The following is a 71,018-nucleotide window of genomic DNA, read 5'->3' on the forward strand; positions in this document are numbered from 1 at the left end:
CCAATTATAGACAAACTTTTATAATGAGGAGAAGGCACGTCGAATCGGATAAGTGGCTTGTGGTCCTCATCGCAGACTACGTACCCCATGTTTCGATCACAGAAAGCGATGCCTAGTTTTATAGTATACGAATTCATAAACCCATCCCCTTCTATCAGATCGTGCCACGATTTACAAACACACTTGCAACTCATAATGTTTCTAATTGGGATCCTTCTTAGAATGTCTCTTGTTATCTTACAAATTTTCCTTCATAAAAAAATACTTCAAATATTCAATAATTAAAGAGGGTTGAGATAACATAAACAGAAAATCAACTGAAAAATAACAAAATAAATGAAGAAAACCCAAATTTGGCGGCGCCGCCTTGCGAGATGTGACTTCAATCTAGGGTAAAATTTAGGGAACTAAATTAATTTAAATAAAAGATATTTAATTTGATTTTAAGAAATTGATTTACAGTTTCACACCATATTTATTCAATTTTCGTTTTATTTAAAAGGAAATAATAAAGTTATATAAATTAGAATTTAAAAAAAAACATAAGGTATTATGTCGTAGAGATATGTCTCATTCCCAAAATTTTAGATTTGTATATCAGTTTTAAAATCTCTCGGTACCAAACTATTTATTTGTTCTTATCTTTCAATTAATCAAAATTATATACAGAGAAATACTATCAATTGAAAACTAGAGGAAGAAGAAGGAGAAAGAAGCAATGGGAATTTGTTGCTTCAAGACTTTAATAGAGCCAGAGGTTTTCTTCGTTCACTTACTATTTTTCATGACTCTTGTTCATATATTAATTCTATTTAGACTATTATGATTAATCGATTATATTTTTGGTAAAAATGAAGGTAAAATTGGTAACAAATCTACCGCAAGAGATTACAAATGCGATCCTCGTAAGACTTCCAATTAAAAGCATTATAATGTGCAAGTGCGTTTGTAAATCATGGCGGAATCTGATAGAAGGGGGTGAGTTTGTGTTGCCGAATATTCCCAAATCGTATCTCGTTTTCGCTAACGAACGGAAAGGGTACACGGTCTGCGATGAGGCCTTCAAGCCACTTTTCGGGTTCTGGTTGCCTCACGTTCCATGTTCCGATACTCATCTTTGTAACAAACGTGTTGTGATTGATTCAGTCAATGGTTTGCTTCTAGCGTGGCATGCATGCGTGAATACTCTTTTCGTGTGCAATCCACTGACTTGGGAATATGTCGCGCTTCCTCCTCTGCCTATTCCTTCGTTTCTTCCTACACATAGCTTTGATTCCATGTATGGTAGTTACACATTTGGATTCGGTGTGAGCAAAACAAGCGGGCAATATAAGATTTTATGTGCGGCTCATCATAAATATACAGGGTCTCGTTTTGTATGCACTCTTTATGTATACACTCTAGGAGGAAGAGAGTTGTGGAGATGCATTCAAGAAGTAGCACCGGTCAGCCCTCAATACTTGGTTGCCCCGTTTTATAACGGAAATCTTCACTGGTCCGCAGCTGATTCAAAGGGAAATCTCTTGATGTGTTGTGTTGAACTTGAAACTGAGCTCTTTACCAGCTTTTTTCTCCCTTTTCACATCAAATATTTGACCTGTTACAAGGTACAAATTTTGGAGGATCGACTATGTTTAACTGATAGTTCAGATCATCAGAATTTTGTTATCTGGATAATGGACAACTATAGAGATACAAATTCTTGGATAAAAGAATATATCTTGCCAGGTATTAATGGATATTTTTTCCCACTAAAAGTTTTGCCATTTGGTAAGCTTATGTTCGCGAATCATATAGGCAAAATATGTATATATTCCAAAATTACTAAAAGAGTAGAGCATTATAGAATAGTCCCCTTTAATTCTAATATGCTTTTGTACACCCCAGGCTTGGCTTTGTACACCCCTAGTTTTCTTTCGTTTACAAGTATGGGGATTCACAATGTCAAGTCATTAAGAGGCAAACCACTTTCTCTACGTTAGTAGATTTTTACACTAGTTTTTTTGTTTTAATAGATCTTGTAATAGTTTGGATGTCTTGTGCATATTATAAGATCTCATTTTATTTGAACCATATTTACAGTTTTTTATTTTTTCCCCTAGCTGCATCATTTGTTATGCTATCAATTTCCACATCTATTTGGTAGTATTATGGAGAAAATTTATTAATAGTAAGCAAATTGTTGCATTAAACGTCAAGTTTGATCAATGTTTAGTCAATTTTGCAATTTTAATAGTGGTCAATTTATTAACTTTTATATCTTCGTCAATTGTCATATGACAAAAAATATTCCAACATACTACGTGTATAAGTTATTGACACGGGTAATCGGATTGATTACAAAAAGAGTATTATCGCATCTCTCCCGCACCAAAAGCAAGCCATTAGCCGAACCAATATAGACGAACTTTTATAGAATCGGATAAGTGGCTTGTGGTCCTCATCGCAGACTACGAACCCCATGTTTCGATCAGAGAAAGGATGCCTGGTTTCATAGTATACGACTTCATAAACCCATCCCCTTCTATCAGATCGTGCCACGATTTACAAACACACTTGCAACTCATAATCTTTCTAATTGGGATCCTTCTTAGAATGTCTCTTGTTATCTTACAAATTTTCCTTTATAAAAAAATACTTCAAATATTCAATATTTAAAGAGGGTTGAGATAACATAAACAGAAAATCAACTGAAAAATAACGAAATAAATGAAGAAAACCTTAGGCTCTGATAATGGCTTCCACTGGCTAAGACGCTCAGTCAGATCCGAACTCATCCCCGCCGCATGTCCGCAACCCAAATTTGGCGGCGGCGCCGCCTTGCGAGATGTGACTTCAATCTAGGGTAAAATTTAGGGAACTGAATTAATTTAAATAAAAGATATTTAATTTAATTTACAGTTTTACACCATATTTATTCAATTTTCGTTTCATTTAAAAGGAAATACTCCCTCTGTTCCAGAGAAGTTGGCATACTCCGTATTTATTCAATTTTCGTTTCATTTAAAAGGAAATACTCCCTTCGTCCCAGAGAAGTTGGCATACTTTGAAAATGGAATGAGATTTTAGGAGGTTTTGTTTTGTGTGTTAAATGGAGAGAGAAAATATAATTTTTATATTTATGTGAGAGAGAACTTTTTTCAAAAAGGTAAATGTGACATCTTTTGTGGGACAAACTAAAAAGGAACGTGTGCCAACTTCTCTGGGACGGAGGGTGTAATAAAGTTATACTCCCTCCGTCCCAGCATAATTCGTCCCAGTTTTCCATTTCGGTCCGTCCCACATAATTTGTCCCACTTCACTTTTACCATTTTTGGTAGTGGACCCCATATTCCACTAACTCATTTCTACTCACACTTTATTATAAAACTAATATATAAAAGTAGGACATATATTCCACTCACTTTTTCAACCCACTTTTCAACCCACATTCTTAAAACTCGTGCCCGGTCAAAATGACCCGAATTATCTAGGACGGAGGGAGTATAAATTAGAATTTTAAAAAAAACATAAGGTATTATGTCGTAGAGATATGTCTCATTCCCAATATTTTTAGATTTGTATATCAGTTTTAAAATCTATCGGTACCAAACTATTTATTTATTCTTATCTTTCAATTAATCAAAATTATATACAGAGAAATACTATCAATAAAAAAACTAGTGGAAGAAGAAGGAGAAAGAAGCAATGGGAATTTGTTGCTGCAAGCCTTTAATAGAGCCAGAGGTTTTTTTCATTCACTTGCTATTTTTCATGATTCTTGTTCATATATTAATTCTTTTTAGACTATTATGATTAATCGATTATATTTTGGTTCTAATGAAGGAAGATTTGGTAACAAATCTACCGCGAGAGATTACAAATGCGATCCTCGTAAGACTTCCAATTAAAAGCGTTATAATGTGCAAGTGCGTTTGTAAATCATGGCGGATTCTGATAGAAGGGGGTGAGTTTGTTTTGCCGTGTATTCCGAAACCGTATCTGGTTTTCGCTAACGAACGCAAAGGGTACACGGTCTGCGATGAGGCCTTCAAGCCACTTTTCGGGTTATGGTTGCCTCACGTTCCATGTTCCGATACTCATCTTTGTAACAAACGTGTCGTGATTGATTCAGTCAATGGTCTGCTTCTGGCGTGGCATGCATGCGTCAATACTCTTTTCGTGTGCAATCCACTGACTTGTGAATATGTCGCACTTCCTCCTCCGCCTATTCCTTCGTTTCTTCCTACACATAGCTTTGATTCCATGTATGGTAGTTACACATTTGGATTCGGTGTGAGCAGAACAAGTGGGCAATATAAGATTTTATGCGCGGCTCATCATAAACCTGTGTCTCGTTATGTATGCACTCTTTATGTATACACTCTAGGACGAAGAGATTCGTGGAGATGCATTCAAGAAGTAGCACCGGTCAACCATCGGTGCTTGGTTGCTCCGTTTTCTAACGGAAATCTTCACTGGTCCACACCTGATTCAGAGGGAAATCTCATGATGTGTTGCGTTGATCTTGAAACTGAGCTCTTTACCTGCTTTTTCCTCCCTTTCCGTGGTAAATTTCGTACTTATTACAAGCTAAGGAGTTTAGAAGGTCGACTATGTTTAACTGATACTTCAGATCATAATGTTGTCATCTGGATAATGAGCAACTATAGAGATACGAATTCTTGGATAAAAGAATATGCCCTACCAGGTTTGTTTGGACATATTTTCCCACTTAAAGTTTTGCCATTTGGTAAGCTTATGTTCGCGAATTATATAGGTGGAATATGTTTATACTCCAAATTTACTAAAATAGTTGAGCATTATAGAAATCAAAGAGACCCCTTTTATTCTAATATTGATTTGTACACCCCAAGCTTTGCTTTGTACACCCCTAGTTTTCTTTCGTTTACAAGTATGGGGATTCACAGTGTCGAGTCATTAAGAGGCAAAACATTTTCTCTACGTCAATTAGCATTTTTGCACTAGTTTTTTTTGTTTTAATAGTTCTTTGTAATAGTTTGAATGCCTTGTATATTAACCATATTTACAGTTTTTTATTTTTTCCTTAGCTGCATCATTTGTTTTGCTATCAATTTCCACATCTATTTGGTAGTATTATGGAGAAAACTTATTTACAGTAAGCAAATTGTTGAAAAAACCATCTAAGTTTGATCAATATTTAGTCAATTTTGCTACTTTTAATAGTGGCCAATTTGTTACTACTAACTTTTACCCTCCCTCCTTTTCATAGTAATGGAGGTGTTTCTTTTTGGCATGGAGATTAAGAAAATTTGTGTTAGGTGAGTTAAGTTAAAGGAAAATAAATTGGAAATTGGAAAAGGTAGAGAGATGAAAGAGAAAAAAGTAAGAAAGAGTAATGTAGGTGTGGAAAAATGTGTTGACTTTTACTAAAAGGGAAAATGACTCTATTACTATGGAACGTACTAAAATGGCAAAATGACTCTATTACTATGGAACGGAGGAAGTATCTTTTTAAGTAGTCCTATGACAAAAAAATATCCTAATGTGCTACGTGTACGAAGTTATTGACATAGCGTGACGTATGCGTTTATAAAAGTTAAAGACGTGACTGATCTGGTGTATTACACGACTCTCGTCGCATATGGGCTAATTGAAAATATGATGTTATGGTATAATCTATAATTTTCTTAGCTATGGATTGACAAGAAATCAACCAAACTTAATTGTATTTCAGGCAAATTTGCCCTATGATATTATATGTGTGAGGATGATGCCGATTATTTATTGTGTTCCCTATATTTGGGTGGTAATATATTAGTGGTCTTACTCCAAAAACACTAAAGTTCTGCATTTAGATTCTTGTACTATTTTATCCTTATTCCTTTTTTATTTGTATTCCATTATGTCCTTTTCTGGACGTGGCCGATCAAATTCCGTCAATCTATATAATTAAATTGTAGAATTGACTAATCTCAAAAGAAGTGGAGCTCGAGGACCAGTCTATAATATCCCTCAAGTCTCAACATTAAAATTATATTTAAAAATTCATGAAGCTTAGATTTACTTGAGGAGTGTTATATTGCTAAACCCTAAAATTTGAAAAAAATTTCAAATTTTTTAATTTTTTTCGTACAAGTTAAAATGTCAACCTATTATATAAAATATGTCAATATAATACACGTAGAATGTCAATATAAGCAATGGGTTAACATTCTTAAAACATTGTGTTTACATTGTCAAAGCATTGAGTTGGTATTAACATTATATTGACATTTTCATCCAAAACCCTAATTTAGAGTTTTTTTTTTATCTTTTTCGATTTAATTAATAAAAATAAAAATTACACGTGGCAAATTGTTGACGTGTGTTTTCTAAAATTCTATGGCCTTAAATTAGTTATAGTTAGCAATTAAATGATAAGTTAGCAATTGATCACTCCCCTACTTATATATATCTAAAATTACATACAACACATCTTTTAAGGATATAAAATTACAGATATAGTTATTTAAATTGGAAAGATTTAAAATGATCAACATTTTTTATGGAAAAACAGGTCTATAGTTGATGACCCAAGTGGTTATTACACCTTAATTAATCCTTTTCTTTTTTGGAAACTTTCATTTGCGCTTGTTAGCTTTAGTTGGGACACTAGAAACGATGGATGACGCTTTTCAAAGCTTCGATAGTGTATTTAAAAATACAAATAGCATCTTTTTTTCATGTGGTAGTGCTCACATCAAAATAATCCGATCATCTAGGTTTTCTGTCAAACTTTTTTTTTTTAAATATGAGTCATCATTTATCCCAGCGACGATGATGCCCATGTATAATTTTTCGATGGCCAGATCAAATAGTACAATTTTTCCTAAAATTTTTCCTGATCATCGTATTGAAAATATAAATAAAAAAATTTGTTAGGATGATAATAACTAAAGTTGAAAAAAAAAACGATTCTTTGTCGTACCTTTTGAAAAAGTAATCTATACGGATCCGCATTATTGATAATGACAATTTCTTAGCCTCTTTTAATTATTTTTATTTTTCTCATATCGAATTTTTTTACATCACACTTATCTAAATGAAACAAGAAGAACATTGCATAATCCCTTTTTGTTTATTTTGATGTCGATTCTTGCAAAAAGAAGCAAATTTCCATTTTTGTTTGCCTCTTCAAGCTAGAGATGTTGAAGTAATTAAAGGGCTAAATGTGAGAATTGACCTCTCATGATATTATAAGGACAAATTCTTCTTCATTAATCTCTATTGTTTGTTGTCCAAAAATTTTCTTGGTTGTGTAACTAAGCAGTGACGAAGTGAGATATTTCATTCTATTATTTTGTTGTGCTAAAAGTTTTCTTTTGTTGTGTAGCTAAGTAGTGACGAAGTCAGATATTTCATGTAGTATGAAGAGAATTAATGATAATAGTAGGTAGAAAATCATCCAAATTAAATTACAAATTAATTTGATCCCTATGGCTATATGTACTTGACTAAATGAATAATCACTAATCAGGACCAGCATTTAAGAGGAATAATGTTTACTTTCATAATAATCATAAATAATACAAACATTAATAATAAGAAATAAATTTTGGCAATTAGAATAAAGAATATTACAAATTGGAGGACATGATGAGACTCCACTGATACATATTTTATGATATTACTAACCAAAAGTAATTCTTTTTTATTAATATTTCCTTTTCGGTACTGTATGAGTATGACAAATGACACATTACTAATTCTTGAAATTGATTGCATATATTCCTAGAAAAATTATAACATATCTAATTTTTTAATCGCCAACTACTTTAGCATGAAACATCATGTGATTCCCTGCCCATACACATAGATCCTGCATTTGCCTCTGTAAATGTAAATAAAATACTCATAAATAAAATCGATGAATTATGGATAGTGGTTAAGATTCGATAGAATTCTTTAAAAAATGACAGAATATTATTTGAGGAGTAAAGATTATTTTATTAATTAAAGTGATCCAGCGAATTCTATTTTTGTGATGAATGATCTAGAAGAATCCAATAGTCACGAAAATAAATAGCAACAATAAATATTTGTTGAGTCACACATCATGTGATACTCTCTTTTAAAGTGAAGTACGTGGCGTGGAAAATAGTTAATAATTAAGCTATTTAACTTTTTTTTTTTTTATCGTTTTTTAAATATATTTGGATAAGATTACGATGATTACATTTTTAGTAATCATTACTTCCTCCGTCTCATTTTAGGTGTCCCAGTTGAGTTCGGCACGGGTATTAAGAAATATAAAGGAAAGTTGGTGAAAAAGGATAGTGAAATGTAGGTCCTACTTTTTTATACTCCCTCCGTCCCAGATTAGTCGCACGGTTACTGTTGGGCACGGAAGTTAAGAAATTATATTAAATAAATAGGAGAGATGAAAAAAGTAGGAAAGATAAGAGAGAGTGAAGTAAATGATAGAATAAAAAAAGAGTGATTAGATGTTTTGTCTTTTGTTAAAAAAGGAAAGAGTGCAAATAACTTAGGAGGCTCAAAAAGGAAACTAGTGCAAGTAACGCGGGACGGAGGGAGTATTAATTTTATATTAAAATGTGAGTGGAAAAATGTTAATGGAATGTGGGGTCTAATACTATTTATGGAATATTTCAACCGGGACTCCTAAAGTAGGACACCCAGAAAAAATAAATCGGGACTTCTAAAGTGAGACGGGGGAAGTAATATTTAATAATCGAGACCCCACATGATGAAGGATATTTTTTTGTCAAGAAAAAAATTACAGATTATAATACATTAAACTTTTTTTTTTTTGAAGTAGCGATTAAAACAAATCTATTACTATGAGATTACTCCATATCGATCTAACCTAATCACCTATTTATTGCTAGTGGTGTCAACTTTTATCTTATTTGACAAACGATTTCAACCATCGCATATTCCTATGTGAGATCAAAAATCAATCCTCAAACTTATCATCAATTTACACATGATAAAACAAGTAAATAAAAACCTTAAATATATAGTCTCAAATAAGATACTATAAAAAAACAATTCATCATTTTGCATACTGCAAAAATTTATGCTGGAATTCAAAAAATATTTCACAAATTTCTAAATAAAGCTCTTTTAAAATCAATAGTACAACTATAAATAAGACTCAGTTTAACAATTTCTAATAATTATACTCCCTTTGTCTAAAAAAAAATAGGACACATCTACCATTTTTGATCGTCTACAAAAAATAGAGTATATTCATTTATGGAAAGTTATCAACAAATAATAACTCTACATATCATTCCACTAATACTACTTCTCACTTACTTTTTCTCTTTCTATAGTGGAGTACTTTTTTTTTTCCTTCTCTTTTACTTTACCAATTTTATATTAAAACTCGTGTCATACACCAATTGTTCTATTTTTTTATGGACGGAGGTAGTATTTTTTATTGTAAATTCTTGATATCAATTTTTATATAAAGTGGAGTTTAAAAAAAAGATAGAGATGGATTAGTTATATACTACTCCCTCCGTTCCATAGTAGTAGAGTCATTTTGCCATTTTGGTACGTTCCATAGTAGTAGAGTCATTTCCTTTTTTGGTAAAAGTCAACACATTTCTTCCCACCTACTTTACTCTCTCTTACTTTATTCTCTCTACATCTCTCTACCTTTTTCATTTCCTACTTTATTCTTTATTTACTTAACTCACCTAACACAACTTTTCTTAATCTCCGTGCCGAAAAGAAACGTCTCCACTACTATGGAACGGAGGGAATATATAGGTCAAAATCATTTCTCAAATTTAACTAATTAAATATTAATAATGTTAAAAAAATAAATTAAAACAAAAAGAAAGTTACTAAAATACCCGATATTTCTGTATTTTAATAGTAATTTTATGTTATATTATAATTTAAAAAATATACACAAATAAATATAACTAATTAACTCCTTCATCTGCGGAAAATCCAAGGCATATTCCTAATTGGACACTTCTTCTCAATTTCTCACCGTAGATTCAGTATCAGAATATACTTGCGAATATAAAACAACCGATTTACTGTTTAAACAATATTTACGTAAATTAACCATCAATTAATAAAAAAAAAAGTGTCAATTATAAGCTGAAAAAAAAGAACGAATTTTTTTAACTGAACTGAGCTATCAAGAAAATTTTGCCTATAAAACCATAAAATCTCTGTATCTTCAAACCATCCTCTCTCTCTCTCTCAAAAATCCCGTGTCCCTTTTGCTCCTTCAGCCTTGAATTGAAGTTAAAAACAAGAAAAAGTGAATCTTTTTTGGTGGGAGGCTTGAATTGAAGGGAAGAAACAAGAAAAAGTGAATCTTTTTTGGTGGGAGGCTTTATAAAGAGGAGAAAGATGAGTAGGAAGATAGAGAAAATGGCTTCAATTGATGCACAGCTGAGGCTGCTGGCGCCAGGGAAGGTTTCAGAGGATGATAAGCTGGTGGAGTATGATGCTCTGTTGCTGGACCGGTTTCTTGATATTCTCCAAGACTTGCATGGAGAGGAAATCAGAGAAACGGTATAAAGATTTGATTTTTATTGCAAATTTTGGATTTTGGGTGGTGGGTTTTGCTGGTTTTGGTCTGTTCTTGATTGTGAAGATGGGTTGGATATGTTGGTTATAGAGAGGTTTAGTAATGGAAATTAGTTTTAAACTGCTTTAGCTTCTTAGAATTTGTGTGATCAACAATTTTATGTGAATATCTTTTCTTAGATAAAGTAGTGTATAAAGATTTGATTTTTCTTGCAAATTTTGGATTTTGGGTGGTGGGTTTTGCTGGTTTTGGTCTGTTCTTGATTGGGAAGATGGGTTGGATATGTTGGTTATAGAGAGGTTTAGTAGTGGAAATTGGTTTTAAACTGCTTTGGCTTCTTAGAATTTGTGTGATCAACAATTTTATGTGAATATCTTTTCATAGATAAAGTAGTGTATAAAGATTTGATTTTTCTTGCAAATTTTGGATTTTGGGTAGTGGGTTTTGCTGGTTTTGGTCTGTTCTTGATTGTGAAGATAGGTTGGATATGTTGGTTATAGAGAAGTTTAGTAATGGAAAATTGTTTTAGCTTCTTAGAATTTGTGTGATCACAAATTTTATGTGAATATCTCTTCTTAAATGAAGTAGTTTTTTGTTGGTTTTGTGTTCTTAATTGTGAAGTTGTGTTAGATATGTTATTAGCTGATTCCAATTCTCACTAATTGAGTGACATTTCTTTTTTTCTTGGAGTTTTATACTGTGATGAGGCATATTTTTCTTCTGAATTGTGATGAATTATGAGAAGTTTGTTGTTACTGGAAATCAGTTTGAATTGCTGTTTAACTTCTGAGAATTTGTGCTTGTTTATGTTTTGACTTTGATAACTTGTTCAATTTATAGAGGAAATTACAGAAACGGTATAAAGATTTGATTTTTCATACAATTTTTTGGATTTTTGGTTTTGCTGGTTTTGAATATGTTGTTATCTGATGATAATTTTCACTAATTGAGAGACATTTCTGGTGTTCTTGGATTTTTATGGTTTGTTGATGCTATTTCTGAAAACTTTTGTTTGTTTATGTTTTGGATTTGAGAAATTGTTGAATGTTCATGTTTTCACAAATGATCTAAAGGATTAGTCCATGTAGAATTGCTTGGATAGCGTAGTTTTTCGCTTCGCTTCGGTACAAGGAGATCGATACGGTGAAAATACATTTTTGGTTAAGGTTGTAAAATGATGAACTTTTTTAGTTTGGAGAGGCCTTCTTAGATAATCCAGTTGCTTGTTGCTACATTGCTGATGTTCTTGTTTTCGATCTGTTCGTGTTTTGTGAGCTTGCCGCCTTTTCAATCTGCCCTCGTGATGTTGCGATTATTAGTCTAAGTAGTCTAAGTATTGTGCTGTAATTAAATGTGGAACCAGGTTCAAGACTGCTACGAGATCTCTGCTGAGTACGAAGGCAATCGCGACCCTCAGAAACTGGAGGAGCTCGGGCGAGTCCTCACGAGTTTGGATGCAGGGGACTCCATTGTCGTTGCAAAATCATTCTCCCACATGCTCAACTTAGCCAACCTTGCTGAGGAGGTCCAGATCGCGTACAGGCGCAGGATAAAATTGAAGAAGAACGACTTCTCGGACGAGGCCTCTGCCACGACCGAATCCAACATTGAGGAGACGCTGAAGAGGCTGGTGGGACAGTTGAACAAGACGCCCGAAGAAGTTTTTGAGGCCTTGAAGAATCAAACCGTGGACTTGGTGCTAACCGCTCATCCCACTCAGTCTGTTCGGAGATCTTTGCTTCAGAAACACGCAAGGTTTGTCGTACGTCTTGCTAGATTATAAATGGAGTAGGATTGCATCTGTTGTTAATGTTCGATTTTACACAGGATTCGTAACTGCTTGACTCAGCTAAACGCAAAGGATATCACTCCGGATGATAGGCAGGAGCTCGACGAGGCATTGCAGAGAGAGGTAAGTTAATCCGATTCCTTGGCATCCGAGTCTTCAATCGTGTTAACACGTTTGTTTTCTCAGATACAAGCTGCATTTCGGACTGATGAAATCAGGAGAAACCCCCCGGCTCCTCAAGACGAGATGAGGGCTGGAATGAGTTACTTCCACGAGACCATATGGAAGGGAGTGCCAAAGTTTCTGCGACGCGTTGACACTGCTCTGAAGAACATTGGAATCAACGAGCGCGTTCCTTATAACGCCCCTCTCATTCAATTCTCTTCCTGGATGGGTGGCGATCGCGACGGTATTGTCACTTAGGTTCTGCTCTATCGATTTTTTTAAGAAGTGTTATGAGTCGAAGCTTAGATCGCGCGCAATGTGATTGTAGGCAATCCTCGGGTGACTCCCGAAGTTACAAGAGATGTATGTTTATTGGCAAGGATGATGGCTGCTAATTTATACTTCTCACAGATAGAAGATCTCATGTTTGAGGTGAGAAATTGGCCTTAAAATTTTTCAGACTCAAAATCTCCGAATTTCTAAATGGCGCTGTCGTCCGCAGCTTTCAATGTGGCGCTGCAGCGATGAGCTTCGCGTGCGTGCAGAAGAACTTCACAGTTCTTCCAAGAGGGAAGCTAAACATTACATCGGTATGTGTCTCGTTTGCTCGATAAAAATGCAAAAGTCTCGTGTTCTCATTCATATTGCAATGTGCATTCTTTCCACCAGAGTTTTGGAAGCAAGTTCCCGCGAATGAGCCTTACCGTGTTATTCTCTCGGACGTGAGGGACAAGCTCTATCACACGCGCGAACGCGCTCGCCAGTTACTTGCGAATGGAATCTCCGATATCCCCATCGAGCTAACGTTCACCAATACCGAAGAGGTTTGCTCATCAAAAACACCTTCCTTTATGTTTCTTGGAATAAATTATAATAATGTATCAAGTTACATTAATTTGGTGTTTTTGATCAATAATTTCACTCAAACTAAATCATATGTTTGATCTTCAGTTTCTGGAGCCACTAGAGTTGTGCTACCGATCACTTTGTGCTTGCGGGGATCGTCCGATTGCTGACGGGAGCCTTCTCGATTTTCTAAGGCAAGTTTCGACGTTCGGGCTCTCTCTCGTGAGGCTTGACATCCGGCAGGAGTCGGACAGGCACACCGACGTTCTCGATGCTATCACGAGGCACCTCGAAATCGGATCCTACAAGGAGTGGCCCGAGGAGTGCCGCCAGGAGTGGCTTCTATCCGAACTTAGTGGCAAGCGTCCGTTGTTCGGCCCGGACCTCCCGAAAACAGAGGAGATCGCAGACGTCCTCGACACCTTCCACGTCATTGCCGAGCTCCCCTCGGACAACTTTGGCGCCTACATCATCTCGATGGCGACTTCCCCGTCCGACGTGCTGGCTGTGGAGCTTTTGCAACGCGAGTGCCACGTCAAGACCCCTCTGAGAGTGGTTCCCCTGTTCGAGAAATTGGCCGATCTCGAGGCCGCTCCTGCGGCCGTTGCTCGTTTGTTTTCGATTGATTGGTACCGCGAGAGGATCAACGGGAAGCAAGAGGTCATGATCGGATACTCGGATTCGGGGAAGGACGCTGGCCGGCTTTCCGCGGCGTGGCAACTTTATAAGGCTCAGGAGGAGCTCATCAAGGTGGCGAAGGAATTCGGAGTGAAGCTAACGATGTTCCATGGCCGAGGAGGGACTGTCGGGCGAGGAGGTGGGCCGACTCACCTTGCCATATTGTCTCAGCCGCCCGACACCATCCACGGCTCGCTCCGTGTCACGGTTCAGGGAGAAGTCATTGAGCAGTCGTTCGGAGAGGAGCACTTATGCTTCAGAACGCTCCAGAGATTCACCGCTGCTACGCTTGAACACGGAATGAACCCCCCGGTCGCCCCAAAGCCCGAATGGCGCGCCCTCATGGACGAGATGGCCGTGATCGCCACAAAAGAATACCGCTCTGTCGTCTTCCAAGAGCCTCGATTTGTTGAATACTTTCGCCTCGTAAGTATGTTGTATAGTCGGTTTCTATTACCCGTGACTTGCATTTAATCTTCGTGTCTCGCTGCTTCCGTTGTTAGGCGACACCGGAGCTGGAGTACGGCCGGATGAACATTGGGAGCCGTCCGTCTAAGAGGAAACCGAGCGGTGGCATAGAGTCCCTCAGGGCGATCCCGTGGATTTTCGCGTGGACTCAGACGCGGTTCCATCTCCCTGTCTGGCTCGGTTTTGGGGCCGCGATGAAGGAGGCGATCCGCAAAGACATCAAGAATCTGCAGATGCTCCGAGACATGTACAACGGGTGGCCGTTCTTCAGAGTCACAATCGACTTGATCGAGATGGTCTTCGCCAAGGGCGACCCCAAGATCGGCGCTCTCTGCGACAAGCTCCTCGTCTCCGAGGATCTGTGGCCGTTCGGTGAGCAGCTGCGCGCGAACTACCAAGCGACTCAGGACATGATCCTTCAGGTGAGACACACATTCACTTCTCGAGTATGATTGCAACATTCTCGATTGTTAGTTTCTGCGAACGAGCACGACGTTTCGCGTCACGAGCATTTACTGACTCGTGGTCGGGTTTCAGGTTGCTGGACACAAGGAGATACTGGAGGGAGACCCGTACCTGAGGCAGAGGCTGAGGCTCCGAGACCCGTACATCACGGTCCTCAACGTGTGCCAGATATACACGTTGAGGCGCATCCGCGACCCCACCTATAGCGTGAAGGTGGGGCCACATCTTTCGAAGGAGATCATGGAGATGGACGCGAGCAAGCCGGCCGATGAGCTGGTGAAGCTCAACCCCACGAGCGAGTACGCCCCGGGGCTGGAGGACACGCTCATCCTCACCATGAAGGGTATCGCGGCCGGGCTGCAGAACACCGGCTAGTCGAGCGGCTGTGGCTCAGCTTGGAGATGAATTGTTCTTTGCCACTTTTGGGAAGAAATCTTGTGAAAGAAATCTTGAAGAAAATTAATAAGTGTAGTGTTAATAGTAGTTGGTATCTTAATTTCAGAAATATTTACTTCTATGTTGAAGCATTAGATAAAAGTTAAAACAAATTAAATAAAGGTTCTAGTATAATGATATGAAATAAGAATTCGGTACGTTGTACTGAAATTTGATAATACCGCAAAAGTATAGTATATCCAATTTCAGTACGACATACCAAAATTTTTAGGAGTATTCGGTTGGCAAGACTAAAAATATTATGATTAAATATGTATTATATTTGGTTCATAAGATGTACATAGCCTCCTCCTTCCAACTAAAATAATCTCACAACTTAATCCTAGATGGATAGTCTCATGATATTAGTCATGGAAACCGAATGCCACCTTAGTGTAATAACAGCACTGAAAATTGAAATATTATGTCAAATTTTTTTTGGTATTTTATAAAAATCAATAAGATGGCATTATATAGTACATAGGTATAACTACCATTTTAGTACTCCTACAACATTTAATACGGTTTTATAATTTGTACAAATCTTTTTAATTTTCTAAGTCGATATCTAAGTGAAATATAAGATGTGGCATTACTTTTGCGACAAATATTACAATATCATTTCATTTACAATAATGCAGGGAACTATAGATTATTTCCCAATTCCCATCACTAACTACACAGATTGAATCAAGCCTCGGATTTTCCGGCAGCGACGTTCACCGCCTCCTCTATCGCCTGCATAAAAGTGGCGATCTTGTACGTGAAGAACCCGACCAGCATTGGGATCAAATCAAGGGGCATGAATCCATAGTCGGGCACTAAAATCCTGCGGACGAAACAATATGAGAGAACCCTAAAAGTTGGGAGAAGCAACGAGGCCGGGGAGTAAAAAGGCCTTACCCGTTCCATCGATTGAATACCATCACCAAGACTACAGGAACCAACAGCCTTGGCTGCGCCATTGCTCCCCTGCAACGACAAAGTTCCGAATGAAGATCAAGTAGCAGCAAATGCACGAGCAACGACAAATGGTAGCAACTCAACATACACATTACAATTAAGCCATGAAACCATAATGCAAAAGAAAAAAGACATAAACCATACTTGATAACTCCTCTTGCTCCATCGGCCATGGAATCAATACTGTTACCGAGCATTCGCATGTACACCAAAGAACCGAGCCAGCCAGCGCCATAGCTGAAATAGTTTGTAGTGCAAGAATCGTAAAATAGATGCAAGAGAATAAAACATCGCAATAGGATATTAAAGAAGACTTTATGAAACGCATACACGACAGCGTTTTAAGTACCTTGCTGCAATTTCTGGAGAATATGTTAGATATGCTGAAACCAAGCCAACGCCACCGATTCCCACCGTGAGCACTTGCAATTTGTTTTTCAACTGAAGAAAAACGATCCGCAAGTTATAAAATCCGAAGCGCTGGAAACGGAGGATGTGGAAGAGCATCGTTTATTTTATAGATAAGCACCTTATAATATTGTTCCCTCGACTGAGCAGCCAAAACCACGGGATCCCCTCTTGCACGCCTTGATTCCCGCAACATGACATCCTGTATGCAAAGAAAAGGAATACGTGTCTCATATCTATCGAAAGCACATACTTTTACGCATATAAGAACTTGTATATGACATACGCTGCCTCCGCTTGCAGCCTTGGCAGCTCTGTCCCACTTGTCTAGCTCACGACGTGTTGGAGCTGGTCTCCATTTCCTACCGGCAGTCCTGACAGTCTGAATATCATTTCAATGAGATGGGTAAGTGAGCAAAAAATACGAGACTACAAGATACAAAAGCCATGAAAGGTCGGAATAATACTTGCTCCTCGACTTGCTCTTCCACTACGGATGCAGAAGGAGCTGCTAGTTCTTTGCTCAAGTCGACTTCCATACTGCATAGTTAGATCACAGAATTGTTATACGACAAAAGCAGAAACATGCTTCACCCGAAAAAAAAGATTCTGCGTACTTGTCCAAGCTCATGACTCTGTTCAAGCTAAGAAATCCAGAAGGCTCCTCCTATTAAGAAAGAGATCCAAACGACATCAATACATATACCGGACAAGAATAAGACAAAGCATTGACTTAAACTTATATACCAAAACCAGCTGTATAAACATTACAATAAAACTGTGAGTTAAAAAAGGGAAAAAAGGGCGGCACAAAAAAGAGATCCTTCATTTGATCGAACCACCTAAAGATACAATCTTGAGCCTCTCTCTCCTTCACACACACATACACACATTAAGAATCCCCTACTATCTAAATATCTTGTACCTCTCTCTCTCCCTCTTTCTCAAATTCCAAGAACCGGTATGGATCACAAAAACTGCAGATAATTAATCGAACATCAAACCAAGAGAAAAGAATAAGAATGCAACGCTAACGAATCAACAGAAGGCTCCCCCTATTAAGAAAGAGATCCAATCTGCATAAATACATAACTTGTTAAACTTATAAACTAAAACTAGCACTGGTAACATTACAAGAGTTGAAAAGGAAAAACAGCACAAAAAAGAGAGATCTTTCATTCAATCGAACCATAACACGCATACACAGATTTGGATTCCCCTACTATCTATATATACAAACTTGTGCCTCTCTCTTTCTCTCAACCCAAGAATCCACAAGAATCACTCAATTTGCAGACAATCAATCCAACATAAGTAACATACACAATGAGTTCACTACTATCTAAAGATTCAATCTTTTGCCTCTCTCTCACACACAAAAACACACACACATAAGGAATGGCTTACTATCTAAATATATAAACTTGTGCCTCTCTCTCTCTCAACCCCAAGAATCCTAGGGATCACTCAAATTGCCGATAATCAATCAAACATCAAACAAACAAGATGTGTTCATTACAATCTAAAGATTCAATCTCGTGCCTCTCTTCACTACTATCTAAAGATTCAATCTTGTGCCTCTCTCTCTCTCTCACACACACACACAAACACATTAGTAACGCCCAACTATCTAAATATACAAACTCCTCACTCTCTCAATCCCAAGAATTATTATGGATAATCACTTAAATTGCCGATAATCAATCCAACCCAACATCAACAAACAAGATGAGTTCACTACCATCCAAAGATACAATCTTGCACCACTCTCTCTCTCTCTCTCTCACCCAATAAATCGCCAGAAATCACTCAAATTGCAGAGAATCAAACAAACAGAAACCAATCCAACATTAACCAGAACCCAAAAACACAGAAAAAACCCAAAATCAAACCTTTACAGATGTAAAGGTCGAGTCTTTAGCAACATCCTCAGGGTCCTGAATGAGCTTCTTCATGCGATCCATGAAATCCTTATTCCACAAGTAATCATCGGAGGCGAGGGGGTCTTGCTCTCCGCCCCAGTACTTTCTGAGCTTGGTGGTGGTGGGAGGGCCGCCGTACTCCCCCGGAGCCACCCCGGTGGACCACTTCTCCGGCTTCTTGTTCGGCAGAATGATCTTGGTCGGCGGCCTCGAGATGGGCGGCGGCGGGGATGGAGAGTCTTGGGAGCTGGGGACGGCGGCGGAGGTCACTGAGAGGCAGCAATGAACTGCCGCCATTGATTCTATGTTTGGGGATAGTGGGAGAGAGGGAAAATATCTGAGGAAGAGAGGATTGTGGTGTTTTGGATTGGAGATTGCTTTGTTGTTCATTTCATTTTCATTAAATATAAGTGTTTTTTTTTTAATTGTGAAAATCTTGATTTTGTTTTGTTTCAACATTTTTCTAGCTTTTACAGCTGTGGGAGATATTTTGGAATCACTACACTACTAGTTTATATGATTCTAATTATGTTTTGTTCCAGATTTTATGATTTTATAAAAAGTTGATGATGAGTATTTTAAAGTTTTTAAAATTGTTTTACTCCCTCCGCCCCAAAGATGATTCATTCTTGGGACGACACGAGATTTTATGTATACTAATTTTAAAGTGTTTAAAAAAGGAGAGAAAGTTGTTGGGTGCTCCTTTCGTCCTATTTTAGGAGTCCCAATTGAGTTCAGCACAGGTTTTTGTCGGACGTCCGACCTCGACGTCCGACCCCATGCCACAGTGGCGGACGTCCGCCCGCCCGTGGGTCGGATATCCGAGCCCATCCGACGGGCGCACGGGACGTCCATGTCCTACCATTTTGCTCACTACGGTGGACGTCCGGTCGGACTTTCGCAACGTCCGCTGTTGGAGATGCTCTAAAGGAAAGTTGGTGAGAAAAGATAATGAAATGTGGGTTCTACTTTATTATATTAGTTTTATAATAATAAGTGAACTGAAAAGGGTTAGTGGAATGTAATACCTAATACCATTTAGGTAATATTTTAATCGAAACTTCTAAAGTGGGATACCTAAAAATGGTAAATCGGAACTCTAAAGTGGGACGGAGGGAATAGTTAAAAGTAGAAAAGATGATTCAAATAAGAAATATAAAAGGTTTAAAAATATGATAGAAATATTATCACTAAAAAAAACAGTACTATTTGATTTCTACATATTAGTCCATGTTAACTTCTAGTCCTACGCATTTCATTTTAGTCCATGTTTAACTCATTATACACTAGACGTGATAAAATAATATTTGAGGTAAATGTACAATACCTAAATAGTACTCCCGTTTTTCCATCCGTGAATAGGAGTACTCCTTTTTCGTGCGTGAATAGGAGTCCCGTTTTTTCATTTTAGTCCGTCCACAAATAAGAGTCCCAGTTCATTTTTACCATAAATGGTAATACGGTCCCACCTTCCACTAACTTATTCCACTCACATTTCATTTAAAACTATATAGAAGTAAGATTCCTCTTTCACTAACTTTTTTTCACCCACTTTTCTTACCTTCCTTAAAACCCTTGCCGCCCATAAATGAGACTACTAATGGCGGACGGAGGGAATATATTTTATTTAGGATAAAAAAAATAACACACTTGTATATGAGCAAAATAGATAGTGACTCAATTAAGAGAATAAGTTGAAAATATAGCGAACAATTGTCACCGTCCACACAAGCGATATAGTAAATCGATGGAAAAAAAAAACACCTTACCACCCGACACCAAATATTAAATTTTGAGAAATAATTTGAACTTTATTGTAAATTTAATAGCTTAAGCTATTTTCTTTAGATGTTGAACAGTGTTCCCTCCGTTCCAAGATAAGTGACATGTATTTCTTTTTAGGGTGTCTTACTATAAGTGATCTATTTCTATTTTTAGTAAAAAGTAATCTTTCTTACTTTATTCTCCACCTACTTTATTCTCTCTTCTCTCATCTATTTTTTTCCCTCTCATACTTTACTCTCTCCACTTTAACTTATTTAAATACCAATCCTTAAATTCCGTGCCCAAAAGAAGTAGGTCACTTATCTTGGGACGGAGGGGGTATATGGCTATAAATATAATTTACTAATAAAAATTATATTCAGGTGTAGCTAAATCGCTTGCGTGGCCCAATCAGCACACTTTCAGCAGAAACCGTAGGGAACCGAAGGAAATCACAGGAGGGAACAGCAGTCAAACACTCAATCATTTCTTTCTCCAGTCTCCACTTTCTCCTACTTTCTCCCTTTGCTGCCGTTGGAAACCGTCGCCAGAAATCGGCAGTTATCAAAAACCTAGGGAGAAAGCCAGTTCGAATTCGAATCCCCTTGGATCGGCGATGGCTTCCTCTTCAGATCGCGAATCCGCCGTCTACGTCGCTAAACTCGCCGAGCAAGCCGAGCGATACGACGGTATACCAATCAAATTTCGATTACATCTATCAATTTAGTTCAGCATCGATATCGATCTCTCTCTGTTTGCGATTCGCGATTCGTTTAACTGTGTGCTAATTGAATTGCTTGATTTATCAATTTAGTAGTAAACACTTGATTTCTGCTCGTGTAATTGAGTTGCTTGATGTTGCTGCAGCTCTGTTAGAATTTCGGAAATTGAAGCTTTTGTGTAAATGCTTTCGGAATATAAACTCATCTTTCTTAGTTTTATGCTCTTTGCAATTTGCGATTCGCGATTTGTTCAATTGTGTGCTAATTTTAAGGAGAATGGAGTAGTAAACACTTGATTTCTGCTCGTTCAATTGAATTGCTTGATGTTGCTGCAGCTCTGTTAGAATTTCGGAAATTGAAGCTTCTGTGGAAATTGAAGCTCTGTTTTTATTATTTTTTTCCTTAGATTTTGGGGGTTTTACGGTTTGATTTATGTGTGTTTTGATAATCCTGATGTAGTGAGGTTTTGTTTTGCATTGCTGTTTTGATTGAACGGAAATAAACATGGTAATTTGTGCGGTGATTCGGAAAATTTGGGTGATTTTGCAGAGATGGTGGAGTCGATGAAAAAGGTAGCTGAAATGGATGTGGAGTTAACAATAGAGGAGAGGAACTTGCTCTCTGTAGGGTACAAGAATGTGATCGGGTCGAGAAGAGCTTCGTGGAGAATCTTATCCTCAATTGAGCAGAAGGAAGAGTCGAGGGGAAACGAGCAGAACGCGAAGCGGATCAAGGAGTATCGCCAGAAGGTTGAGTCAGAGCTCACTAACATTTGTAACGATATCATGATTGTCATTGACGAGCATCTTATTCCTTCGTGCATTGCTGGTGAATCGACTGTGTTTTACTATAAGATGTAAGACGTTACAATCTGTTATTGACAAAGTATTTTTTTTTCATTTTTCCAATGCTGTTAACTTGAATTTCTTTCACCTTCTCAGGAAAGGGGATTACTATCGGTATCTGGCTGAATTTAAGGCCGGTAATGACAGGAACGACGTTGCTGATCAATCACTCAAAGCATACGAGGTATATATATGGGGTGTATGCATAGGCTTGCTGATTCTTATTTTTCATCACTGATAACTGATGTTCCTATTTAAAGTTAATCTGAGAATCGTACACCAATGATTAATTATGGATAGTGGTAACCTTGATCTCGGTGTGCATCTAATGACGATCTTTTTCTTAAATCTTAATCTATAGTATTAAACTTACTATTCTTTTTCAAACTTGGTTAAAGCTGGCTACTAAATCTGCTGAGACAGAGCTGCCTCCAACGCATCCTATTCGCTTGGGGTTGGCTTTGAATTTTTCGGTCTTCTACTATGAAATTCTGAATTCCCCCGAAAGGTTCGTTTTCTGATCAGTACTGTTGAGTGCTGATTCAAATATAAAATTCAGTCACTTTAAATCAATCGCAAATTCTTTATCTATATGTTCCAGGGCATGCCATCTTGCAAAGCAGGCGTTTGATGAAGCTATCTCTGAGCTCGATACCTTGAACGAAGAATCATACAAGGATAGCACCTTAATTCTCCAACTGCTTCGTGACAACCTCACACTGTGGACCTCTGACATTCCCGAGGATGCAGGTAACTAACTCAATATTCACTAGAAATAGTGAAAACCAAATATTTTAGTTTTTGTAATCTTTTATCCTTTGTTTGCAGACGAAGCACAAAAGCTGGATGCTGCGCCTAAGGCTGGAGGCGAAGATTCAGTTGCTAATAAGGTGAGGTCCCCTCCAAATCTCCGTTTAAACTTTGTAAAAATCCCAGATGTTTACATATCGACAGTGTGCCCGAGTCCCAACTGCTCTCTTTTTACATACATTGCAGTGAAACCTCTCCACGCGCGAGGACAGATTGGTGATTTGTCGAGGGGAAGTGTGTCTGGGGCCGAAGTAGATACTTTGTTTCGTATTTGTGTATTGTTGAGTGGTTGTGGTTTATTGATGTGGCGATATAGGTGGTTTAATTTTAGTGACTACCTTTAGCCTATGTGTGTGTTTAACTTTACCATATTTGACAGCCTACTTCTCATTTGATTTTTTTATGATTTATCAAGTGTGGTGTCAGATATTTGGAATTTAGGAATTAAACTGTTGATAGGAATCAGTTTGTCTTTATATTTATTCAGTGATGATTAGCAACATCGCTTATTTGAAAGTGTTGATAGTTCTTACTTAAGAAGATTCCCCTCTAACTAATGGGTCGAATATTCGAGTTAGGATGGGGGATTCAACATTTATTTGATGCCAGGTAAAAGCGTATGATTGATTTCTTGTTTTGCTGATTCTACTTGCTATATATGATTATTGGGAAAATAAATTTATTTGAATCAAATACATACCAATCATCAACATAAGTTTGCAAATGAAAGTAAAAATACTGAAAACATAGTAATATTACATAGACCCTTACATAATAAGAGAAGAAAAAAATTCAGATTGCAGTAAAACAAAGAAAGATCACAAACCTGGATTTTGTGCACCTTGATTCAAATCTAGAGCATGTAGTTTCAACGCTGAAAAAATGAGGACGTTATAGTAATTCTTAAAAATGAATTTTTGATTGCAATATTAGTATTGTTAGTATAACAACTTTGAGTACCTGCATTTCAGCTTTGTCTCCATTTGGATACAAACACAACAATCCCCTGACGTAGAACCAATCTCTAGTAGCATCGAACAACTTGAAGAATGCAATTCTCCATGATTTCTTCAGTATGAATGAGCCAATAACTCCCCAAAATCCAAAGATAAAACCAAAGCCCATTGATATCCCAACTTCTTGCATAAATGAGAAGTTGCTACCGTCTTTCTTATTCATGTTTTCCACCGGATTAGTGGTGGATGGCCTCAAGCTATCTTCGGGGCACAGTGGTAGAGGGTCGCCGCATAGTCCATTATTCTTCGTGTAAGACGAAACATTGAAGCTCTGGAGTTGAGTACCCGTTGGAATTTTTCCAGATAAATTGTTGCTCGACAAATCAAGAACACCAAGAGTGTGTATTTCTGCCAGACTTGTAGGTATCTTGCCATAAAGATGGTTATGAGATAGATCAAGAGAATCTAGCACCTCCAAATTACCAATATCTGGAATTATATATCCTGTTAAACTATTTCTTGATAGATTCAAGGATATTAATCCTTTCATAGAGGAAAATGATTTGGGGATGTTTCCGCTCAATCTATTGCTTGAAAAATCAATGAGTTTGAGAAGCACGAGATTTTCCCAATACTCATATTCCTTGCCTTTCCATTGAAGTGATGAATAACCGTAGTGCTCAATATGAGGTAAAAGATTTATGTTCTTTAAGCCGACATATAACGTTCGATCAAAAATATATCGAGGTGGACTTAGGTTTATGGACTCATCTTTACTAGACAAGAAAGTAAAATTGTTGAAACAATCAGGTATAATACCGGATAGATTGTTTATTGACAAATCCAGAACTTGGATATTAGTAAGATTGCATATCTCGGGAGGAATACTGCCACCAAATCTATTTCCATGAAGGTTTAGAAAGAACATTCTATTCAGCTGGCCAATCCAAGTGGGGATATTTCCTGTTAACTTGTTTCCTTTGACATCAATGAATATCAATCTTCGGCAAAGTCTCAAACTTTTAGGCAATCCACCAGATAAATTATTACCTTGCATTTGTAGTATCCTGCGATAATGTAAATCGCCCAAAGAGAGAGGAATTTCACCCGAAAAACTGTTGTTGGCCAAATTAAGGGTCTCCAAGTTGGACATTTTCTCCCAGCAGATGGGAACCTCTCCTGCTAACTGATTATTGGAGAGATCAAGGTAGTAAAGGCTCTCTTGGCGAGTTTTGCAAATAGATGAAATCGAACCAGAGAACATATTTCCACTCAATAAAATAATAGAAGCATTGACAGGAAATGGTGGTATATGACCTGAGAATTGGTTGTAACTAAGATCTATGATCTTGATGGAGGTTGATGAGAGATTTAAAACCGTACCACTTATTTGATTGTCGGAGAGATATAAGTAATGCAATGAAGAAGACATATTCCACAACCACCTTGGGGCTTCATCTGATATATTGGCACCATGGAGATCAAGGTATGACAAATTCATTTGAGTTTGAATCCATTTTGGAAATGAGCCCAAGTTGCACCCACCTAAATATATATAATTCAACTGAAAAGGAGGACTCCAATCAGGGGCAAAATCCAACATCAATAATGGATTGAAGGATAAATCTAGTGACTTTAACTTATCAAGCTTGATGAAGTGGGACTCAGAGACTAAACCCTCCAATGAGTTATAAGAAAGATCTAGAACTTGAAGCTCCGAGAGTTGACCAATACTTAGAGGAATGGAGCATGTGAGAGATTTGGAACTCAAAGAGTTATGTGAGAGATCGAGTGAGCGTAGATTGGTAAGGTTCCCTAATTGGGGAGGAATGGTCCCAGAAAAGTTAGACCAACTAAGATTCAAGTGTTGTAATTGTTTCATGGAATCAATGAATTGTGGGATTGGAATGCCTCCAAAATCGTTCATACTAAAGTCAAGACTAATTAAATGAAGCAACTCAACCAATGAAGAACGAACCTCACTTTGCAATTCATCGTCTTCATAACCGACTTTATTAAGTTGGAGGGTGATGACATGGCCAGTGGTGTTGCTGCACTCAACACCATGCCATTTGCAGCATTAATTGCTTCGCCACGACGAGAGCATACCATGTTCATCGATAAGGCCATTCTTGAAGCTGAGAAGAGCTTCTCTCTCACTCTCTGTGCATCTCACTTCTGCGTCTCCTGAAACAAACACACATGAAAGAAGAAGAACAACAAATTTGATTGCTATTCCTTTTTTTGAAATCATAGTCTCTTTAGTGATGGATGGAAATGAATCATTGCCCCAAGTTTAGCGATTCAAATAGGCAAAATTCCAAAACTGAAATCCAGACAAATTAGAACGTAATATCAATGAAAGATACATTGTTAGATAGCGAAGGATGACCAAACTATAATCACTGAAAATCTACATGATAATTTGCAAGATAATTCATGATGTTATATACATAGATATTTACATTATTTTCCAACATATATACAAAATTTCACGTAATAATTGCGCTAAAAATCAATGAAAACAGACAAAATAGTTAACCGAAGGTTGACTAAATTATTATTATATAAAATATACTCCTACTACTAATTAATTGATAATTCGTGGTGATTATATACGAAGATATTTAGCTTCAATTTAATGACTAATTTAATTGTTTAATGCATGGAGATTGTACATGCTTTTCTCAGCAATGATTTTACTAATACGTTGAACGAACTATATTTATTATTTTGATTGGATCGGACCAAAAAAATATTTAAATGTTAATATTATATTATTCTCTACGTCCAATAAAAATGAAGACTATCTTTCCCTTTTGATTTGTCCTATAAAAAAAGTCCATTTTTATTTTTGGTAACTTTTTTCTTCCTAGCTAATGAGATAGACCATATGTTCAATTAATAATACTACAATTATTTTTTTTTTCTCTCTCTTATTTTTACTTATTGTGCATTAAAATTCACGTCCTTCAAAAAAGTCTCTATTTTTATGGCGCTGAGGGGAGTACTTTTTTTATATAATTCTTGACTATAAATCTTTTGATATTTTATTTACAGTAAATTATCTAATCTATTTTATTGGTTTTATCAATTTAATCGCAATCTTTTGAATTTATCATTTCAGCTTTAACCTTTTCAATTGCATCAATTAGATCTCATTTTTGTGAACTTATCAATTTTTATTACCGGATTTACAAGTAAACTTAAAAGACAAAATATGAAAATGAAAGTTTGGCTAGTTTTAGTCGCAAATAATATAGAAAAATTATTCCAAAAGTAACTCTTCATAACATAAAGCAGAAACTGGGTTGATGCTTTAAATGACCAAACAATTAATTTCCAACATATAATCAAAATTTGATGTAAGAATTGCGTTCAAAATCAACGACGATTAAGATGTATGGTAAAGCAAAGGATCACTAGATATTTCTCAATCAATAGCACATGATTTTCCAACGTATGAACAAAAGTAAACGTGAGAATTGCGTTCAAAAATCAATGAAAAAAGATAAAATAGTAAACAGAAAGCTTAGTTGACTAAATTATGATCACTAAAAATATATATAAATAAATTGAAAGATAATTCGTGGTGATTATATGTGATTTCCTGAAAATGACTTCAGTACTAGCTAATTGATGCAAGAAATTCTTTAACAAGTACAAAATAATGTACAAGATAAAATATATGTGGCCATGTCATAAATTCAATAGACGAAAAGGTCATGAACTATATTATTTACATCTCTACTAAATGATGAGAAACCTTTCAATAACTGCTAAATACAAGATAAATAAATACCGAAGTAGCAAAGCAATGTTTGACTATAAATTTTTGAAAATTTAAAAGTTGTATACTCTAATTTTGATCATTTAATAATACTAACAATCAAGAGTAAATGAGGACCTAATTCGGTTCAATTTGTTAAACGCTTCTCCTACAAGCCTACTTGTGTGTGTATCTAAAAATTTGAAAATAACTACTACACATATGAAACTAAAATTGAAAAATTAAGATGATGTAAATATATAGAAAATTCAAAGTGGGGCTAGAGCGATATTCTATACTGATGGAAATAAACAAAATTTTATATTGAAAGCCCACTTACACTTTTGAAGCCCATATGCAAACATTTTTTTCAGATGTCGCAATCTGGTAAAAATCGATTGCATAATATATAGATGATTATTACCCAAAGAATATGTTCAAGTATTCCTTATGATCACTATTTGTAAATCTTGATTGTTTATTAATTTTTTTTTGGATTGTTACATTATATTTATTTTATGTGTAATAGACTGTTTTACTTATACAATAAACTATGTTGGTATATTGTGAAATGTTTTCATTGTACTATTATCTTGGCCTTGGGAAATATTTGGATACTAATATTACGCCATTATGAATTTATAATGTGATTGGTATGGTAAAGCTTTTTTCCATATTTTTAAAATAGAGAATATATTAGTAGTTTTTATTTTGTTCATGATATCATCAGCATATATAGTTTATTTCATAAGTACGGACTAATTTACTAGTATTACACATAAAATAAAAATAACATAAGAATCCAAAGAAATATGTACTATACTCCCTCCGTCCCCAAAGAATATGCACTTTGAATCTGGCACGTGTTTTAATGCAAAATTGGTAAAGTAAGAGAGAGATAGAGAGAAAAAGTAATTAAAGTATTGTTAGTGAGGAAATGGTCCCACCTCACTAGAGAGAGAAAAGTTTTTCAATTGGAAAATGCATATTCTTGTAAACGAGCAAAGGTAAAATTATGTATAGACTGCTAAAAGCCCAATCCTAGGCCCAATTAAATGAAAGAACACACAACAGGGAGAATAAAATTCTAGACAATAGTTTCATTGTAATAACTGAGTAATTTACAGATACATTTTAATATTTGCGACCACAATTTAAAAAGTTTAGTAGTTTAAAGGTAAAAAAAAAGGTAACCTAGTAGAAAATGGATAAAGAAAGCAACTTCTTGCACCTATTTGGCTATTTTCACTATGGCCATGTATTATTATTACCAATATTCTATTTAAAAAGAAATAATGTAGTATATTGAATGTTTGATCAAACTGTCCAATCAAAGTGAACAAACCTCCTGACTAGTGATCTTTCCATATATGTTAACGTAATTTGGTTGTTTGTTTAATCTCTTTTTGTGTGAATTGTGTCTGTGTACTTTCACCTTGTTTTAGTTTTTACCCCTTTGGTTTGTTAACTTTATTTTGGTGTGTGTGCTGATATGGACAGTTGGAAAAGTAATGTGGATAACAATCCGATGCATAGTTAGAGCATCCACAATAGAAATCGGCCCGCCATAGACCAGCCACTTTCTCTCACTGCCACGTCAGCAGCACTAAAAATCCACCTGCCACGTCAGCATTTACTCAAATAGGCCAGCCGCAATAAAAATAATTCAAAAACAACTACATTTACGGAATAAAATTTACGATTAAATTACGGAATTAAATTTACGACACATATACGGGAAAAATTCGTTAATTTTATTTAAATAAAAAAGTACATTAACTAAAAATCAAAAAAATTACATAATATAAAAAAGTCTGGACTTCCACACACGAGCCACCGCCCCAATCTAATCCTCACTAATTTATTAAAAATATACATTAAAAAATGTTAGTATGCCTTGAATCCATTATAGTTTTTCAAAAATAAAAAAAAATTAAAAAATAGCGCTGGCCGATCGGCACGTCACAATGGTGACCAGCGCCCTCAAATCGGCTAGCCCACGCCGATTTTTTCGCCGATTTTCGGTTGGCAGATTTCAATAGTTCGGCTAGCCGACGCGAATCGGCTAGCCGGTGGGCTAACCGCTATTGTGAATGCTCTTATGGATTATGTCAAATCACTATCGCACACTAGATGAACAAATACAACTAAATGAATTTGGACCAATTTGAGCTAACTAAAAATTGAGGAAAAATTGGTAAAGACCTCAGTTTCAAGATCAAAGGTAAACCAGTACATCAATCGATTGTTCTCCTTTACCACCCATAGAAGATTTCCGTTCAAAATTGAAATCGCAACGTGTGTCTCTGATACTTCCTCTTGCTTGTCTCTCCACAAGGAGAACCCTAGGCCACTAGTGTGTACATGAACACAACTTTTTTCAACACCGTATAAAATCTTAAATCGCCTTCTCTTTTCCCTCACTACAAATGCGCACTTACGACATCTCCTTGGAAGACACATGGGTGGACAAGGAAGCATGAAATATTCATCAGTCATTGGATTGCATATGACAAAAGTATTATGACATGCATGCCACGCCAAAAAGAAACTATTAGCTGAATCAATTACAATATGTCTTGTGGTACAATAATGATGAACTGCTGAAAGTTTGATGTGAGAAGTAGGCGACCAGTATCCCGTAAGTGATTTGAAGGCTTCATCGCAGACTGTCTTCCCTAAGTGTTCATGCTCGAAAACCAGACATAGTTTCAGAGTAGCAGCTTTCACCATCTGCATTCCATCACCAGCAGCTTTTGAACTATTTCTTCACATGCATTCCATGTCTTTTTTGGCAAGGAGGCAAATCAATCTCACATAGTTTTTATTTCCCACATAATCAAAGAGGGTAAAGTAAGAGATTAAGATTAATTTCTTGCATGAACATCCAACTTATCCAACTTATTACGCAACAATTTCTGTTTATATTTAATGCCATCTAATTTCTCTTGCACAACCCTTAGTCAACAGGCCTCGTGCTTCTGCTTCACACTTGCGAAGGTTTCAAACCAACCGCTACCCTCATTGGCGTAAAAGAGCATATAAGCACTTTGTTTCATAACAATAGCTTGGTCTACTGGAGAAACCTTCACAAGACAACAATACAATGATTGAATACACTATTGTACAAAATGAATGAACATTAGCATAATTTTCAATACCTCCGAATCATCATACAAATACCAAGTATTTGTATGGATATAGCAGTAGTAGTGTCCTGATTCCATTGTGCTCCCATCATGCACTATAACTCCATATAGATGATAGTTAAGAGGGGCCTGCCAAAACAACAAGAGACAGAGACTTAAACAGATATAATACGTGCATTAGATGATGAATGAATAAAAGAAATGTACTCGCGTCACTTGTGCTGCAAGCGAAAGGACTCAAGTCCAAGCAAAGAGGAAACGCCACATGCTCGGGTTTCTTGCCATGTGGACCAAACCTTTTTAGGAAAAATGTGATGATAGGTGAAGCATGTTGAATATCGAAAGTTTGTTTGCCATCAACTTTTTTCTTGCAACGAACACAGTTATAGTGAGATAGCAATGATTGTCTATCCTTTTCAAATGCTTGTAGAAGATCGAAACAAGCTTCAATGGCTATTGGAAAGTCAAATACTTCACTTTGAAGCTGCTTAGTAACAGAGCCACATTCACAACATTTTATCTACAAATCATGTAAATATGATAAGAATAGAGAATACAAGAACAAAAGATAAGAATCTGAAATTGTACCTCAAAGCCAAGAAGGCTACGAAAAACCTTATTGACTAACGTTTCATGTTGACGACCCCCTTCGAACGAAGGAGAAAAGTCTAGTAGTTTAGTTAAAGAAAATCAACGGAACAAAAGTCTTCGAAGAAATACCAAACACATATCTAACTAAGTGATTTTAAAAACGGATACACCCTAAATTGATAGCTAGATGCTCGGGGTAAATTGCACCTTCTGAAGTTAGGTCATCAAACAATACTTCAAGGCTACATCTCAAGCAAAAGTCTTCTGCCTCATCATATTTGCAAAAACATTTCAAATAGTTATCTTTGGTCATGATTTTGATATAAAAGGGAACCCCATGCACAAGACACTGCAAAACAGTGTTCATGTAGCATGTATTATGCTCGTTATGCAGTCCCGCCCCCTTTATCGTTGCCTTATCACCAGCGGCCTCATCACATGCCTCATCACTTGCGTCATCACCTGCCTCATAACCGGCCTCATCACCACCGTCCTCACCGGCTACCTCATCACCAGCTACCTTATCACCGACTACCTCATAACTTGGCTCATCATCGGCTACCTCATCACTTGCCTCATCATAGGCCAAGAATGGTGCACAACGAGTGCACAACAAAACCAAGGCCGCCGAGATTGTGGCCTGAGGAATTTAAGGGCAATATAACCGGAGCAAATATCTCAATAACTTGAAACGCGTCAAAAACGTTTTGAGTCGGAATAACTTGAAATCCACACGATAGACGATGATGGACGATGGATTTTGGATAAGAACACGTGTTGGGACGATGGTGGACTTGAAATGAGTCAAAAACATTTTGGGTCGAAATGACTTGAAATTCGGACGGTGGATGTTGACGGATGATGGATTTTGGATTGGAAAACATTTTGGGTCGATGGATTTTGGTTTCTTAGGCTGTTGACACAATTAAATTGCTAAATCAATATTGGAAACATATCCAAATTTAGCAAATATTAAGGTCAATGTAGGGGTTTGGCCACTCTATATGGCTGCATTGCAAGGATTTGATGATGTGGTTGATTCTCTCTACCGTCACTTAGATATAGGATTATTGTCCCCACTAGAGAAGGCCGACTTACTGACTTCAATTTTCATATACTGCAGTATACCGGTATATACCGTAAATTATGATATATTCAATGATTACGGTATATACCTTAAAATATAAATGTAATGATATACCGGGGCATACCGGTATATACCGGGGAATAACATAAATTATGTTATATACTGGGAAGTGGATATACCACATATATAGTATATACCGAATTTGCAGTATATACCGTAAAATATAAATATATTTATAAAAAAAATATTATTATATCAATTTAATTATAGAGTCCAAGGATCTGTTTTTTATTAAATATATACATACAGTTATTATTCCACATTGTTAGAAGGTAAAACATGTAATGTGTCAAATGGTTGAAAGAATATGGATAAATTTAAATTATTTTCCCATAAAAAAAATAATAAGGATAAGTTTTTATGTTTACCCTATTTTAATATATTTTTGAGTTAATCAAATGAATTTTTAGTTTATTTTATTCTCCCTAACATCTATGGAGTCCAATACTCAATATATTGAAGATATTTTTGGCACATACCTATATAATTTATAATTTTCATTTATTACTAATAAATTTAGTTTATTGTCTAATAATGTATCTCTAATTTATTTAATTTTTTCAACACCGGATTATTTAAATTCCTGATTTTGTCATTGTGCTTGACTATTTGTACTCTTTGTGCACTAATATTCCCTCTATCCATGATTTAAAGAATCATTTGATCATTTAGGGATGCCCACCATTTAAGAAATCATTTACTTTTTCCTTTATTCAACATACAGACCTCACATTCGACTAACATTTTCTCTTACAATCTATTATAAAGGAATATTAAAAATGGAACTCACATTTTCACTAATTTATTCTATTAGAATTTTCCAAGCCAACATGGCAATTACCAAATATATCACTTTTATATTCCTTCTCCAATGTAGTTGCAAAATAACTCAAATTTTGAATCTAGGTCAACCAAATAAAAATTAATACTCCTTAGTTTTGATAAAAAGAAAATATGTTTCCCAAAATGATATTTGTAAAACAAAGGCCTCCTATAGTGGTAGATACAAACCGAGGCTGGTAAAATTTAGCTGGGCTACGATGGGCCAAATATTGGGCCTCAGAAGTATAAATAGGCTTTTCAACATATAAACGTACCCATTACCATAAATCAGTTTAACCACTTCCAATATTCTATATCTTTAAATCCTTTAATTTCTTAAATTTATTTCCTTATGTGTAAGTATAACTTTATGATAACAATTAGACTTTACTAATTCAATTAAGGATTTTATTTTGAATTTTTGAATTACTATCTTTTAGTTATAATTCACACACATCACACAACTCCATAAACATTGGGTACTCAAACTCTAAATTATTGGTTGGATTTGGAGGAGAAATTTCTAACTAATTGAATTTTTATAATTAATTAATCCAAAATTAGAGTGTTACAATTTTTTCAACTTTTAAAAGTCAGTGTCAAATAATAAAATTTATAGTCAAACATCGCTTTGCTATTTTGGCATTTGTTTATTGGCTTGGCCACATATATTTTATCTTGTACTAGTAATATATTGCAATTATCGTAGAGTTTATCTCTTTATTTTTCTTTATGTTGTGGTGGACCTCAATATTTACTAATAATATTTAAATTATTTTTTCTTTTTATATCTCTTCTATATGTGAATTTTTAATTAAAGGTTATATAGTTCCCAAATTTGAAAAAAGACGATGCCAACATGCTCACATGCCCAAATGGCCCAACCCAGATTTTTTCAGAGACTACTTCCATATTAAAAATAATGAACGGAAATTTTTTAAAAAAAAGGCAAAAGTATGTAAATGGTGTAATTTTAGAAAAACTAATTTACCGTCAATGGTAAAAATAGGAATAAAACTTACCATATCAATCACATAAAAATGGCGTAATATTAGGATATAAATAAAGCTGATTCAAACGAGTTTACATTAATTATACCCCTCCATGTGAAATTAAACTAAATTTTGGATATACTTTGTTTGCCACATGAAATTAATACATAACCCCTATTTTTAATGATAAAAACTTTTAAAATGACATAAAATTTACAATGGGCTGAATTTTGGGCCTCAGAAGTATAAATGGGCTTTTTACATTAAACGTGGCAATTACCTTAAATCACTGTAGCCACTTTCAATTTTCTACTATATTTTCAAATCTTTTTATTTCTTCAATTTTATTTCCTTAAATACAACTCTATGATAATTATTTAGATCTTACTAATCCAGTTAAGGATTCTGTTACTTCATTTGTCCCCATTATATGTCTCAGTTTTCAATTTTAGGATGTCCCTTATTAATTGTCTCACTTCATTTATATTTTAAGTAATGACCCATCAATTAACTCATGCCAAATTAAAGTGGAACATATAAGGGGAAAAGGGTATTATTTTGAATTATTATCTTTTAATTATAATTTCACGCACACCACACTATCCCACACACAATGGATCATCATTTAATAGAATTATTCTTGCAGGTCATCATGTAATAGAGATTGATAAAATTAATTAATCCAAAAATAGAGTATACAGTATATTTTTTTAATTTAAAAAATTAGAGTAAAACAATAAAATTTATTGCCAATCATTGCTTTGCTATATTGGTATTGTTTATGGCTTGGGTACATATATTTTATCTTCTACTCCCCCGTCCCACTTTAGGAGTCCCGGTTGAATTTGGCACGAGTTTTAAGAAATGTAAAGAAAAGTTGGTGAAAAAAAATAGTAGAATGTGTGTCCTACTTTTTTATATTAGTTTTATAATAAAATGTGAGTGAGAAAATGTTAGTGGAATGTGAGGCCTAACACTATTTATGGAATATTTCAACTGGGACTCCTAAAGTGGGACACCCAAAAATAGTAAACCGGGACTCCTAAAGTGGGACGGAGGGAATATTTTGCAATTATTGAAACTTTATCTCTTCATTTAGTGATGAAGTAATGTCCACGAAGCCACGAATTAACATTATAAAGTAGTGCAGTGAAGTAATTGAATTTATTGAAGAATTTCTCTCATAAAGTAGTGTAGTAATGTCATTTACAGGAAACCATAACATTATATAGTGTAGTGGGTTTGGAAAAAAGACTTCAAATTCTTAAAACATAAAGAATTTCTATCTTTAATCTTGACACATGTCTTTGGTGATCACTTTTTTTTACTGGCTAATTTCTCTTTCACATCATCTTTCTAATTAAAAGGAAGACTTATAGTCTTGCATGCTCGAAAAGTTTTCCAAGTGCAACCATTGCACGCGTTTAAATCATACTCCAATATAGTACTCCCTCCGTCTTAGATAGTTTTTCAACTTTAATCGGGCACGAGTTTTAAAAAATATAATGAAAAATTAGTTGAAAAAGTTAGTGGATGTTGACCCTACTTTTATATATTAATTTTATAATAAAATGTGAGTAGGAATGAGTCAGTGAAATATGGGATCCAATACCAAAAATAGTAAAAAGTGAAATGGGATAAACTATATGGGACATGCCGAAATAGAAAAATGGGACAAACTATCTGGATAGAGGGAGTACTGGGATAGAGGGAGTAGTATAAAATTTGTACTGTTTTGCATTTCTCTTCTGTCTCGCTGACTATATGTGTATGAACAAACAATTTAATTGTAATTTAAAAACATGTTCAATTAAATAGGGTAGTCACGTTAAAAATTAACTAAATTCCAATGCATAACCAAATAATCAGGTTAAATTTAGATACTACTACCATTTACGTCATTTTTAGATCGATTTAGTTTATAACACGGATGGTCATTTTTAGATCGTTTTGGTTCATAAAAGTTCACGCCCTTCGTATGATCTTAAATGATCTTAAAATGACTTAATTGGTAGCTATAAATGATCTCCGTTTTCAACCTCATCCTTGTATTTTTGATCTAATGGTTTGAGATTTGGTCTCTCGTTATGCGTTGCGTTTAGTTACTACTCCATCTGTCCCTAATAATTCGTTGCCATTTGGCTCGGCACGGGTTTTAAGAAATGTAATATGAAAGTGGGTTGAAAAAGTTAATGGCATTGAGTTCTATTTTTATATATTGATTTTATAATAAAATATGAGGGTGGATCTGTAAGTGGAATATGAGGTCCACTAAAAAATGGTAAAAATGGAAGGTCCCTTTGTGCTTTTGGTGCGCCGGGGTGCCCCCGATCTTATAAGTTTTTGGGAATTTGTGAGGTGTGTTGGCTTTAGCTCTTGTGCTTGTGTTTGTTTTTCTGCAAAGCTTTGTTTTTTTGTTGTACTGAACTTTAGCTCACTACCCTATTAGATAGAGCATTTCTCTTCTATATAAAAAAAAGGGACGAACCAAATTCGAAATAAGTGACAAATTATTTAGGGATGGAGGGAGTATTTTTTTTATTACTATCATGCACGATTAATGAGAAATATATATCATTTAATCATCTCCTATTATCTTCCAATTAATTATTTAGAGTTTTAGTGGCTATCCTAGTTCCTACGCTCATTTTAGGTATTTTGCCTATTTAAACCGTCACACGTCCCACAATCACAATCAATTCACTTCCATACATCAATAAAGAGAGATGATTTCTGATAAGAGAATAGCAATAAAATTTGTTGTTGTTGTTCTTCTTCTTTTATGTGTGTTTGTTTCGGGAGATGCAGAAGTGAGATGCATAAAGAGTGAGAGAGAAGCTCTTCTAAGCTTCAAGAGTGGCCTCACCGATGAGCATGGCATGCTCTCGTCGTGGCGAGGCGACGAATGCTGCAAATGGTACGGTGTCGAGTGCAGCAACACCACTGGCCATGTCATCACCCTAACATGTGATGGTTGCGGATTGCAAGGTGATATTCATTCTTCGTTGCTTGAATTGCATCACTTAAATCATCTTAAACTCAGTGGGAATGATTTTGGAGGCATTCCAATCCCAAAATTCATTGGTTCCATGAATCAATTGCATCACTTGAATCTCTCAAACTCTAGCTTTTCCAGGATTGTTCCTCCTCAGTTAGGAAACCTTACCAATCTACGCTCCCTCGTTCTCTCGTTTAACTCTTTGACTTCAATGTCTCTTTCTATACTTAAAACTTCTGTATTGAAATCACTCGAAATACTGAACTTGTCCGTGAATCAATTCAACGGATCGATGCCAGACCTGAGAGCATTTCCTTCGTTGACAGAGCTGTACCTCTTCGCAAACAACTTTACTGGCTCAATTCCTCTGAGTATTGGCCAACTCTCCGAGCTTCAAGTTCTAGATCATTCTTTCAATTCTTTGGAAGGTTTAGTCAATGAATCCCACTTTTCCAAGCTTGATAACTTAAAGTCACTAGATTTATCCTACAATCCATTATTGATCTTGGATATTGCCCCTGATTGGAGTCCTCCTTTTCAGTTGGCTAATATACATCTAGCCAGGTGCAATGTGGGTCCTACTTTTCCAAAATGGATTCATACTCAGAGGAATTTTGCATCCCTTGATTTGCATAGTGCCAATATAAGAGATGAAGCCCCGTGGTGGCTGTGGAGGACGTCTTCTTCATTGCAATTTTTATATCTCTCCGACAATGAATTAAGTGGTAGAATTCCGAAACTCTCATCCACCTCCATCGAGTATATGGATGTTAGTTACAATAATTTCTCGGGCCCTATACCACTCTTTCCTCCAAATGTTAGTGCAATTTTCTTGAATGGAAATATATTCTCCGGTTCAATTTCATCTATTTGCAAAACCAGCCACGACGAGCTTAGTTTCCTCGACCTCTCTAATAATCGATTGGGAGGACAAGTTCCCAACTGTTGGGAGAAAGTGCCAAACATGGTCCTCTTTAATGTGGCTAACAACAGTTTTTCGGGTGAAATTCCTCGCTCTTTAGGCGCTTTACATAACCTCAGTGTGTTACAAATGCGTGGTAATAGTCTATCCGGGGAATTGCCTTACAATTTAAGACTCTGCCAAGAGTTGAGAATCTTTGATATTGGAGGGAACAAGCTAACAGGAGAGATCCCCACTTGGATCGGGCAACTGTATCGGACGCAATTTCTAAAACTTCAAGGAAATAAATTGCATGGCAGTATTCCTCTCGAGATATGCAATCTTACTAATATTCAAGTTCTAGATTTCTCTATAAACAACTTGTCTTGGATAATACCCGATTGCTTCAACAATTTTACTGTCTTGTCCGGTACGGATATTCCAAATCCTTCCATTTCTGGAAATATTTTTGATCCATTAGACAATGGATTTGTATTAACAGATGGTAAATGTTATCATATTCGAGATCGTGTCGTTATTGATGCTAATAGACGTTACATCTTTGAATATTCATCGTTTCAATGGAAAGGTAGGGAATCCAAGTACTGGGAAAATCTACGTCTTCTCAAACTCATTGATTTTTCAAGCAATGGATTGACCGGGAACATTCCCAAATCCTTTTCCAATATGAGTGGAATAAGGTCCTTGAATCTATCAAGAAATAGTTTGACGGGATATATAATTCCAGATATTGGTAAAATGGAGATGCTAGATTCTCTTGATCTATCTCACAACCAACTCTCTGGCGAGATACCAACAAGTTTGGCAGCAATATACGGTCTTGGTGATCTTGATTTGTCGAACAACAAATTGTCTAGAAAAATTCCAACTGGGACTCAATTGCAGAGCTTCAATCCATCGGCTTATGCAGGGAATGATGGACTATGTGGCGACCCTCTTCCAAAGTGCCCCGGAGATAGCTTGAGGCCATCCACCACAATTCCGATGGAAAACATGAATGAGAACGACGTCAGCATGTTCTCATTCATGCAAGAAGTTGGCATAGCAATGGCTTTTGGTTTTATCTTTGGATTTTGGGGAGTCATTGGTTCATTCATATTGAAGAAATCATGGAGAATTGCATTCTTCAACTTGTTTGATGCTGCTGGAGATTGGTTCCACGTTACAATTGCTGTGTTTATATCCAAATGCAGACGAAGTTGAACACTTATTCCTGGTAATATCAACTAAATTTCAATGCCCTTAAATACATGCTTAGGTTAATTCTTGCAAATAACATAGCATTTACTCAATTTTTAATGTTCACATTACTCTTAGAATATTACAAACAACATTTCATTTCATGGATTTATAACATCCCCATTTTTTTCAGGAGTGAAACTACGCGCTTTAGCGTTCAATCAAGGTCGAAACTCATGGTCATGGCTGGTGATCTTTTCAAGTTAATGTAATTTGGATTTTTTTTTCATCTTTTTTATATGAGTGTAACGAACCCCAAGATGAGCTCAAAGAGGCGAAGAATGAAAACACTCTTTGCTTCTTATAAATTGCTCAGACTATATATTGAGAACTCATTTGATGCATAGAATATATCAAAGGCAGAATTGAATATCTATGTTACAAACTTGTAAAAAATCAGGCACTAATCTATTGTTTTTAAATATTATAGCATATATATAAATCATAAAATTTAGTTAAATAATTTTCATCAATAGTGACAAACACGGATTTTGCATGTTTTCAAGGTCTAGATTTGACTCGTTTTAAATGTCAATCATGCAAATTATGTTCTTAAATTGCATATGTTATACATTTGGTATTTTTAATGTGTTTGTTGATAAATGATAGAAAAAGATAGAAAAAAGGTGCAAAAAGGCCAAGGTGCAGCAGCCTCAGTTCAAGCCCATTCTTCCATCAGATTTGGAGTCCAGTCAGTGATTTATGCATATCATTCTCTTCCTCTTCGAAAGATCTTCACGTGGATATCTTGCACGTCTCAATCGGAGTTCTGTGGAGAAAGTTATGTCTATTCTACGAACGTTGCGCAATGCAGTCAAAGCTGACGGGAATTTAGGCGGAAATTCACGGAAGAAAAGAAATTATTATATTGTGAAACCCAATCTCTCTTATTTCTTGAAGGCCACGAAATTATCAAAAAATAAACCTTTTTCCAACCTATAAATACCTCTAACCTAATTCATAATCTTTATCTCAGAGCCTCCAATCCTTCCCCCTCTCTACACATTCATCCATCCCATATACCACACATAATCATCCATCTTCCATTGGAGCGGAGCTCTGCAGATCCAGGCAAGAGAAGAGTGAAGATTCAACCTTGGGTTTTATCAATTTCTTCCATGTCTCGTACTTTATTTGTAGTTTTTATTTGTCTATGAGTAGAACATCTTTTGTGGATTTTTTGGTGAAGATATTCAATTGATTTTCCTTGTTAGCTCTTGCAGTTATTTGATTTATCCTTGCGCCTTCTATATTTAATTGATTAGCTACCTCTTGAATACATGTTAGAGTTGATTAGAGTACTCGGGAGACGAAATAGTTGACTTGGAAAAAAGGATAATTCACACTTTAATTCAATAGAACTCGGGAGAGTTGAGGTTTTATTTGAGGTCATTGGTCTTACAATCTTTTAGGAGTTAGGTCTAAGAATTAGAAGGACTTCAATTATTACACTTAATCTACGGATTTCTCACCTCGGGAGGGGGTTTAATCTAGTTAAGTGACCGACTTAATAACTCTAGAGACCGTAATTCAAGGAAGCCAATTGTGTTTTGAATCCTAAAATTCTACTTTCTTACGCCTGCTTTGCATAAGTTTTTATGCTTTATTTTATTTGTTTATTTTATTTTCTGTCTAGTTTAATAAACCAAACCCAAAAATCTCCGTGTCTCTAGATAGTATATGACGCTTAGTATATGGTAGTCAGTTGCAATCTTATTCCCTGTGTTCGATATTCCGATACTGACCTTTAGCTATACTAGATCTTCCCTGTATGCTTGCAGGTATTTTTAGTGCTAATAAAAAGTGTATGAAAATGAAATATAAATCACAGCGTTCCAATTTTTCTCAATTGTCACAACACCTAACACTCCTAGAAATGAATATGAGCTGGGAAGAGAGGCATATTCAATTTTTGTCCATAGCAATAAATAAAATAAATTAACTTATACCAAAACATGGTGCATCTAAACTTTCCAAATAATCATGTAAAGGTAGTAATAAGCCAAAACAAGAAATCAATACTCAAATGTGAACAAGATAGGACTAACCTTGATTCTAAAAACCAAAGCATAACTGCTAAAAGTGTGAGATTCTTCTGAATTCGGATTTGCTTATTCTGATTTTTTAATTTATAAATAAAATAAAAAGTTATCTCTTCTGAGGCAGAGTCATCCAAATTGTGAATCTTAGTCAACCAAATAAAAGTAATCCTTGGTTCTGAAAAAAAATAATGTTTCCCATAATGATATAAACAAAGGTTTTTTTAGTGGTACAAACAAACCGAGGCTGGTCAAATTTAGATGGGCTTACGATGGGCCAAATATTGGGCCTCAGAAGTATAAATGGTCTTTCAACATATAATCGTGCCAATTATATCTTTAAATCCTTTAATTCCTTCAATTTTATTTCCTCATGTATAAGTATAACCTTATGATAATTAGTTAATTAGAGTTTACTAATCCAATCAAGGACTATGTTATTTTCAATTTTTGAATTACTATCTTTTAGTTATAAATCGCACACCTCAATACTCCGCACACATTGGGTGACTCAAACTCTAAATTATTGGTTTGACTTGGAGAAGTTTGTAACTAATTGAATTGTTATAATTAATTTATTAATCAAGCCATGGCATAAAATTTCAAGTCTGGCCAAAATCCCGCTAAGCTTAAAATCATGGGGAAACCGATGGTTCGAGTTTCTTTTACCCAACTTCGTGATTTAAATGACATCATATGCCTCGTTCTCGTATCACATCCTCTTCTTCGATTCTCCTTTTGCAAGTTTCCGATATTTGTCACAAAGTCATTCAAGTACAAAGAGTTTTTTCCGAATGACAAATATAAAATTAAGTAAATTAGACTTCTTAATAAAAAAAATAACGAAATTATAATATGTTATCATAAGTAGTACTACTACTATTCGGTTAACCTATTAGTAAATTATTCATTTCATTGATGAGAAAATCATGCACAGTACAGTTAAATTCGTCATTAAACTGAAGAGAAATATATAATTTGTAGTAGTATATAATGAACACGAATTATCTTTAAGTTTATCATGTACTATATATTTTTTGTGATCATAACTTAGTAAACCATCACTTTTTTTGTCGTCTTGATTGGTTTTAAACGCAAGTCTTACGTCAAAAAATTATGTAGGAGTTGGAGAACCATGTGTGATTGGATCTGTAGACGAAAAAATATTTATCAATAGTAGCTGGGATTTCTAAATTTTATTTTAAAGTATATTTTTAAATAATTTAGATAAGTTATAGAAGCTTTTATAAAATAATTTACACTAAATTTAAATAAATTTCAAATAAAATTAATAGAAAAATATTTTAAAAAATATATAAATGAGAGCTTTAGCCCCTCCTCCCTCTCATTTGGGCCCGCCCAGATGGAGGGAGTATCAATTATGTGCATAATTTAATATTGCGTGTATCATGGGTTAGCGCGTCTAGTAGGCCACTCCGTTGTAAATTGTTTCGTTACACTCCATATCTATACAATATATTAAACTTTTGATTAAAAGATAAAAATATGTGATTCAGTGGAGTAAGTGGGAGGTTAGCCAAAATAATTTGATTCAATTGTTATTGACCAATTTTATCCCCAAATTCAGCCTATTATACTTTCGCAAGGTGTTAATAAAATAATAATAATATGATAATTATGTAATTATTGGCTGAGCATAGGGAATAGAGTCTTTCTTCGAAATTTATGTATTGTTAGAGGCGTAGTTTAAGGATAGATTTTAGGGTTTTTTTTTTTAAATAAAAATTTATCTATATGAATTTTGGAGGCGGTTTTTAGGTGTTTTCTTTTTGGAAATAAAAATTTGTATATCCAATATAGGAAACGGTTTTTTAAGGCCTAGATATTAGAGATATTTTAAATATAATTGTAGAATTTTGGGAAATTAGATCCAAATTCCAAATGCACGATAATTTATTTAATTTGACCACTACGTGTTAAATTTAATTAATTATTATAATCTATTCTAAATAAAAATATAGGGAATTTTGGTAATCACACGAATAGTACAAAGTGGAGCCACTGAACTAAGTGGAGTGAGTGAGAGTTTTTACAAGTATTACGTGCATAATATTTCAGTAATATAAATATGTTATTTAAAAGTTGCGAATCCAGGGAGTTCTAATATTCTATAAATTTGTCTTTATGGGGATGGTTTTGCAAAAACTTGGATATCTCGTGCTCAAGAAATTGATGACTAATGCAAGTATGCAACTATTTTAAAACTATTTCTCTTATGTACTTTTATGGATATAGTTTAATTGTTGGATGTTTTAGCTTTCAGTTACACGTTGGTGGATGCTGTATATATGGGTTGTCTGTTATTATTCAATTCTTTCTCATGCTTTTATTGTAGTCTCTTCACGTTGGCATTATATGAAGGCGACAATTGGGAATGACATGATTGAAGCTCCACCTTCAACCTCATAAAAATTATAGAAATATAGTAGCCCGTGATGAAGACGAAGGAAGGAGCGGAAAGATTTGATTAGAAATCCAGAAGAAAAATTATAAAGATGGAAGAGTTGAGAATTGAAAAAATGGATTTGGAGAAGAGGCGGCAACCCTTTTTTTGTAAACTTTGGATTTTTTTTTTTTTTTTTGTTGATTTTATCTTGAATTTGTATTTTCATAATTAATTCATATATTTAGTATTTATTTATTTAGTTATTTATTAGTTTAGTTCTACCAGCTCAGTGCATTATAATTCAGTTAAATATTTTTATAAATCTTCAAATAAAATATTTATATGGTATTTTATTTTCAAAATCTATATATACATATAGTTTTGGAGAAATAACATCAATGTTATTGGAGTTATTATAAAATTATTTCATAAATTTTGTTTTTTAATGCATGATATGAATTTTTTGTTTTTATTTTTCCATATTAGTTATATAATAGAAATTCTCACCTACGATATCAAATTAATCACTAAATAATTATTGCAAAAAAGTATAAATCGTGTCAAGTACATTACCACTTTGAAAAGTTTTTAATGCTATTTATTACTCCGAATTCACATTTTTTATAATAATTCTTGCGTATCATTTAGCATGTAAAAGGTGTGTTTAACGTGTTCTGTAATGAAAAGTTTTTAATAGCTAACATATATTTTGAAGTGTTTTTTTTATTCTTATGATAATTAGAGTCAGGGCCGGCTGGTGACATACTTGGATTTTACATGGTTTTAGAGGGTGATTTTGTATGAATTTGATCATATTTGTCTATTATTGGACGTGTTTATATATACTTCTTCTATAATGTTGGTATGTTGATCATTTTGTTAAGAATGTGTAGAAAAAGGTACAAACTATGTGGATGTGCAGCAGCCTTAGTTTGAGACAATTTTTACTGGAAATTTTGAAGTCCAATCAGCCTCATATGCATATCAATCTCTTCATCTTTGAAAGATCTTCGCGTGGGTATCTTACACGCCTCAATCGGAGTCCCGTAGAAGAAGTTATGACCGTTTTACGAATAGTGCGCAGTCCAAAAAATTACACGCGGCCGGGTGAATTAACCACCCGGCCGGGTACTGTGTTTATGCGCTGAAAAGGTCAGAAAATGGTCGAAAATTATCACCCGGCCGGGTGAATTTTACTCTTTATAATTCTTCCCGGCCGGGTACGTTATTTTGGCGTATTTTCTTGCCAAAAACGCGAATTTTGATGGGTGATTAAATGGAAAAATGCCTAGGGTTCATGAGCATGCTACACTTACCGCCTCCAACACTCACATCCTCCAAAGTACACCTTTGAGAGAGAGAATTGAAGATTGAAGACTTCCAATCGGAAGATTGAAGTTGCAATTCCATAGATTCATTCTCACAGGAGTATCTTAATCCTTTCTCCATGTATTTCATTGAATCTTGTGTTTCAAACATAGTTTTTATGAAGAACATGAGTAGCTAAACATTTCTTGTAGAATTCTTGGTGATGATGCACTAATTTCATAGTTTTTATCCAATTAATTTTGTTCTTGCCTTGCTCTTGTAGTTATTTGATTATTCTTGGGTTTATTCATTTCAATTGCTTGATCACCACTTGATTGTGTAGGATTAATTAGATTAACCGGGAGCTGAAATAATTAATCTGGAAATAAGAATAATTTACACCTTAATGCAATAAAACTGGGGAGAGTTGAGGTTTTGAATGAGGTCTTTGACCTAATCGAGCTTTTGGGAGTTAGGGGTTTTAGGATTAGAAGGGGGTTTCAATCCTAGCACCTAATCTGCAGGGTTTCTCACCTCGGGAGGGGGTTTAATCTATAATTGTGGTCGACTTAGTAATTCTAGAGACACCAAAAGGTAAGACAATTTGATTGGATAAGAGCTTGGAATTGTGCATCAGATCCTTGAGTTCTACAATTTTCTCCATATTATCTTTTCACTCCGTGTTTACTTTCTTTTACTTGTTTACTTGTTCATTATATGCTTTTATTAGTGTTAGAAAAAAAACAAACCTTTCCCGATTCGCTAGATAGTAGTCAACATTTGTTCGTGGTGGTTAAGTTGATACAAATTTGTCTATGTGGGATACGATACTCTTGCTTGCTAATTGCTACACTAGCCTCGTACACTTGCGGGTATCACTTGTGTTAAAATAAGTCGAGTCAAGTTTTTGGCGCCGTGATTTGTGTCAAAATTCGTGATCAAATATAATTGAAAATTGATAAGTCTTATTAATCTCATAAAAAATTCGTGATCAAATATAATTGAAAATTGATAAGTCTTATTAATCTCATAATTATAATTAACAATACATTAAATCATTAAATGATACTAACATAGTAGAGATCCGACCTTTAGAGTATATGTCTGTGTACAAGTTCATGAGATAATAGTAAAATTGACATTAAAAATAAAATTATACCTACATAACTATTGTTCAAAATTTGTTTAATTTATTATGTCATACCATCTCCAACCATTTACACCAAACTCAAACTCATTTTTGAGTTTAGGTCAAACCAAAAAGTAGTTTTACTCCAATCATTTACTCCAAACTCAAACCCAAAAGAATATTCCATATTTATATTCTTTTTATACCTTTTCAATTATACCTACATATTTACTTAAATTACATATTAGTCTCATAATATTTTATCAATAATTTATGTAACTTAAATAATTATACAAATTTTTTTATTAATATATTTATGTATTAAATATACTTTATATTAAAAAAAAATTACACTACTTTTAAAATTAAATACACTAAACTTGCAATAATAAAATTCAAATATAAATTGAAACTCATTTAAATATATCGCAATTACATAAAACATATCACGATAAACATAAAAAATAGCTAAAATTCAAGACTCGAAATTTGTGTATTGTTCCCACAAATGATCAACTAGCGCATTTTGAAGTTCCAGATAAGCACTTTTATTTCTTATTGCGTTATATCGGGTCATATACTCTTGAAATAATAACAAGATTTTTTTAGCAATATTCATTCCTATTTAGTAAATTTATTAGTTATTATTTGTAAAAAAATATAATTTATTATAATATGGTCAGCTTGCTAATTTCTATTTAATTATTTTTATTAGAAAAATATATGTAAATTCCATGAACAAATTGTGTCTAAATTATGCGGCTGATAGTTTGAATCAACTATCAAGTACTACTGTACTAGTACACAAATTGGCCGCCGGCTGATTCAACTATCAAAATAATAATAAGGACTATTATGCAATATTTAAAACTTTTTTGCAATAGATACTCAATTTTGGTGTTCACTTCAAATTTGATGTTGTTTGATTAAAAAACCCAAAAATGAGTATGGGTATGGAGTATGGTTGGAGCACATTTTTTACACTAAATGGGATTTGGTGTATGGTTGGAGGTGGTCTTAAGTCACCCAAGTGCATAAATTGCTAAATTAGAAAAATGAATATTAGAAAAATAATTTATATAGTTATAATTTTAAATTTCATTAAATTATCAGTATACTACTATAATATAATAGAGGTGACTTACTATTAAGTGTATTTGTCGGTATATAAATTCATGAGATTATAGAAAAATTACTTTAATAACCAAATCATACAGATCATCAAACTTATGAGTAAATACTTTCTTGTTTAATTTGTTATTGCAAAAGATTTTTATCTCCTAATAAACATTGGAATATTATATTTTGTGATTAATTGTATTATAGTTATTAGAGTACGTTTTTATTTACAATTTCAAATAATGATATTGTTTTTAATTTAATTTTATTAATTTGCAATTGTAAATCAATATTTCAAAACATGTTATTCTGTGCATCGCACAGGTGTGATACTAGTGTATCATAAAAATAGATTTATTTTTAAAAGGGGATAAAAAATGATAAATGAAATTTTTGCATTTTCCAGGATTTGTAGCAATATTTTTTCAAATTCAAAAACCTAATAAGTTTAAAATGTACTCCACTCTTTAAATTTATTATGGTATATTTTTAGTGATTATAGTTCAGTTTGTCATTTTAACTTCTGTTTATAAGTTAGAAATCATGTGATATTGACGAGAAATATCTATAATCTATGCATATAATCATCACAAATTATCTTAAGATATATACGTTGATATTAAGAGATTATAGTTTAGTCATCCATCGCTTTACCATAACGTCTATTTCCATTGATTTTGAACGCAATTCTTACGTTAAATTTTGTTTGTATGTTGGAAAATTATTGGTCATTTAAAACACCAACCTAATTTCTACGGTATGTTATCATGAACTATTTTCAAAGAATTTCTATATTATTTGCAATTATAATTTAACCTCGCGTTATTTTTAGGTGCGGGTCACTATCGGGTCAACCCAATATCGACTCAATCCAATAAGGTCAAATCCAACCTAGCCCGAAATCTTCGTGTTCTTATCAGGTCTCAACCCAACGAATTCGTGCGGATTATCGTGTCATCCAAAAAAATGTCAGCCTTATGCTAATGATAGTAAGTTACTATGGAATATAGCTTGACACTACACGACAAGACCAAATGACATTACATGATAAAATAAGATACAAAATTAAAATAACTAAAATAAATATTTTAAAAATCTAAATAATAAAATTAAAGTATAATACTCCCTCCGTCCCAAGATAAGCGACTCATATTCCTTTTTGGGACGTCCCAAGATAAGTGAGTCATTTCTTTTTTTGGTATTCTCTCTCTTACTTTTTCTCTTTACTTTATTAACTCTCTTACTTTTTCTCTCTACTTTATTAACTCTTTTACTTTATTCACTTTCCACTTTACTAACAAAACCCCATTTCCTTAAATTCCGTGCTGAAAAGTTTTTGCTCACTTATCTTGGGACGTAGGGAGTATTAAATTATACCCTCTCCGTCCCAAGTTATTTGAGTCGTATTCCTTTATGGGTTGTCCCAAGTTACTAGAGTCGTTTCTTTTTTTTTTGACTAAAAACAAAACATCAAATCTCACATACTCTATTCTTTCTTTTACTTTATTCTCTTTTCTTTCTTTTACTTTATTCACTCATCTACTTAAATTAACACACGAAACACAACTTTCTTAAATCTGGTGCCGAAAAGAAACACCTCAAATAACGTGGGACGAAGGGAGTGGAAAAAATTTAATCTATATAATAAAATTAAAATAATTATTTTTTAATAAAATTAAAGTATGGAATATTATATTTTTAATTTATAAAATATAATTAATAAAATTAATTATTTTTTAGCCAATGAAATTAAAATATAGTAACATCTTTTAAGTTAATAAAAATAATTAAAATCGAAGTTTAATATTTTTTAAATTAATAAAAAAGAAATAAAATAATTATTTTTTTTTCATAACAGATAACCCAAATATGAGCCTAATCTGACCCAACCCAACCCAACCCAAAATCTTCGGATTCTTATTGGGACGTGCAGATTTGTGTCGGATCAGAAATTGTCAGCCCTAGTTATTTTATTGTTTTGCAATTTACTTAATTTAATCGCTACACTTGAGACAATGGCCTCATCGCTAATCAAATACTGTTATATACTTCATAAAATAATTGAAATAATGATATATCGGTAAATGAGTTAAAAAATAATACTACACGTTTCGCCATAGTTGAGACGAAACTTTTCGGCACGGAATTTTAGAAATGAATATTGGGTGTGTTAAATAAATAGATAAAAAAAGTAAGAGAGACGAAAATGTAGAGAGAATAAAGTATAAGAGCATCCGCAGCGGTAGCATGGACGCTGCTCGTCCGTCCGTGCCGCTGAGCACGGTGCCGTCCGTGCCAGCGGCACGGTGCTGCTCTTAGCTAAGAGCACGTCCGTGCCGCTGAGCAGCCCTACGTGGCACGCTCTAATTGGCCAACGGCTATGCCGTTGGCAAATTCGTTTTTTTTATTTTTTTAAAAAAATTCGAAATTTATTTAAAAAATGTTTTTAAATAAAAAAAAAAATATTTTCCCACTTCCCAAAAAATTATATCCGTTTTCTACCCACTTTTAATTTATTTTTCAATTTTTTCCCCCAAAATTCACATTTTCATCTATAAATACCCCCACTTCAACACAAAAAAAATCACATTCTCATCTATTTTATCATCGTTCATCTACATTCTCTCATCTTTTTACCTCATACTATCTCATCTAAATTCCCACCACACTACACAATGTCCGGCTCCGGCGAACACCCCTCCGGCAATCGCGGTTGGAACCACGATTGGTTCGACTCCGAGGCCGGATATAGTCCGGAAACCCAATTTACTGCCCCTCCTCAAACTCAAGGTTCGCAAGCTCCGGGTGGCTACCATCCTTACCCGTTGCACGACCTAAACGCCCCCGGGTTCGGGTGGGCTCCCGAACCTGGATCAGGAGGTAGCAACAGCTCTACTCCTACTCCTACTTTCCTACTCCTCCTGTTCATGGCACCCGCACCCCGTACACTCCGGGTGAGATGATGGCGATGTTCGAAGCCTACTTGGCAGTCTCCGAAGATCCGGACGTCGGCACGAACCAAACCGGGGAAACTTATTGGTGGCGTATCACTCGCCTCTACAATGAAACCCGGCAGGCGAGAACCATTTATCGCAATGATAGTATGGTTCGCAATTGCATCTACAGATGTAACAAGGCAATCGGGAAGTTCCAGGGGATTTACCTCCGGGAAGAGCGGTCGGCGGGGAGCGGCACGAACGAGCTCGACATCATCACTGCCGCCTTGGCGGCATACCAACGGGAGGAGTACAAACCGTTCAAGTACCTCGATTGTTGGCGGGAGGGGCGCCAACATCCGAAGTATAGGGGCGGCATATCAAGCATCCTCCTCCAGCTCCTCCAAAGCAAACGGTCCAGGTCGGTTGCCCTATCCGACGGCGTCTCCGATGATGTGGCTACCCAGCTTGCCGGAGCTAACTTGGGTAGCCCCGACGCTGGCCCGAGCAGTTCCCGCCCGCAAGGAAGGAAGAAGGCGGCGGCCAACCGCCCCGCCGTCGCGCCTCGACTCCATCCGCCCCGCCGCCGCCGCTCCCTTTGTGCCTCCTCCACCCCCGAACAACACGTTGTGGGCCATCTTGAGTCAACTCTATATGAACGATACGTCTCGGATGACTCCGGATCAACTTGCAACACATGAGCAAATGATCCGGGGTCTCAAGAGGCAATTGGGGTTAGAGGAGTAGTTTTCCACGTGTGTAATTTTTAATTTGTAGGATTTTAATTATGTATTTTTTTATTTTCTAGGATTTTAATTATGTATTTTTATTTTTTAGTATTTTAATTATGTAATTTTTATTTTTTTGGATTTTAATTATGTAATTTATATCTTGTAATGTATTTTTATAATGTAGAAATGTTTTTAATAATTGGAGTATTTAAATCGAATAATAGAATGGTGGGACCCTTAAGCTTGTCCTTAGCTACTAAGAGTACGGATGTGAGTGTTGTGCTCTTAGCTAAGGACAAGGAGTAAAAGTGGGTCTGGGCCTACCTCCGTGCTGTTAGCTAAGAGCACGGATGGGGATGCTATAAAGTGAATAAAGTAGAGAGAATAAAGTAAGAGAGAGTAAAGTAAGAAAGAGAAAAAGGTTACGATATGTAGAAATGACTCAACTATGAAGAAACTTTCCGAAATGGAAAAATGACTCAAATATGAAGAAACGAAGGGAGTATTGTTTATGGAAACAAGACTATTGTTTATGGAAACAAGACTATACATTTGAGACATCCTATGAAAAAACACGCTTAAGTATCTTAAGGGACGATGATTTAGTCAACTTTTGCGTTATTATTTTGTCTTATATGTCGTTGATTTCCAACGCAATTCTTACGTTAATTAAATTTTACTCCTTATATATATGAATTATTTAAAAATATATATGTAGGAGTACTATTTTCCAATTTATTGTCTAGATAATGGACTCCACACCCAAAACCTGTATAGATCAATTCACTCACCCTCACCACCATCCTCTAACAACCACAGCTGACTATAACCAACGATTCTTTTGCAATGGCTGCCGGACTACCGGAATCGGGCAGCGATTCTGGTGCAACGCCTGCAATTTAGACCTCCACGGCTTCTGCGCCACCTGCCCCCGGTCCCTCTCCTCCTTCATGCATCCCCACCCCCTCACCCTCCTCGTACCGAACCCGGCATCATCCGTGCACCTCGTCTGCGACCTCTGTCGCGAAACGATCCACGGCCTCTTCTACCGGTGCGCGGACTGCAATTTCAACGTGCACCCAATCTGCACGAAGCTGCCGGAGAGGATCAATCACATTCTTGACAGAATCCATCTTTTGATCCTCCAATCCCCGCCTGCAGACGGCGCAGGTAGCACCTGCGCCGTCTGCTTGCACCTATGCGCCGGGTGGCGCTACGCGTGCCGTGCCTGTAGGGTTGACATTCACCTGGAGTGTGTGTTGGGTCCCGCAGCCGGGCACCAACAACATGTCCATAGTAGGACTGGTCAACAGGAAATCCCCATGTTCAATCAGAAAATGGGGAATATTCCTATTGGTCAACAGGGAATCCCCATATTCAATCAGAACATGGGGATTCCTTTCCACGCCCCGCCATGGAGGGTTGCTCCGTTTTACGGGATTCCTTTCCATGCCCAGCCTCAGACGTTTGGCGGGTATGGGCCCAGGTTCAATATGTACCATGGTCCATATGCATATCCACTTTGGCCGCATAATTCGCAGGTGGGGGCAAATAATAGTCATAATTGGAGTCGATTCGGGAAGACGATGTTTGATCTAGTAACGAAGCTTGGAATGGGAGTGATGTCGAATATGATTTTTGGAGTGGATATATATGGTTAATTAATGAGGGAATTCTCTTTGTTTTGAGTTAATTGCATATTTGAGGGGAAATTCTTGCTACTTTGTTTTTGCATCGACACATTATATTGGACGTGCCATCACCCTCAAATGTGGTGATTCGTTCTTCATTGGCTAGGAGGCATTCCGATCCTAGAAATCATTGTTTCTGCGAAACAATTTCAACACTTGCAACTTTATTAATTGTGGCAATGTACTTTGACTTTGATGCTTGCATCATTCGTAAACTTTATGTTTGGTGTGTGGAAATGAATGTTTGTGTTTTTATGCTGATTTTTCACTTTGCTTGCATACTAGGAAAGAGTTACGTATATGCTCTATATTCTCTCTAAATAGTACAATCATATGTCAAGGTCCAAACATTTTGAAATAGGGACCCCAATATATTCATATGCCACTACTCCTAATTCAATTAATATGAGTGTAACAAGCCCCATGATGAGCTACTACAAGAGGCGAATAATAAAGACACTCTTTGATGATGCATAGAACATATGAAAGGGAGGTAGGGGAGCATTACACCAAGTTTAGAGTGACACTATAACACTAATCCTAGCCTTTAGATCTATAAGATGGACGCCTAGGATTAATTTGTTTAAATAGAATTCGGATTGCAGTCCTATGTGTTGAATATTGCAGACGTGGGTATTTTAGTTTAAATTCCAAAAAGATTAAATCAGAACCAGATTTGGTAATATGTAAATAACAAATACTACTTGGTAATATTGCAATATTTATATTTTAACACTGCAATCTGGTAAGTTAAAAAAATATTACGAATAATGCAGGTTTGTAACACAGCAATATTCATAGAGTAACACTTAAATATTCATAGAGTAGCATTGCAATCTGGTAACAAACTGAAAATAGAGAATCGATTTTTCCCTTCAGCATTTTTTTATGTTCCAATTGAATTAAAATAGGCTGCCACATAGCTGCTTGAGAATCACCAATTTAGGAAGCAAAGAAAACATTACTAAATGACAAATTAACTTAATCTTTTGCCTTTTAGGACGTTTCCATCTTCGTTCTCTAGTTTTAGTTGGGATATCAACAATAAAGAAGTTTTTTAAAGCTTTGGTGGTTATTTAGAAATACAAATTAGCATCCTTAATTGCATTAAAATTGTTCTTAATTTTTTTTTTTTTTTTCTGTTGTAGTTGTTCTTTGATATCAAGCACGAATTAATAGTTAAACTTTACAAGAATAAATAAGAATAAGAGAGGAGGGTAGATGTATAAATCATTTCTTCCATTAAAAAGATAAACTTAAGACCTATTTTAACTGATCTAGAAAATCAATTCGATTCAACTCTATTTTATAAAATTAAATTGCAAATTAAAAAAGAACAAAATATTACGTTATTGGGCTGTTAATTTATATACCTAAATCAGTCCAACAAATGTGAGATCTATAAAAGCATATGCATGGGCTTTAACAAATCAGTCCAACAAATATTAAGTTATTGGGCTGTTAATTTATATACCTAAATCAGTCCAACAAATGTGAGATCTATAAAAGCATATGCATGGGCTTTAACAAATCAGTCCAACAAATATTAAGTTATTGGGCTGTCAATTTATATAATAAAATATATGTAGTTCGATGCAATATAAATCAGTTCATTATTTGATCACTTTACCTAATTGAAATTCCTCATGGAGGACTTTTCATCTAGAATTATCATTATAGTTCTTTTGTTATTGTTAAATGTTAAATGATGAAATTCCGACCAACAACATAATAATTCATGGGTCTTTTCCATATTTTAGACTTGACTTTGTGGTCCTTCCAAAACCTCTTGGAAAATTAAATTTTATTTAAAAACATTTGTAATTCTCAATAATTATTCAAACTAATATATAGACTTGTTTTAGAAAAAGTAATAGTATCTTTTAATTGATAGTATTAGTTTTGGTGTACAAACCGAAATGAAAAAATAAAATTATTTTTCATGGGTGGAGGCAATAGGAGTATTAATATTGAACTAAATACAAACATGGAATTAGCCACATGAATATTTAAGCTCCACCTTATACTAAAATTATCAATTAGTCGAAATTATATATTCTAATTTTTTAATTATTTTTTAAATTGATTTAGATTAATAATAAAAGTTTTGAATTTTAAATAAATATATTTTAATAAATTAAATGACCATGGAAAATTTTGAAATTTTTTTATTAAAAGCTTTATCCCCTTAATTGTGCTATATATGTAGATCCGCCAAATACCGTCACAATGCTTGTTTTGTGTTAAAAAAGGAAGGGTTAAGATGGTTCAGAAATTAAAGAGGAAAATACAAATATATGATATTTCCTTAATTAATATACATCTCTTAAATTATTTGATAATTCTTTAGCAATAATTGATCGTTTAAACAATCATGGGCATGTTAGGAAGCTTAGTGCATAGCATACTTTACTTGGAATGTATATTAGTTTTCTTTCTAATTTTTAAATATTTAATATAATTTGCCTATCTAATTTTATTTATAAGTAGTACATTTTTAGTACTCCTCATTTAAATACAAAAGACGTATAGTTGGTGCCATATAAATGACTTAATGATTGTATCACTTTACTTAATTTATTTTTATCATAGATCTTTTGTTTTTGATTGAAGTAATATACTGCATTGAATGAGTTGAAATGGTAAATAAAGAAATTCCAATCAGGTTGCCGACATCTTATTCATGAATCTTTTTCGAAATTAATTATAGACTTGACTTTGAGATTGAGGCCATTCCATCAAATTTCAAACTTTGGGTCATATATCAATAAATTCTTCATTTGTCTTTGTTTCCATTGATTTCGAACGCAATTTCAAAATATTTATATTCGAGAATTATCCAATTTCAAACTTGGTGATTGGATATACATCGATGAAATCTACATTTCATCGATGAAAAAACAAGAAAAAACTTTGATTTCGAATGCAATTCCTGGAATTGGGCAAATTGCCAAATAAATCACACTAGATAGTTAAAATTGGTTAGTCACACTTTTCAAATTTGAAAAACTAAGTCATGAAAAAGGAAAATTTTGCAACTATCACATTCGCCTCATTTATAGGAAAAATGCAATGACGTGGCAACCAATTTTGAATGCGCAGAAATATTATGATCATGTTAACTCACTTCTTTATGATGATATATATATGTTTATGCCATGGGTAGCATGTTTAAAATCTATTATCACATCACTGCATATTTCGTGGTTTAGTTTTCAGATTTTGGACATGTTAATATTTTTGAATATTATTTGGGATTATAAGTCACACAGTCACACTTCACTTTCTTATTATTATCTTTCAAGTTGACATGCATGTAGTCTAATCAAGCAAGTTTAAGTTCATTTTAGAAATTGTATTGTTTTATCTTTGCCTAGTTAAAGCGTTGGAGTTGATACAATGGAGTATCCCACAAATGCAAATAAATCACTATAGAGTCGCAGTATGATTTTTAATAAAAGAATAGCAATCAAAGTTATTCTTGCCTTCCTCTCATGTGTGTATGTTTCAGGAGATGCACGAGTGAGATGCATTGAGAGTGAGAGAGAAGCTCTTCTTAGCTTCAAGAATGGCCTCATCTATAATCAGGGTATGCTCTTGTCGTGGCGAAACAACGAATGTTGCAAATGGCATGGTGTTGAGTGCAACAACACCACTGGCCATGCCATCACCCTCCAGCTCTATGGTATGAATTATGATGGTGAATTGCAAGGTGAGGTTCATTCTTTTGGTTGAGTTGCATCATTTAAACTATCTTGATCTCAGTTGGAACAATTTTGGAGGCATTCAGATCCCCCCAGAATTCATTGGTTCCATGATTCAACTACAAGACTTGTGTCTTGGGCTCTAAGCATTCCTCCCCAGTTAGGGAATCTTACCAACTTACGCTCACTTGACCTTAGTTGGAATTATTTTGAGACTATCCCTCTTTTATTAGGGAACCTTACAAGCCTACGCTCACTTGACCTTAGTGGGAATTGTTTAGGGAACATCCAATGTCGGTTAGAGAATCTTACCAATCTACACTCACTCAATCTCTCGTATAACCATTTGACATCCATGTCCTTTTTTATAGTTAGTTCTGTATTCGAATCACTCGAAACACTACAATTGTCTTTTAATCAATTCACTGGATCGGATCTATGCCAAACCCGAGAACATTTCCTTCATTAGCAGTACTGAATCTTAAGGAAAACAACTTGACAGGTTCCATTCCTCTAAATATAGGCCAACTCTCCAATCTTCAATTTCTAGATCCTTCTCATAATTCTTTCCAAGGTTTAGTTCCTCCAAGTATTGGCCAACTCTCCAAGCTTAAAGATCTAGATCTTTCTCATAATTCTATGGAAGGTTTAGTCTCTAAATCCCACTTCTCCAAGCTTTATAAGTTAAAGTCACTAGATTTATCCTTTCAATTCATTGATCATGGATGTTGACTCTAATTGGAGTCCACCTTTTCAGTTGGATAGTATAAATTTGGCCAGGCGCAATGTGGGCCCATATTTTCCAAAATGGCTCCAAACTCAGAGGAATCTGGCGTACCTTAATCTTATTGGTGCAAATATAAGGCTTTGGTTTTATCTTTGGATTTTGGGGAGTTATTGGCTCATTCATACTGAAGAAATCATGGAGAATTGCATTCTTAAACTTATTCGATGCTGCTGGAGATTGATTCTACGTCAGGATTGTGTTTGTATCCAAATGGAGACAAAGCTAAAGCATGCAGGTAATATATATCAACTAGATTTTTTGCTCTTAAATACAGTTTTCAGTTAATTTTCCCAAATAACATAAAATTTACTTGAACCATTTATCTTCACGTTACTTTTAACATATTACAATCAAGATTTGATTTTTTGATTCATAGCATCCTCATTTTTTTCAGCGGTGAAGGCACTTTAACATGGCTTGTGATCTTTCCAAGTTACTATAATTTGGATTGATTGTTCTCAATCTCTTTTGTATGAATTACAGCAATGTACTTTCACTTTGTTTCAATTTCTTGCTTTCGTTTGTAAACTTTATGTTTGGTGTGTATTTGTTTCTTCTAGAAATAAATGTTTGTGTTTTTACTTAGTTTCTTGCCCTTTAAATCCATATCCACACTTTGCAAATGTCAGCTTTGAGTTTTTTCTCAATGATTTTCAACTAAAACAAAGTTAAAATCATATCCCAACATATTCGTAATTACTTATTCTGCCTTTGAATTTGAAAAATCTATGTTGCTAAATTATCTAAATAAAAACAATGTTTGGTTTAAAAAACCAAATGGGCGTTGGAAGTAGAAATTCGTAATATAATATATTAAGTTTACTAATTCAATTAATGTTAAATGTTGAATTATTTGCTTTAAGTTTTAATTCACACAGACCACAATACATCCTACATATTGGGTGACTCAAATCCTTGAATTATAGCTTAGCTTCCGAAGGAAATCTAACTAACTAATTAAATTGTGTATCATCATCAATATCCTTATGGGGGAGTAGAATTATTAATTATTGGTTAGAGACTTATATTGCATTAAATGAGATGAGAAAATTCCAACAACCGACATCTTTTTCCTGGGTCATTTTCAAATTTAAAGTTACAGCATTGACTTTGAAATTTAAGCTATAGACTTTATTTTTGAGGTCCACCCAAAATTGTTAGTACAAAATTCAAGATATGTATAATTCTCTAGAATTATTCGAACAAAATATGTAGACATGTTTCTATAAAAAGCTAGATCTTTTAACTTATTTACTAATATAAAATATTAGTTTGATAATTACTTGGTCATCGAAATATACATGCATGTTGGAAGCCTATTGCACAGATTGTTTACAACTTTAAAATGTTGTATATGTTAATATACATAATGTATCTACCTATGTAATTTTAGTTTTGAATGTATAAATATAATCTCAAAAATCTCGGATATTTTAAATATATGCATTTATTCAACAAATTATTATTAGTAGTACTTGTTATTCCATGTTGTATATTTTAAATTTGTTTGCATCATGAATAGGTATTTAACTTATATTACTTAATATTTTAAATTTATTTGATGATTCGTATTGTCATAACGATCTATAAAGTGTGAAGTTGATTCCTTTAACTGTTTAAAATTTCACATGGAAAATTATTTAAGTAATTATAATGTTTGAATTTTCATTTATATTTTTGGTGTAGATTGAAAAATGACTATTAGTGCTTGAAAGTTGATTCTAGTTTTTGGTGATCAATTTTTCCAACAAACTCCAACCAAAATAATAAATGTAGATCGTTGAACGTATTAGTAAACTCCTCATTTCATTTATGACAAAATGATGTACAACTTCAACTTCATGCATGTACATTTTAATTCGTCAATAAATTGATGAATGGAGTATACAAGAAATACAATTCACTTCCATACATCACTAAAGAGAGTAATATGATTTCTGACAAAAGAACAACAATCAAAATTGTAGTTGTTGTTCTTCTTTTATGTGTGTTTGTTTCAGAAGATGCAGAAGTGAGATGCATTGAGAGTGAGAGAGAAGCTCTTCTAAGCTTCAAGAATGGCCTCATCGATGAGCATGGTATTCTTTCATCGTGGCGAAGCGACGAATGCTGCGAATGGCATGGTGTTGAGTGCAGCAACACCACTGGCCATGTCATCACCCTCCAACTTAATTCACATTATTCTGCAAAGTTGAGAGGTAATATTGGCTCTTCATTGCTTGAGTTGGATCATTTAAATCATCTTGAGCTCAGTCATAATGATTTTGGAGGCATTTCGATCCCATAATTCATTGGTTCCATGAAACAATTACGACCCTTGTCTCTTGGGAATTGTTATTTTAGTGGGATTATTCCTCCTCAGTTAGGGAACCTTACCAACCTACGCTCACTTGACCTTAGTTGGAATGAATTCGGAGAAATTCCAATCCCACAATTCATTGGTTCCATGAAACAATTACAACACTTGTCTCTTCAATTCTCTATGTTTTCTGGGAGCATTCTTCCTCAGTTAGGGAATCTTACCAGCCTACGCTCACTTGACCTTAGTTGGAATGAATTCGGAGGCATTCTGATCCCACAATTCATTGGTTCCATGAAACAATTACAACACTTGTCTCTTCAATTCTCTATGTTTTCTGGGAGCATTCCTCCTCAGTTAGGGAATCTTACCAGCCTACGCTCACTTGACCTTAGTCAGAATGATTTTGGAGGCATTCTTACCAACCTACGCTTACTTGATCTCTCACTCAACTCTTTGTGTTGTGTATCTCTTTCTCAACTTGGTCTTGTATTTAAATCACTCAAAATATTGGACTTGTCTAATAATCATCTCAACGGATCAATGCCGGACGTTAGAGCATTTCCTTCATTGACAAAATTGGACCTTTCAAACAATAACTTTACAGGTTCCATACCTGTAACTATTGGCCATCTCTCCAAGCTTCAAGATCTAGATCTTTCACTAAATTCTTTGGAAGGTTTAGTTCCTCTAAGCATTGACCAACTCTCAAAGCTTCAATCTCTATATCTTTCTCATAATTCTTTGGAAGGTTTAGTCATTAAATCCCATTTCTCCAAGCTTGATAAGTTAAAGTCACTAGATCTATCCTTCAATTCATTCATCTTGGATGATGACTCTAATTGGTTTATGCACCCAAACTTTTCAGTTGGATAATTTAAATTTAGCCTGGTGCAAAGTGGGCCCATTTTTTCCAAAATGGCTCCAAACTCAGTCAAATTTGGGCTACCTTAATCTCAATGGCACCAATATAACAGATGAAGTCCCACGGTGGTTGTGGAGTACGTCTCCTTCATTACAATACTTATTTCTCTCGTACAATCAAATAAGTGGTACAGTTCCGAATCTCTTAACCACCTCCATTAGGTATATGGATCTCAGTAACAATCAATTCCGGGGTCCTATACCATTATTTCCTGTCAATGCTTCGCATATTCAGCTGAATGGAAATATGTTCTCGGGTTCAATTTCATCTCTTTGCAAAACTCCCCATGATTATCTCGAATACTTTGACCTATCAAATAATCAGTTGGCGGGAGAGGTTCCCAACTGTTGGGATAAAATGCCAAGCTTGAGATACCTCAATTTGGCTAACAACAGTTTTTTGGGTGAAATTCCTCCCTCTTTCGGCAACTTAAAAGAATTACTTGCACTCCTGTTGCATGGTAATGGCTTTTCCGGTGTGTTGCCTCACAATTTGCGACAATGCCAAGAACTGAGAATCATTGATATTGGAAGAAACAAGTTAACAGGAGAGATCCCCACTTGGATTGGCAAGCTTTATCAAATGCAATTTCTAAACTTTCGTGGAAATAAATTGCATGGTAGTATTCCTCCCGAGATATGCAATCTTACTATTATTCAGGTTCTGGATTTGTCAATAAACGTTCTGTCTTCGATAATACCTAATTGCTTCAACAATTTCACTCTCTTGGCAAGTGAGAGTATCAGTGACACATTTGCTTATGTAGTTACTTTAGGTACACGGTTTGGAGGCTACGAAACATGGGAGTATGAATATTCATCATTTCAATGGAAAGGTAAGGAATCAGAATACAGGAAAAATCTCGGGCTTCTCAAACTCGTTGATCTTTCAAGCAATAGATTGACTGGGAACATTCCCAAGTCATTTTCCAGCATGAGCAATTTAAATTCCTTGAATCTTTCAAGAAATAGTTTGACGGGTCATATTATTCCAGACATTGGTAAAATGGAGATACTAGATTCTCTTGATCTATCTCATAACCATCTCTCTGGCAAGATACCTATAAGTTTAGCTAAAATACATACTCTTGGTGTTCTTGATTTATCGAACAATAATTTGTGTGGAAAAATTCCAACGAGTACTCAACTTCAGAGCTTCAATGCATCGTCTTATGTTGGGAATGTAGGACTATGCGGCGACCCTCTACCAATGTGCCCCGAAGATAGCTTGAAGCCATCCACCACTAATTCGAGGGACAACATGAATGATAACGATGGAAACATCTTCTCATTTATGCAAGAAGTTGGGATATCAATGGGCTTTGGTTTTATCTTTGGATTTTGGGGAGTCATTGGTTCATTCATCCTGAAGAAATCATGGAGAATTGTATTCTTCAGTTTTTTGGATGGTGCTGGAGATTGGTTCTATGTCAGGATTGCTGAGTTTGTATCCAAATGGAGACGAAGCTGAAATGCAGGTAATATGGGTTGCATTTACTCAAATTTTTGTTATATTCACATTACTTCTAAAATATTGCAATCAAAATTTCATTTGTAAGAATTACTATAACGTCCTCATTTTTTCAGCGGTGAAATTACAGGTTGTAGAGTTGAATGAAGGTGCACAAAGTCATGGCTTGTGATCTTTCTATGTAATTTTTTCTTCTTTATGTAATTTTACTATATGTTTTCAGTCTTTTTACTTTCATTTGTAAGCTCATGTTGGTGTGTTTTTGTTTAGAATAAATTTACTTCTACACAAACAATATGTACTTGCACTTTCCCAATAATCGTATAAAGCAAGTAGAACCAGCCTAAACAAGAAATCAATCATAATTTCATAAGCTTATTCCATTAATATGTCCTCGGAAATTTGTGCCTGTGCGCTGAATTTATTTTAAATGCATAAATATAATCTCATAGTTTATGTCATTTTAAGATGCCATATAAATGACGTGGATCATTTCCACAATTGAAATTCATCGTGAGGACTTTTCCACTAGAATTAAAATCATAGATAATTTATTTTGAATACAGTATTATATTGCATTAAATGAGTTGAAACGGAAACTAAAGAAATTCCTACCAGGTGGCCGACATCCTATTCATGATTAATCTTTTTTAAAATTAATTAAACTTGACTTAGAAGTCATCCCAAGACTCTTCGAAAATTAAATTAATAGAATAAATTCAAAAATTAATCCTGTATACTCACTCAAATGATTTTTACGCTACACAGTAATTGTTTAAGATTTTGGTCTTAAACAATAAAATTTGGGTCCATAGTTAATAGTTTAGTCAAAAACTGACTTGGTCAATCGTGTTTTAAAGGGCAAATTGGTCAAATATATTTTAATATAGTATGACTTTGGAACATATTTATCTTAAACTCATCAAAACTTTTTGTATATTTGCTTATTTAATACTATAATACTATGACTTTGGAACATACTTATCTTCTATTTTGCACTTATTTGTTGGAGTAATTTCCAGGAAACCACGTAAACAATATTTTAAGTGCACGCGAAAATGTATTCCAAGTGCAAAAATGTGGATGAATCGAAGTGTGTTTGGGCTATTTAAACCCACCAATTTTAGATTGTTTAGCATCCCACATATAAGTACCATCAATTAAGAAAGCATGATTTCGGATCAAGGAATAGCAATCAAATTCGTTCTTGTTATTCTTTTATATGTGTTTGTTTCCGGAGATGAAGAAGTGAGATGCATAGAGAGGGAAAGAGATGCTCTTCTAAGCTTCAAGAATGGCCTAATCGATGCTGAGTTTGATGATCTCTCGTCGTGGCAAAACAACGAATGCTGCGCATGGAATGGTGTTGAGTGCAGCAACGCCACTGGCCACGTCATCGCCCTCAAAGTCAATGGTGTCGTAGTAAAAGATAGCGGTAAGATGGCCTATTCATTGCTTGAGTTGCATCATTTAAAGTATCTTGACCTCAGTGTGAATGATTTTGGATGTATTCCGATCCCGGAATCCATTGGTTCCATGAAACAATTACAACACTTAACTATTGAGGAATCTAACCTTTGTGGGAGTGTCCCTCCTCAGTTAGGGAACCTTACCAACCTACGCATACTTGATCTCTCACATAACTTTTTGAGTTCTATATCTTCTTTTACACTTGGTTCTGTATTGGAATCACTTGAAGTATTGAAGTTGTCTTATAATAAACTCAATGGATCGATTCCAGACCTAAAAGCATTTCCTTCACTGAAAGAATTGCACCTCGGAAAAAACAACTTTACAGGCTCTATTCCTCTGAGTATTGGCCACCTCTCAAAGCTTCAGCTTCTATATCTTTCCTTCAATTCTTTGGAAGGTTTAGTTCCTCTAAGTATTGGCCAACTCTCCGAACTTCAAGATCTAGATCTTTCGTATAATTCATTGGCGGGTGTAATCTCTGAATCCCACTTCATCAAGCTTATTAAGTTAAAGTCATTAGATTTATCCTTTAATCCATTATTGATCTTGGAAATTGCCCCTGATTGGAGTCCTCCTTTTTGTTGTTTGAGTAGTTTATATTTAACTAGGTGCAATGTGGGCCCATATTTTCCAAAATGGATCCGAAGTCAGACGAACTTGTCAATCCTTGATCTCCGTGATGCCAAAATAAGAGATGAAGTCCCAAGGTGGTTGTGGAGTACGTCTAATTTATTAAAGTCTTTATATCTATCCGACAATCTAATAAGTGGCACAATTCCGAATCTCTCGTCTACCTCTATCTTGTCTATGGATGTTAGTTACAATCAATTCTCAGGACCTATACCATTATTTCCTGCCAACGCTACTGATATTCTGTTGAGTGGAAATATGTTCTCCGGTTCAATTTCATCCATTTGCCAAACTATCCACGGTCATCTTGAATACATTGACCTATCAAACAATCTGTTGGCGGGAGACGTTCCCAACTGCTGGAAGAATATACCCAACTTGCACTCCCTCAATTTGGCTAACAACAGTTTTTCTGGTGAAATTCCTGCCTCTCTGGGCACCTTACATAACCTTGGTGCACTACAAATGCATGGTAATGAGTTATGTGGTGAGTTGCCTTACACTTTGAGACTGTGCCAAGCATTGCAAATGATTGATGTTGGAGGGAACAAGTTAACAGGAGAGATCCCCACTTGGATTGGCCAACTGTATAAACTGCAAATTCTAAACCTTCGTGGAAATAAATTGCATGGCGAGATTCCTCTCCAAATATGCAATCTTACCAGTATTAAAGTCTTGGATATGTCGATAAACAATCTATCTTCAATAATACCTGATTGCTTCAACAGTTTTACTGTCTTGGCTAGTAAGGATTCCACATTTTTTGATCTTTTTCTGTTTGATCCAATATACATTATCAACGAAAAGAAGCACAATGGATATTCATCATTTCAATGGAAAGGTAAGGAATCTGAATTTTGGGATAATCTCGCACTTCTCAAACTCATTGATTTTTCTAGCAATAGATTGACCGGAAACATTCCCAAATCATTTTGCACTTTGAGAGGTTTAATATCCTTGAATCTATCAAGAAATAGTCTGAAAGGATATATAATTCTGGATATTGGTAATATGGAGGTGCTAGATTCTCTTGATTTATCTCATAACCAACTCTACGGCAAGATACCTACAAGTTTGGCCGAAATACACAATCTTGGCTTTCTTGATTTGTCAAACAACAATTTTTCTGGAAAAATTCCGACGAGTACTCAACTTCAGAGCTTCAATGTATCGTCTTATGCTGAGAATGATGGACTTTGTGGCGACCCTCTGCCAAAGTGTCCTGGAGATAGCTTGAGGCCATCCACCCCTAATCCGGAGGAAAACATGAATGAGAAAGACGGCATCAACTTCTCATTTATGCAAGAAGTTGGCATATCAATGGCCTTTGGTTTTATCTTTGGATTTTGGGGAGTTATTGGTTCATTCATATGGAAGAAATCATGGAGAATTGCATTCTTCAACTTGTTGGATGCTGCTGGAGATTGGTTCTACGTCAGGATTGTTGTGTTTGTATCCAAATGGAGATGATGCTGAAATGCAGGTAGTGTGAGTTTCATTTACTCAAATTTGTTATAATCACATTACTTCTAAAATAGTGCAATCAAAATATCATTTTGATGAATTACTATAACGTTCTCATTTTTTCAGCGGTGAAACTACGCGCTCTAGAGTTGAATCAAGGTGCACAAAGTCATTGCTTATGTAATTTGGATCTTTCTATGTTACTATAATTTGTATTTTTTTTTTCCTTCTATTTTATGTAAGGGTTTACGTAATTTTACTATGTTTTCAGTCTTTTTACTTTCATTTGTAACCTTATGTTGGTGTGTCTTTGTTTCAAATAAATTTAGTTCTACACAAACAGTATGTACTTAAACTTTCCCAATAATCATATAAAGCAAGTAGAATCAGCCTATTTTTATATATTGGTTTTGTAATAAAATATGAGTGAAATGAGGTTGTGGAATATATGTTCCACTTATTATGTATAGTAAAAATAAAATGAGACATTTATGGACAGACAGAAAAAAGAAAAATGTGATATTTAATAGCGGACGGAGGAAGTAATATCAAAGACATAAAAACACAATAATCAAGAACTAACCTTGTTTACAAAAAAGCAAAGCGCAACTTAAAAAAAGTGAGATATTCTATTGAACTCGGATTGCTTATCCTACTTTTGAATTTGAAAATATAGAGAATTATTTATCTCTGTTTTGAAAAAAAATATTTCCCAAAATGATATTAGTAAAACAACAAAAAACCGAGGGTGGTAATATTCAGCTGGGCTAAAGATGGGCCATATATTGGGCCTCAGAAGTATATATGGGCTTTCTACATATAAACGTGCAAATTACCATAAATTAGTTTAGCCACTTTTAATTTTCTAGTATATTTTTAAATCATTTACTCATCTCTTACTTTATTCACTTTCTATTCTTTTTTCTACTTTTTCCTCTAACTTACTTTTTTATTTATCTACTTAACACTCTAAACATTATTTTTTTAAACTCTGTATCGAAAAGTTTCGCCTCAACTATGAGCTAGGGAACGGAAGGAGTATTGTTCTGTATTGGCTTGGCCACATATATATTTTTCCTTGTATTTTTTGCAATTATTGAAGTTATTTCTCCATTTAGTGATGAAGAGTTATCAGCAATCCGGTGTCTTGCCATGTCATATAGAAAATTTATATAAAAAAATGAAATAGTATTATAGTAGTCTCGATCGACCCATGGTCTCAATTCCTATTTATTACAACAACCAACAATGAGATTAATTGGTGGATAAATATTTGTTTAAAATTATACTTAATATTTTTTTACATTATATTAAAAACTTATAAAAATTATAGCAAAATTCATAATTTTCATCCTGTATAAATAGACTGTATCTGCTTTAGAAAATCTCATCTTTCCACATAATTTGTTGCTTTTATAAATTTTATTGTGCAATAATAAATATTTCTGTCATATTATTACCACATGCAGTGTATAAAATCAGATTACATTTTGAATACTACATATGATTCGGCCACATATGTTTTTTGTCATATTTTGAAATGATTGAATAATAATTTTTTATCTTCATTTATTAATTTGAAGAAAACCATGAATTAAAATTATGTAGTCATGTGCATGTAGGTAACCAGTATTTGAAATGCTAGGCATAGTTTTCCAAGTGAAACGTGTTTTGTCATTTCTTAGTGTGAAAGTGAGAATTTGTAATGTGAAGCATGTCTTGGGCTATTTAAACCCACCAACTTGATATTTGTCATTATTCTTATTGTAGTTTTCAAATTACCTTCAATTATTGAAAGTTGTGAATTTGCAATTGATTGCAAATTTTCTTGGAATGACTATATCGATAATTGGAAGAGGGAGATGACATTCCAATTGAGATGCGTTACATCGTAGCATATGTTAACGTTGGGATCTTGATTTGAAGTATAAATAAAACTTCTTAGTACTTTCTCTATCCCAAGATAAGTGAACACAAACTTTTCGGCACGAGATTTAAAAAAATGGGGTTTTGTTAGTAAAGTGGAAAGTGAATAAAGTAAGAGAGTTAATAGAGTAGAGAGAAAAAGTAAAAGAGAGAATACCAAAAAAGGAAATAGCTATCACTTATCTTGGTCGTCCCAAAAACAAATGTGAGTCGCTTATCTTAGGACGGAGGGAGTATAACTTAATTCTGGGAAAAGATGATATGTCATATTTCGACGCATTATGTCACCATTTCAACGTAGTGAAATTTCGAAAATAAAACATGGATACAAGTTAAAAGAATTTGGGATATAATTGTTACATTGGCATATTCATATCATTGTATTGGCATTTTTAATGTAATGTGTTAATTTGTTATCAAAGTTATCACATTAAGCTAGTTATCATTTTATTAAACCATGTGATTAGATGCACTTATTTCTTGAAAAATATCCCTATACTTATTTTAAAAATCAAATCCTTTTATTGTTTCCAATATTGTAATTAGAGTTTCCTATTTCAATAATGTCAGTAATGTTATTACTACTTATTAGATAGATGAATACTTTTAGCAAAGCTCATTTTATGCTTTACGCTCTTCCTCACTCTCTCTTACTTTACGAATTATACATTAAAACCCGTATCATTTATAATTTTGTTTATTTTTAGTGGACGGAGAGAGTACGTAAATAGTACTATTTGAAATGCAAGAAAAAGTTTTCAAGTGCAATCAACATTTCCACGCGTTTTATCATTTCTTAGTGTGACCGTGAGAATTTGTAATGTGAAGCAACCGTCATGTGTTATGCTATTTAACAAATTTGGCTAGATATTAAAAGAAATAATAAATAAATTAATATTCTTATTGATTGATTGTTAAAATTTACTAATCCAAAAATTTCTATATTAAAACATCTATATTAAAAATTTCTAACTAATTGATTGTTAAAATTTACTAATCCAAAAATTAGAGTCTAGATTTTTTTTAAGTTCAAAAGACTAATAATACTAGTAATAGAGTCATTTTTCTTTTTAGTAAAAGTCAACACATTTTTTCACACCCACTTTACACTTTCTTATTTTTCTCTCTCTTCATCTCTCTAGTCATTTATTGGAAACGACTTGTACTTCGTAAAACTTGACTGTCTTCGGTAAATTAATTAGGATAACAACAATGGGATTAAATAAATAGAGTATAAACGTAAAGATATAACCTCCAATTCATTATAGTTGAAGCGAAACCTTTTAGAACGGAGTTTAAGATAGAGATTGATAGTGTGGTAAGTAGATAGAGGAAAAAGTAAGAAAAGGAAAAAGATAAAGAGAATAAAATATAAAGTGAATAAAGAAGAGGAAATAAAGTAAGAATAACAAAAAAGTGTTACTCTTAAAATGATTGACTATGAGAAATTTTTCAAAATAAAAAAAATAGCTCAACTATGAAAAAATGGAGGGAACAGTAAAAAAAATGGTTCGTTTGATGCACTTCCAGAAACAACACCTTAACAAGGAGATAAGAATCGTAAATTAACTACAAGCTTCAGCTTAATCCTTTGGCTTTTTAGTGATTTTCTCTAAATATCTTTAATTTCCTACCAAAAATCAATTTTTTTCATTTCAAATAAAATGGATCAAATCGTGGCAAGCGTTCATTTCATATTGTTAATTTCAGAGGAGCTTAGTTACTCTATTAGCTAATGTTTTCTAGGTTGTAATTTACATATTTGTCGTTTTAATAGCAATAATATTTCCCCTCTCAGATAGTGATTGCCACACAGACATGTACTATTTGCGTAGTGCTTTGTAGGGCCAAATTTTGAAATTAGATATATATGCAATTTATAAAATCGATATCGTTAATGAAGAACGGGGTATAACATTTCCAATAGAAACTACTCCTTCCGTTTCATATCAGTAGAAGCACTTCTTTTCAGCATGGTGATTAAAAAAGAAGTTGTGTAATGTATTAAATAAAAAGTTAATAAAATAAGAGAGGGGAAAAAGTAAAGAGAATAAAGTAAAAGAGAGGGAAAAATAAGTGAAAAGAAATATGTTGTATTACTCCACTACTATGGAATGTACCAAAATGAAAAAAATGACTCCACCACTATGGAACGGAGGGTGTAAAATACATACGATGATTATCGTGAAAAACAGTGTCGGCTACAAAAGAAACCCCGATATATTTATTCATTTATCCTTACATTGCAAATATAATTATTTAGTGATCTTAAATAATTTTTATACATAAATTTATGGTAAAAATATGAAAACTATAAAAATAAATAAATGGAGAATGAATATATATATCATATAGATGAAGCTATAAAATATTTGTTTGTTACTAAATAAAGCTATAAAATCATGATTTGGCTTCATATAGAAATATACTTTTATAAATTTAATAAAAGTAATAATAATAAATTATTTTAATTGTTTTTATATTATTAGTGCTACTTATACTTATAGGCCATGTTTGGTTGGCGGGAAAGTAATGTTGGCAAGGAAAATGATTCCTGGGAAAATGAATCCCGGGAATATGATTCCTAGTAACTTTACTTTCCTGTGTTTGAAAAATATCAAGATTTTAAATTTATATTTAATTTAAACACCAAACAAAAAATATACTTATTATTATTTTATTTATAAAAAAGAATAATATTGTAAAATTTTTAATAAATTATTAATTACAAATAATAATAATTATATAATTATATTTATTATTACGATGGATAGTTTAAATATGGATCCATCATCATATATAATAATATAATTGTAATTATAGTTACATGGAGTATTATAGTACTCATTTATTATAATTATAAATATAATAATTATTATATTATAATTATAATATTTACGAATAATTATAAATTAAAATTGCACTATGACTTTATTGATTAATTATTAATTTATAAAATATAATAGTTATTATTTATTATATGATTTATATTATATAATTATATTTTAATTATAGTATTTATTATAGTGAAATTAAGTAATTATTATTACTATTATCATTATTATTATATTATTACATGGAGTATGATTTATGATTTTAAATTACTTTTAAAATATTGTAATTATTATTACTATTATCATTATTATTATATTATTACTATTATTATGTTGTTATTATTATTATTATTAATAATAAAACTATACAAATATGTTAGAATCCAAAAACTGAGAAAAAGAATACTTAAGAAAAGTTAGGATTCAGAATCCTGAAAAGTTGTACTAACTTTCCTTGTTCTCGGATTCTGATTACTTTCCCAGTTTGATTAAAAACATAAACAAATACAAGAATTTAAAATTTAAGGAATCAGATTACTTTCCCGAATAAAATCCTAGCAACCAAACATGGCCATAGAGTGAGATAATGATTTGATAAAAACAGTATTTAAATAAAAGTTAAAAAATATTCGAGCAACGAAGTGCTAATATTTAGCTAGCTTATAATGGGCCAAATAGTGAATTTAGGTCAAATTAAGTGATGGTAATTAACGAAGGATGATCAAATTTAGCTGGCTTCAAATGGGCCTCATATTG

At 34.3% G+C, this 71,018-nt stretch overlaps 8 protein-coding genes across 12 annotated transcripts; 6 read left to right on the plus strand and 2 right to left on the minus strand.

Moving 5' to 3' along the window:
• The first annotated feature begins 10,174 nt into the window (after window positions 1–10,174).
• On the plus strand, window positions 10,175–15,419 carry LOC125196034 (phosphoenolpyruvate carboxylase 2-like). 2 transcript variants are annotated; one of them, XM_048094384.1, is made up of 11 exons: window positions 10,188–10,273; window positions 10,325–10,509; window positions 11,889–12,280; window positions 12,353–12,437; window positions 12,501–12,723; window positions 12,808–12,911; window positions 12,982–13,069; window positions 13,149–13,303; window positions 13,431–14,429; window positions 14,507–14,893; window positions 15,009–15,419. In XM_048094384.1, the coding sequence occupies exons 2-11, from the start codon at window positions 10,345–10,347 to the stop codon at window positions 15,309–15,311; spliced, it is 2,901 nt and encodes a 966-aa protein (XP_047950341.1). In that variant the 5' UTR covers window positions 10,188–10,273; window positions 10,325–10,344; the 3' UTR covers window positions 15,312–15,419. The 2 variants fall into 2 exon arrangements, with proteins under 2 accessions (XP_047950340.1, XP_047950341.1); XM_048094383.1 differs by having other exon boundaries at window positions 10,175–10,509.
• Window positions 15,420–15,940: 521 nt separating this feature from the next.
• Window positions 15,941–19,049, minus strand: LOC125191970 (protein CONSERVED ONLY IN THE GREEN LINEAGE 160, chloroplastic). Its single transcript, XM_048089412.1, has 9 exons — window positions 18,635–19,049; window positions 17,360–17,409; window positions 17,210–17,282; window positions 17,029–17,124; window positions 16,864–16,944; window positions 16,684–16,775; window positions 16,479–16,571; window positions 16,275–16,343; window positions 15,941–16,200 (listed from the first exon to the last, which is right to left on the minus strand). Exons 1-9 carry the CDS (start codon window positions 18,959–18,961, stop codon window positions 16,062–16,064), a joined length of 1,020 nt encoding a protein of 339 aa, XP_047945369.1. The 5' UTR covers window positions 18,962–19,049; the 3' UTR covers window positions 15,941–16,061.
• Window positions 19,050–20,921: 1,872 nt separating this feature from the next.
• Window positions 20,922–23,314, plus strand: LOC125195925 (14-3-3 protein 9). Its single transcript, XM_048094213.1, has 7 exons — window positions 20,922–21,117; window positions 21,700–22,006; window positions 22,092–22,179; window positions 22,394–22,503; window positions 22,597–22,745; window positions 22,824–22,885; window positions 22,992–23,314. Exons 1-7 carry the CDS (start codon window positions 21,045–21,047, stop codon window positions 22,992–22,994), a joined length of 792 nt encoding a protein of 263 aa, XP_047950170.1. The 5' UTR covers window positions 20,922–21,044; the 3' UTR covers window positions 22,995–23,314.
• Window positions 23,315–23,478: 164 nt separating this feature from the next.
• Window positions 23,479–26,019, minus strand: LOC125195924 (receptor-like protein EIX2). Of its 2 annotated transcripts, XM_048094212.1 has the most exons (3): window positions 25,145–25,229; window positions 23,766–24,947; window positions 23,479–23,679 (listed from the first exon to the last, which is right to left on the minus strand). In XM_048094212.1, the coding sequence occupies exons 2-3, from the start codon at window positions 24,912–24,914 to the stop codon at window positions 23,674–23,676; spliced, it is 1,155 nt and encodes a 384-aa protein (XP_047950169.1). In that variant the 5' UTR covers window positions 24,915–24,947; window positions 25,145–25,229; the 3' UTR covers window positions 23,479–23,673. The 2 variants fall into 2 exon arrangements, with proteins under 2 accessions (XP_047950169.1, XP_047950168.1); XM_048094211.1 differs by having other exon boundaries at window positions 23,766–26,019.
• Window positions 26,020–37,269: 11,250 nt separating this feature from the next.
• On the plus strand, window positions 37,270–39,783 carry LOC125191613 (receptor-like protein EIX2). Its single transcript, XM_048089007.1, has 2 exons — window positions 37,270–39,367; window positions 39,524–39,783. Exon 1 carries the CDS (start codon window positions 37,321–37,323, stop codon window positions 39,352–39,354), a length of 2,034 nt encoding a protein of 677 aa, XP_047944964.1. The 5' UTR covers window positions 37,270–37,320; the 3' UTR covers window positions 39,355–39,367; window positions 39,524–39,783.
• Window positions 39,784–51,808: 12,025 nt separating this feature from the next.
• On the plus strand, window positions 51,809–56,485 carry LOC125195519. Its single transcript, XM_048093658.1, has 2 exons — window positions 51,809–52,715; window positions 56,262–56,485. The coding sequence occupies exons 1-2, from the start codon at window positions 51,809–51,811 to the stop codon at window positions 56,483–56,485; spliced, it is 1,131 nt and encodes a 376-aa protein (XP_047949615.1).
• Window positions 56,486–59,151: 2,666 nt separating this feature from the next.
• Window positions 59,152–62,266, plus strand: LOC125196946 (receptor-like protein EIX2). 3 transcript variants are annotated; one of them, XM_048095611.1, is made up of 3 exons: window positions 59,152–59,439; window positions 61,652–61,942; window positions 62,052–62,258. In XM_048095611.1, exons 1-2 carry the CDS (start codon window positions 59,172–59,174, stop codon window positions 61,933–61,935), a joined length of 552 nt encoding a protein of 183 aa, XP_047951568.1. In that variant the 5' UTR covers window positions 59,152–59,171; the 3' UTR covers window positions 61,936–61,942; window positions 62,052–62,258. The 3 variants fall into 3 exon arrangements, with proteins under 3 accessions (XP_047951568.1, XP_047951567.1, XP_047951566.1); XM_048095610.1 differs by lacking the exon at window positions 59,152–59,439 and adding an exon at window positions 59,484–61,300 and having other exon boundaries at window positions 62,066–62,266; XM_048095609.1 differs by lacking the exon at window positions 59,152–59,439 and adding an exon at window positions 59,491–61,300 and having other exon boundaries at window positions 62,052–62,263.
• An 833-nt stretch (window positions 62,267–63,099) lies between these two features.
• LOC125193811 (receptor-like protein EIX2) lies at window positions 63,100–65,863 on the plus strand. The gene is made up of 2 exons (XM_048091703.1): window positions 63,100–65,521; window positions 65,629–65,863. The coding sequence occupies exon 1, from the start codon at window positions 63,106–63,108 to the stop codon at window positions 65,506–65,508; it is 2,403 nt and encodes an 800-aa protein (XP_047947660.1). The 5' UTR covers window positions 63,100–63,105; the 3' UTR covers window positions 65,509–65,521; window positions 65,629–65,863.
• The last annotated feature ends 5,155 nt before the right edge of the window (window positions 65,864–71,018 follow it).

This window comes from Salvia hispanica, chromosome 6 (genome assembly GCF_023119035.1).
Source record: "Salvia hispanica cultivar TCC Black 2014 chromosome 6, UniMelb_Shisp_WGS_1.0, whole genome shotgun sequence".
NCBI classification, from domain to species: domain Eukaryota; kingdom Viridiplantae; phylum Streptophyta; class Magnoliopsida; order Lamiales; family Lamiaceae; genus Salvia; species Salvia hispanica.

What these genes read in the sequence shown, in the direction of transcription:
- LOC125196946 (XM_048095610.1), top strand. Translation starts at nt 60,370, where the DNA reads ATGATGACTCTAATTGGTTTATGCACCCAAACTTTTCAGTTGGATAAT. An exon ending in TTCATCATTTCAATGGAAAG is followed by an intron (nt 61,301 to 61,651) that starts GTAAGGAATCAG and finishes TTGGGAATGTAG; the next exon opens with GACTATGCGGCGACCCTCTA.
- LOC125191970 (XM_048089412.1), bottom strand. Translation starts at nt 18,961, where the DNA reads ATGGCGGCAGTTCATTGCTGCCTCTCAGTGACCTCCGCCGCCGTCCCC. An exon ending in CGACCTTTACATCTGTAAAG is followed by an intron (nt 17,410 to 18,634) that starts GTTTGATTTTGG and finishes CTTTCTTAATAG; the next exon opens with GAGGAGCCTTCTGGATTTCT. An exon ending in AAGAGCAAGTCGAGGAGCAA is followed by an intron (nt 17,125 to 17,209) that starts GTATTATTCCGA and finishes AATGATATTCAG; the next exon opens with ACTGTCAGGACTGCCGGTAG.
- LOC125195924 (XM_048094211.1), bottom strand. Translation starts at nt 25,688, where the DNA reads ATGAACGATTTTGGAGGCATTCCAATCCCACAATTCATTGATTCCATG.
- LOC125195519 (XM_048093658.1), top strand. Translation starts at nt 51,809, where the DNA reads ATGGACTCCACACCCAAAACCTGTATAGATCAATTCACTCACCCTCAC. An exon ending in TTTTGGAGTGGATATATATG is followed by an intron (nt 52,716 to 56,261) that starts GTTAATTAATGA and finishes TGTATGTTTCAG; the next exon opens with GAGATGCACGAGTGAGATGC.
- LOC125191613 (XM_048089007.1), top strand. Translation starts at nt 37,321, where the DNA reads ATGAATCAATTGCATCACTTGAATCTCTCAAACTCTAGCTTTTCCAGG.
- LOC125195925 (XM_048094213.1), top strand. Translation starts at nt 21,045, where the DNA reads ATGGCTTCCTCTTCAGATCGCGAATCCGCCGTCTACGTCGCTAAACTC. An exon ending in ATTCTGAATTCCCCCGAAAG is followed by an intron (nt 22,504 to 22,596) that starts GTTCGTTTTCTG and finishes TATATGTTCCAG; the next exon opens with GGCATGCCATCTTGCAAAGC. An exon ending in TGACATTCCCGAGGATGCAG is followed by an intron (nt 22,746 to 22,823) that starts GTAACTAACTCA and finishes CTTTGTTTGCAG; the next exon opens with ACGAAGCACAAAAGCTGGAT.
- LOC125193811 (XM_048091703.1), top strand. Translation starts at nt 63,106, where the DNA reads ATGATTTCGGATCAAGGAATAGCAATCAAATTCGTTCTTGTTATTCTT.
- LOC125196034 (XM_048094383.1), top strand. Translation starts at nt 10,345, where the DNA reads ATGAGTAGGAAGATAGAGAAAATGGCTTCAATTGATGCACAGCTGAGG. An exon ending in ACGAGGCATTGCAGAGAGAG is followed by an intron (nt 12,438 to 12,500) that starts GTAAGTTAATCC and finishes TTGTTTTCTCAG; the next exon opens with ATACAAGCTGCATTTCGGAC. An exon ending in TAGAAGATCTCATGTTTGAG is followed by an intron (nt 12,912 to 12,981) that starts GTGAGAAATTGG and finishes TGTCGTCCGCAG; the next exon opens with CTTTCAATGTGGCGCTGCAG.